We start from the raw sequence: 67,816 nt of genomic DNA, 5'->3' as shown, positions 1-67,816 counted from the left end.
CGGAACGTGGTGCATCTGGGCCCATGTCAGGTCTCTGTTTTCTAAGCAGAATAGGCTGAAAGTGAGCGGGAAGCTGAATGTAAACGTCTGCTATTCCATGGGTTGCAGCAATGAAGGAAATCACCTCTCCATTCTCCGTCATCCCCCCCCTCCCCCTACTCTGCAAAGATAGGGGAGCTCCATCCTGCCAGGTCCAGCGTTGTAAAGTTGTGCGTTTTGTGTATTAGTTGCAGTGCCCGTGGGACTCCAGTGGTGAGAAAACTCTGTGCATTTGACTCCTGGCGTCTAAGATGTTTGTATATTTTGGATGTGCTGAGTGCAGACATCTCTCCCACTCCCCAGGCACTGCTCTGACCCCAGTGAAAACAGAGCCCAGGACAAGAGTACGTCTGTTTTTCATTGTTAGGTTTTGTTACATGCTTGATGCTTTGCTGTTTACTGTGTGATCAGACGTGGCGTGGATGCTGTGTGCATGATGTTCAGTGAATGTGTGTGTTTTTTGTAGTTGTTGCCTAACCTCTTCACGTCCCAGAAGCACTTATGACTAAGTAGTAACAGAATAGAGAGTGTACACACATGTTTAAAGCAGCAATCCCACCTATTTTACATACTCGTTTCATTGTTGGTTTACTTCCTAGATTTTTTAAGGATGGTGTCTGCAGTCCTCCAATAGCAAACGTCCACCTCAATCCCGGCCCCCGATGACATGTCTTTTTATTGGCTCAAGAGACCCGCAGGAACTGGCAGCCATTTTTTTGATTTCCCTTATCGGAGCTGAAACGCAATTAAGTAAAACAGTAAGGGGGTTACGCACAAAGCAGTGATAAGTGTTTTTAAGTGAGATAAATGCCTTTATTTCTCAATATTGCGTGCAGCGCGATTCACAAAGCAGTGATAACACTGCAGTATCGCGCTTAAAAGGCTTTTCATCATCAAAACACAGTCACTGCTAAAAAAATTACGCCATAAAGCATTTATCTCACTTAAAAACACTTATCACTGCTTTGTGCATAACCCCCTAAGTATTTCGGGAACTGGGGTGTCTCCGGACATAAAAATAGTACGTTTCAGGTCCGGAGAACCTGATTAAAAAAAAAAAATGTGATTTGTACAAAAATAAAACAAGAGCAGCCTGGAATCAGGATTGCTGGTTTAACATTAAAATTCATAGGGGTATTCTTTGTGCTTTGGCGCCACCAAGTGGCTAAACTTCATAATGCTGCAAGCCAAATTGTACAGAGCTGAAATTAGATCTCTAGGGCCCATGTGCAAACTAAATATACTGAGGAATCCAAAAGAAAAATAGAAAAAACAGAGGGCACCTCCCCAAAATTTACAACAAATTAAATGGAATAAAATATAGTCATTTAATTTTATCGATACATATTTTTTTTTAAAACAAGATACAGCAAAAACTGGTACCAGTTCTAATTTTACCAATACTAAACCTAACCCCTAACTTTAACCGCTTAACCTAACCCCTAACCTTAACCGCTAAACCTAACCCCTAGCCTTAACTGCTAAACTAACTCCTAACCGCTAAACCTAACCCTTAGCCTTAACCGCTAAACCTAACCCCTAACCGCTAAACCTAACCCTTAACCTTAACCCCTAACCAATAAACCTAACCGCCAAACCCCTAAACCTAATCCCTAACCTAAACCCATAAACCTAACCTTAACCTCTAAACCTAATCACTAACCTAAACCCATAACCTTAACCGCCAACCTTAACCCCTAAACCTAACCTTAACCAATAAACCTAACCCCTAACCATAACCCTTAAGCCTAACCCTGACCTTAATTCCTAACCCCTATCCCTAAACACTAACCTTAACCCCTAACCTTAACCCGAACCCCTAAACCTAACCCCTTACCTACCTCCTAACCTCCGGTGACCAAATAGCGACGGCAAAAACAGCCACGGTCAACTGCTCCGGAACGGTTAAGCAGCCGTGAACGAGTCCCATTCCGACTTATAAAGTACGGCCCTAAGATCATTGCTTTCTAATAGTACATCCCAACGCTTGCCCAAAATCAGTTGTACTGTTTTCCTATGTAACCCATATTCCGTAATAAATAATATATAAGTTATTTTCTCAGACTCCTGTTTCCTTTTCAAAAACGAAACTTTAGTTCAACTTCAAAAGTTCAACTTTTTTGACCAGATGTTTAGTATAGCCTTCTTGCCTAATTCTGCAAGGCATTTATCTGTGTGCAACCACAAATGCCCAGTACTCCTCAAGATAAGCAGATGGTAGAATTACTGATTTCCACCAACCCAAGTATAGGTTGGCATAAGTAGGGGCACATTGTAGACACCCTCTACAATTCAATTTGTCGTTTTGTTCTCCAATGCAACTATAACACACATCACTGCGAAATGCTCAAAGAACTAGATTGGTCATCACTCGAGTCTAGGCGCAAAGTTCACCTTTCCTGTCTCACCTTCAAATACTTTCTGGGCAAGCTACCCAGCTATCTTTATTTATAAAATATTTTACCAGGAAGTAATACATTGAGAGTTACCTCTTGTTTTCAAGTATGTCCTGGGCATGCTGAACATGCTCCTCACCCCTACCACATGCAGCACCTATCATCTGAGATCAGACTCCAAAAGACTGTTCATGGTCCCAAGGCTCAACAAAGTATCCGGCCGCTCCTCCTTCTCTTACCGTGCACCCCAAAACTGGAACAACCTACCAGACTCTTACATCCACCACCAGTGTAAGTTCTATCAAATCTAAGGCTGTCACACATTTTAATCTGGTCTGTAACTGTTTCATACGCCCATAACATATATTTTCTTTAACTGTGCATGCAATGTCTTGTATATAATGTATACCCTGCTCATTTATGTAACGGTATTTGTAAACATGTATTATTTGTCTTACCTCTGTGCCCAGGACATACTTGAAAACGAGAGGTAACTCTCAATGTAATACTTCCTGGTAAAATATTTTATAAATAAATAACAACATGTGCTACCCATGACTGACCCTTGTAATTGCAAATAAATGTATAATTAAAAACAAACCAATTGTGTGTTAACACAAAGCTTAGGTACATCAAATTAACTAAAAATGTATCATGTCTCTGGTATCAGTGGTTCCTAGTGACCAAAAATTATTTCAATGCTTCAATACACTTTTCATGTGATATTCTGGTGTATAATGCTTCTACACTTAGTGCAAAAGTAAAGCTTCATTTTTTCCCCAGTAATCCTGTTGAATATTTTAAATTCATCTGCTGTGTCTTTAATAAAAGAAGGTAATAATGTATACAAAATGGTCTTATATATTTCAAGTATAATATCAAATGTTAGAACATTTGGATGTTTAACCTGTAAACAGACATATTCATATTTATTAATTCATGTTCTTTTGCCATGTTCAGCAATTCGTTTAATTCAATGATTCAAATCAACTATTTGTTGGCTCCCCATCTAATTTCTTGTAGCATATTTCGCAGTTTAATAATCCCATTACTTCCTTCTTGTATACTGCCTCTGTTATTAAGGAGATGTTTCCGCCCTTATCTGAGGGCTTGATTATGACATTTTCCCTGGTCATAAGACCAATTAATGTTGTTCCTTCTCCTTTAGTTAGACTGTAATTTCTAAAATGTGCATACTTAGCACTTTTGTCACAAGTGTAAAAGAAATATGCACAATTATACAGATTGACATAACTGGGAGTCGGATTAATGTGGACTTGATCTGTGAAGCCTAAACATGCCCCAGCACCACCTTACTCTGTATTCTCCATCAGAAGATCCTCCACAATGTTTAGATTTTGTATATCCATGAAGCATTGATCATTGGAAAGCACATCAGTTCTTCTAGGACGATGTGACCCTGAATTCTCAATTTAGCTGGACTCCATGAATGTTTATTATACATTGGATGGAGCATTAGTTTCCTTGCAACTAGATGTAAATTGTTAATAATAGAAAATGTACTTCCTCTACATGTTGATGTAAATGACTAACCTTTTTATAGGCAATGCTATATGAGCATCATTTAAATTGATTCCAGCCAGATTAACTACAGTCAACTTTTCCTTATCAGAAATTAAAACTCTCCCCCGTCCTCGTTCTCCTTTCACTGTTGTATGCAGGGCCGCTGACAGGGGGGAGAGCTGGGACTCCTCTCTCGGGACGGGCGAGTAGAAGGGCCCGGGCCCTCTGCCGGCAAACCCTGCAAAGGAGGGCTCCTGAAAGGTGTTGCAAGAGGGGGCTTGCTGAGAGCTGTCCATGGAGGTGCCTGTGAGGCAGCATGCTGTAATCCAGTGGAAGGTAGGCTCCCCTGACCGGCACCTCCAAGGGCACACTCCTACAGACAGCTCTGCAGGCCCCAACACAGGCCTCTAATAGGCCCCCTCAATCTTCTAGGGCAGCAGGTAGACAGTGGCTACACTCAGATCCTCTCTCTCTGTTTCCCCCTCCCCCTGACTCCACCCGCTCTCTCTCCTCCAAACCCATAACTACCCGCTCCCAGGCCCTTATCTTCTACCCTCCCAGTCCCATATCTCGCTCCCGCCGCCAGGGACCAACAGTACACAGTGTGGTGGGAGGAGATGGGGGGGGGGGGTTGGTTAACAAGGGGTGGCAGCTTGCACCTGGGCCCCAAGGTTTCTGTTGGTGAATGCATCTGATGTCAGACTTATAGAGAGGGTTGTGGTTCCTTACAATGCATCTGATGTCAGACTTATAGAGAGGGTTGGGGTTCCTTATGTAACACCCCTATTCTCCCCTCCCCCTCCCCCCCGGCAGCAGGAGATAGGGTGGACATGCAATTCAGTCTCTCCTTGCACTGCAGACAGGGTTTTTACCTGCTTCAGCGTAGTATAGTTGGCAGATTTACCTTTTGTCTCTGGCTTTCTCCAGTGGATTCAGGCCTAGGCTGTCGTGAGAAGTAGAATAAGTGGAAAAAGGACGCCAGGAACTTTTAACAGGCTGCTCGCTTTATTGTCAGCAAAAGATCAGCATACCACACAGCATAGACAGGACAGGCTTTCAGTGTTTCTCTCATTCAGCAGTGTTCCCTTTGCCTGCAGTTCCTCCCAGGACCCAATTTAATCCTGGAAAAGGAATGGAGTAGGCGCAGCCAAGGTCCCTACTTAAACCTGGCTATAGCCCTGCTCCCTGCAGTATGTAAACTTCTGTGACTGCACCAGGCACTGAGGACTCTCTCCCCCGACTAGGGTTGCCAGGTGGCTTGTCCAAAAATACTGGACCCCCACGCCCCCCGAACACATAAAAATACCCCCACGCCTCCCGAATACATATCAAAAATAACCCAACGCCCTCCAATAATACATATAAAAAATACCCCCACGCCACCCGAATACATATAAAAAATACCCCACGCCCCCGAATACATTTAAAAAATACCCCCCATTTCCCCAATACATTTAAAAAATACCCCTCACCTCCCCAATACATATACATTATACCACCACCTCCCCAATACATATAAAATATATACCAACCTTCCCAATACATTTAAAAAATACCCCCATCATCATCTCATCCTGGCCCCCCATCATCATCTCATCTGCCCAGGCTGGCCTCCATTCCCCCCCCCCCCCCCCCCATATCATTATAATCTTATTTCCCCCCCATCATCATCTTATCCCCCAACCCCCCATAATTATCATCTCCCCAGGCTTGCCCCCATGCTCCATCATCATCTTATCCCCTCCCCCCTCTCCCCAGGCTGGCCCACATGCTGCACCCCCCCCTCTCCCCAGGCTGGCCCCCATGCTGCACCCCCCCTTTCCCCAGGCTGGCCCCCATGCTGCATCACCTCCCTCTCCCCAGGCTAGCCCCCATGCTGCATCCATCCCCCCCCCCCCCCCCCCAAAAAGGTTCCCCTTACCTTATTTCCAGACAGGAAGCAGCAGACGTCTCTGAATCTGGCTCCGCCCCCGCTGTCCTCTCCTTCACTCGACACGCACGAGTGCAGGATGGCTGCGCCCGGCCACCGTCCAGCCTCACAGACCAGCTCTTCCAGCAGTGCCCGCGCTTGCCGCATCACCGCGCTCATCACCGCCCACGCACTCGCCAGTCGCTACCGCCGCCCACGCGCTTGCAGACGCTGCGCATCCGCCCGAAACATTGGTAATATCGGACACATGTGTGTCTGGTATTACCTCCGATTTTCTACCGGACAGGCATCAGAATTAGTAGCCCCAACACACTCTCTGAGCTGAACAGACCAGACCCCTCCCTTATCTACCCAGGGGGGTATCATCCTTTTTCCCTCCCAGTCTCTGGGCAAAACTGAATGTTGCCAAACAGTTACCCCACCGGTCATATGCCTTGCTAGACCTCTACAGGCCCTGCCAGAGAGGCATGTGCCTGAATACTGTAACAATATAACTTGCCTCTGGTATTACTCACATGTAGGGCTGTGTGCAAGGGTTTTAACCCTAACACTGCCAGCAGCTGCCATAGGCTACATGCTATAAGGGGACTGATTTTAGCAAAGGGCTACACTTACAATGCATCTGATCTCAGACGCACTATTAGAGAGGGTTGGGGTTCCTTACAATGCATCTGATCTCAGAATCGCTATTAGAGAGGGTTGGGGTTCCTTACAATGCATCTTATCTCAGAATCGCTATTAGAGAGGGTTGGAGTTCCTTACAATGCATCTGATCTCAAATGCGCTATTAGAGAGGGTTGGGGTTCCTTACAATGCATCTTATCTCAGGTGCGCTATTAGAGAGGGTTAGGGTTCCTTACAATGCATCTGATCTCAGGCACACTATCAGAAAGGGATGGGATTCCTCAGAATTTCACAATATAATTATATGGTTCCTTAATATAAAAAAAAGGTTGAAAACCACTGCAAATGACTAACCATTATGCACAAGCTTCCAATGGTATAATTGCATCCTCTTGCACACTCTTTACAGTGCATGCATACTTCTCATCCAGTGTCATTGTGCATATTAACTTCCCTGCACACACACATCCCTGTGACTTGTACGTTCTCACTCTGGCTGTGCATGTGTTCACAATTCCCTTTCGCACACAGAGAAATCTTCGAGGCAGGGATGATAAGAATAATTACATTTTATGTGCTTTATTGCTTCTCCCAGTAGTTAATTTTAGTTGTGACCCTATCACAAAAAATGTCGGGTTCCATCCCACCATAAGTGAGTTTCGGGACCCTGCTCCTCGCCATGGGGCTTTGGTCCCCTATTTAGTTGCCTTTAGACTTCAAGGTCTTGATTATGTCATGCACCCTCTTATTTAGAGCTCCTCCATGTACCCCTTTCTTTCCCATCATGAAGACAAGTGCTTTGGGAGTCATTCCGATGCAGATGGAACGGCTGTCTCCACCCTTGGTTCTAGTGTCCATCACAGCATCATTTGGGATTAACAGGTTGTCACGAATCACGCTGCACTTTTTTCCTGCCACATTGATGCCAGTCTGCAGAAATCCCTTCCGATCCTGTCCAATGATCACCCCTACCTCCTGGGGTGAGATAGCGGCCAGAAGTCCTCCCGGCTTGGAGGCCCAGACAGACTTGTTGTCTGAATGTCCCACAATAGCCACATCTTCCACGTTCTTCTCCTTCAGGAACGTATTAATGTATGTCTTCCAGTCCCCCATCTGGTTTTGTCAATCCAAATTCTAAGCAAAGAATTTTTGAACAACACCGGTTCTGTTTGAGGGAAATTAGGTCAGCACCTTTATACTGGTGGTTTTGGAGTTCTCTGCTCCGCCTGGTGTCCTGCTAGAGTTATCTCTTTCTGGCTCAGCCCAAATTGATCTGTGTCTCCAACCCTGTGTTCATTCAAATATTGCTATGCAGCTACATTGTGATGTCACAGAAAAGAATGTCTGCAGTTAGTGATGTCTCTCCTGATGATGCCATCCCTGGCTTATTATGCTGACTAAAAGAAAGGCTAGAAAGTACGTAAAAACTTCCACGTGAAGATGTTGGCCACACGGGTAATGTGAGAAAGTACTTGGTTGAAAAACTAGCAGATGCCTTCAGTAACCTCCCTGCAGAAGAAGTCCAGCCACATTCAACGTTCATGTAATAAAGATGAAAAAGGGACCCTGAGTCATTTGGAAGCAAGGATAAGGTTGAGAAATAAAGTAAGGTTTTAGTAATTACAGTCAGCTAGCACTGTAAATGGGTCATAATGGCTAATCATTTCTATGGCACTGTTAAATACAGTAAATTAGCCTGGATACTGTACATAAACTATCTTTAACAACTACAACTCTGGACAAATGCCTTTTGCTAGGATACTACTGTATGTGTCATTGTTCTGCAATTACTCCTTTGATATGAAGTCAATGGAGAGATGAAGTAGAGAAAATTGCAGTAAATCAGCCTTAAACGATCGCTTTCGATTAAACATTTCCAAAAACATACGTACTTGTCTAGTTTTGGTTCATTATTCGGGGTTCATTTAATTGCAATTAAAACACATTACAATTACAAATAGGTATGCGCTGCTTTGAGGTGGAAATTGCAAAGTCTGTGTCAAAGCTGCAGCACTGGTCCACAAATGAATGGAAACTAAACCCATAATTAGGTCAAAGAGTTCGGTAGAAAAAGACAATGGGACATGTTAACTAAACAGTGCTAAATCTTACGGACGCTTGCACCCCGTTGGTTTGATTAGGCTGCATGGTGCCTTAAGGCTGACACACTGTTGAGTTAATCTAGGTCCAAATATACGACAAATTTGCAGCACCGAGTCATGTAGGGTAAATATGTGCGGGTGGTTCACCAGCACGTCAGTATTTTCCCATATAGACATTTGTTGGGATGAGATGATACCTTATTGGTGGGGGGGGGGAGGGGTTCTTTTTAACCCGTTCACTACCAGGGGGGTCTGCAGCACACTGCTTTGCAGGCCCCTGGGGGGCAACAATGGGATTAAGCAGCAATATCCATCCAGATGCAACATTGCAAAAACCTCTACAATGAGGGTGTTAATAGGTTTTTTCTGGGTGTCTATATAAATCTCTGGCTTCCATTTGAAACCATCCCTGAGACCCATTTCTTCCTGGGTTTGCTTTCTCGGGGATATAATATGGCACAACAATACACAAATCGTGTTCCAAAAGAGTTGGATCAACAGTTTAAAAAGGCTCTCTGCAGAAAACAAAAAGCATTTCTGAGTCAGGCTGTGCCGCTGTAATATGGAAATGATGTGGATATCATGATGATGATGATGATGATGATATCTGTGTGTCTTTGCCACCACTGCATGGCTGCAGTAATACATTGCCTATGCAAACAGGACTCAATAATGTGGACCGTGTTACCAAAAAGTGGCACAGCGAGTGTATAATGTGGCTGCAGATCTGTGCGACCCAAGGTTGCTGTGCTCGTTTGTGCAAGTTAAATTAGAAGATATAGGGCCTCTTTCAGAGAAGGTTGATAAAAAGTATCGCCACGGCATTTAAAATGCCGTTTTTTGGGGGGATTGCTATCAGGGTAATCAGAAAGCCTCGATTACGTGTGATAGCAAAATTCCCAAAACGGGCGAGTATCTGCCAGCGAGAGCATCGAGCCTCTGAAAAGGCCTAAACCGGCGATTCATTTCTGCTGCAGAGAGAGCGGCTTTGAGAGAGACGCCACTCACAGCGGAAATGTCGGCCGAAAATTATTTATTTTTATATAAAGTTCTTTCATAGTGTAGATGTGCAGGGGGTCTCCGGAGCTGAACCGCGTTGGTTTCAGGTCCAGGGACCCCCTGCTTCCCAAGATACAGGCACCTTTATGGGGTGCCGGTATCTCCTATGCAAGGAAATGTCCCGGTCACGTGACGCGGGACATTTCAATGCAGAGGGATACCGGCACCCCATAAAGGGGCCTGTATCTTGGAAAGTAGGGGGTCCCTGGACCTGAAACCAACGCGGTTCAGCTCTGGAGACCCCCTGCACATCTACACTATGAAAGAAATTTATATTAAAAAACATTTTAATAAACATCAATACACGCCCCTTCCCCCCCACCTGCCAAACCCATACAGTACAGTAATGGGCAAAATAACTATTATCCAGATATGGATAATAGATTATTTGCCCATTATTAAACACTGCATTAGCATACATAAATAAAGTAAATAAATACAGTTATACTTACCACAACAGCAGGTCCCTCTGTCCTCCGTAGCAAGAAAGCATATATACATAATAAAGACATTCTAATGGCCCCTAACCCCTTAATCATCTTAGCGGTTACTAACCGCTATAGCCATTAAGGGGTTAACCCACCCTGACCCGATACAAACCCAGGAGGACTAAGCACCCACCCCTGACTGACTATACCCACACTGTACCCATTGAGTAGTATAGTGGTACATCATACCCATATAATAATAATATGGGCATGATAAGCCTCTATTGCACTCAATGGGCACCCTAATTACAATACATTAATACACAAGACACACAATAATAAAACATAACTCCAAAAAAACACTTCACTAAATAAAAACATACACCTATATATATTTATTGCTTTATTAGGAGAATGAATTAATCAGGTTTCAAGGTGAATTTTTGGACATATACTTACCTATCGATTTGGGACTGTTTCGCTACCCTCTCCCTTTGTTTGTTTGGCCACCACAGAGATATTATATTGTGCTGTAACCAGACATGTTAATATTACATTTATCATATTGTCAATACAGCTTTTTGTTTAAGACATATACAGTGATACACGATATCGGAGCTATCCAATGTTTACTATGACCCGATTGGATTACGGGCATAGACCACGTCTCCATGAGTCATAGGAGGCGGGACTTTGTTTTGTATAAATATCATCCGGTTAAGCCAGTGAGTAGACTCCTTCCCTTGAAGAAGCGTGTAGCCCATGCGAAACGATCGTCGGGACATGTGACGTCATTCGTGACATCATCAGAAGTGGCAGCGTCTTTCCACACAGGCAGTAGAGGGACATCCCTACAGTCAGGCTTGTATCAGCGACGGAGCCTTCTGTGTTACTCCTTACCCGCTGTGGTTCTCCTTACTATTGCTATGGCCATACTTGCTGTTTGTATATTACAACGACTATGACCTACAAGGAGAATACACCACATAATATTTATTTATATGCATTATAGCGGAGTTTGTCCTTTGTTCTCTATTTATGAGACATTAACATCAGAACCACTTTTACCAACTTGGATGATATTTTGGTGTACATCTATGATCATAACATAGGAGTACTCTAAGCTACTAGCATAGACTATCCATATTATTGGGTACCTTTTGGTGATAACATACCAATAGTTTTACTATCCATGCTGATACATATACTTGTTCAGAAATAGGACGGTATTTACATATTCTGACATTTAATTGTATTGACTGTTCCTATTAGAGATAATCTAAGCTATATATGGCTATACAGTGATACTATTATTCTGCTTACCTGTGAGATATTTGGATCAAAGTAAATAGACGCTCTCTTGGCAGCAATCTGGATTTATGATTGAAAAAGATACTTACCTTGATAGATTGCATGTCTAGCCACTTCATTATGGGGTTATTTTAATGTGTGAATGTTTTTAACCAAAATTATTGAATAAAACTTTTTAATTTTTCTCCCTGGTTTTCCCGGGCTTTATAGGCCAATTTGACCTATTTACAGTATTTACCTGTTGGACTATCAGTAGTCCGCCTACTATATTCCAACATTGAGTGCTAAGTATAGAGGGAATCCTTTCTGATCCTTTTGGGATCAAGTCTGTTATTATAATTGTACTATTCCCTCTGAGCACCTGTTTCATATTTTTCTGATTGTGTTTAGTATATATGGGATGAGCGGTCTTATCTCCTTTATATATCTAATAGTGCGGCAGGAATGCAAATGGGAGCAAAGCGTGGACTTATGATAGTTGTAAATAAGCTCAGTAACATGAACAGTGCTGCTGCACAATTCTTCCCATAGCATATGTAGGGATGTCTCAGGTTGCTTCTACCTTTGCTGCAGCGTGTATCTGGAGCAAGTGTTTGGAAGGTTCCGCAGCGGCCCGGTAGCACAGGGCGCTGCCATGTTGTTGCGCAATAGTCAGGAGTGACTGTCAGAGCGGAGAGAGTTCGCGCATGCGCAGTACAAAGCGCGCGAACAGGCGGCCAATGAGAAGAGGCTCAGCAAGTAAACTACAACCCCCAGGAGCTTCAGCAAAGTCACCTGATGCCAGGGAGCAAATAGGAGTGCAGGATTTGCGAGAGGCAGGAAAGGGAAGCGTGGGGGAGAGACCACGCTAGCCAGAGGGCACCGGAGGGGCAAGGGGAGAGGTAGTGTGCGTGCAGGGGGTCAGTGACCCACCTGCGTAGGCAGATTCCCCCTCAGGCCCCAGTATATTCCCTGAGTCACCATAGCTTGTGGTGCTGCAGGGACGTCCTATATTGGTAGCGACTCATACCCCTTACTGCATAGACAGATAGGGACACTGTGTCGCGGAGCTGCAGTTGGTGACAGTCGTTTGGGCCCAGGCTGCTGTGCATCATCCACTACTCGTGAGAGACTGCGCTGGATCAGCGGATCCTTTGTGAAGTTGTTGCCGGTCACCCCAGTGACCGGAAGGTATTTACTAATTGCACCAACACCGGTCAACAGGCGCTGATCCCGCCTTAGGGAACACTCTTTGGGGACACTAGGTGGAGTGACCAAAGGACTGAGCCTATATACATAATTACAATTACATGGACACGGAGTGGGGGCACGCGGTGACGGGACAGTGACATTTCTCCTTAGGAGAGTGGCCGAGCCACAGGGGTTATATTGCAAGTAGTGGTTAAGGATACATCGTGTGTTATACGTGTGTTATTGCTTTGCCTATAAGATAAGGTTCTATTAATACTTAGTAATAAACAGTTACAATCTGATGTGTGTTGCTATTGTTCTTGCCCAGGGGAATCTTACTCATTGGGGATCCTGGGTAAGTGGAGACGCTGCCAGTACTATAACTATTACCCCAGGCTCCCAGCTAGCGGAGGCCCAGATCTCCTTGAGCCAACAGGTGTGTACAGTACCATTAGTCACTCTAGAGCAGTGTTTCCCAAAGTGTGCGCCCCGGCGCCCTGGTGCGCCGCGGCTTGGCTAGAGGTGCGCCGCGATCAGGGCCGCCAGCATCGGGAAACAAGGGCTTCTAGTTCATTTAAAAAAAAAAAAAAAAACCTCTGAAGCCGGCGCCGGGTCACCCGGGCAGCGCCAGAAGTAAGAGAGAGGGAGGCCCGGCGCGCACTGGAGGAGCAGCACCGGGAGACAGATGTCTCCCAGCAGCACTGCAGCCTCACACCCCCCCCCCCCTCCCTCCCCCCGCAGCACACCGGCCCTCCCCCCGCAGCACACCGGCCCTCCCCCACGTGGCACAGGCCCCCGCAGCACTGACCTCCCCCGTGCAGGGACCGGGCCGTTCAGCCATACCCACCCAACCTCACCCACGCAGCGTCGGCCCCACGCATCACCGGCACATATATATCTGTGTGTGTGTGTGTATATATATATATATATCTGTGTGTGTGTGTGTGTGTGTGAGTGTGTGTGAGTGTGTGTGTCAACTGAAAATATTCCTGTATATTCATTTGCATGTCTTAGACAGGTCTGCAACCCTGTCGTTCACCATTATCACCCAGCAAACAGCACTTCTACTGCAGCAAGGGATTCTGGGAAATGACATGCAAATGAGCACACAGTGCCACTTTTTATCTCATGCTCACATTACATGACCAACCCTTAACCAATGCATGCTGTTTTAAACACAGCTTTTAAGCAAGGACTTGGGAGATGCAAAGTCAGTTAACCCACTCACATACATGTTTCAACCTTGATGGGTATCATCAGTGTGAGGTTGGTTTGCTGACATTTGCTCAAATGAGATAAGAGTAGGTAATCACCACCACTATTAAGGTTATGGTGGGTAAAAAAAGTGACTAAAACCCTCAGTAAAGCATAAAGCAACTGTGGAGGGTTTTAGTCACTTTTTTTACCCACCATAACCTTAATAGTGGTGGTATATATATATATATATACGCGTGCGTGCGTGCGTGCATATATATATATCTGTGTGTGTGTGTGTATATATCTGTGTGTGTGTATATATATCTGTGTATCTGTGTGTATATATATCTGTATGTGTGTGTATATATATCTGTATGTGTGTGTGTATATATATGTGTGTGTGTGTGTGTGTGTGTGTGTGTGTGTGTGTGTGTGTGTGTAGGGAGCCGCCTGCACGGATCTCCTGCCTTTCCTCCCTCCCCCCCCAGTCACTCACATCCGTCGCTGCCTCTGCTCTCCACTGTGTGTGTGTATCAGTGTGTGTCTGAGAGAGTGTGAGAGTGTGTGTCTGTGAGAGTGTGTCTGTGAGAGTGTATCTGCGAGTATGTGTGTCTGTGAGAATGTGTGTCTGTGAGAGTGTGTGTCTGTGAGAGTGTGTGTGTCCTGAGAGAGTGTGTGTCCTGAGAGAGAGTGTGTGTCCTGAGAGAGTGTGTGTGTCCTGAGAGAGTGTGTGTGAGGTCTGAGAGAGTGTGTGTGAGGTCTGAGAGTGTGTGTGAGGTCTGAGAATGTGTGTGAGGTCTGAGAATGTGTGTGAGGTCTGAGAGTGTGTGAGGTCTGAGAGAGAGAGTCTGAGTGAGAGTGAAAGTGTGTCTGAATGAGTGAAAGTGTGTCTGAATGAGTGAGAGAGAGAGACAGTGTGTGTGAGAGAGACACCAACTGTGCACTGCATCTGTTAGGTATGTATATACACCTTTGTTTTTACTTTGGGCACCGCGGAAAAATCCTGATCGCCTTGGGGAGCCTTGAAAAAATTCTGATCGCCTTGGGGAACATTCAATCGAAAAAGTTTGGGAACCACTGCTCTAGAGCGTAGGAAAGAGGGCTACACATATAAAAAGGTGCATGCAAAAGGTGGGGAACAAAGGGACATTTGTGACTGCTCTGCAGAAACGAGGAGTGACATTATCAATTCAACCGGACAGAGACATTGTTCTCAGCTCCCACCACCAAGCATAGCAAGAAGCACACTGGCTGAGAGGATGTCTCTTTATTTGCAATAAAGTATTGAATCAAAGTCCAGTGCTCTTTGTGAAAGGGATAATAATTAATCCACTATATTTCCGGAAGATCCTTAGATGGATGATGTATTCATGAAGGACAGGGAGGTGGTAGTTGAAAGCAAATGATAAGGACTTAGTGATTCACAGGGCAGTGTTTGTGGATATCTTCTCTATGGGCTCAGCTGATGTTGGCTTTGACCCAGTCAATGTAGCTGGAGACAGCGGTGTAAACTCCGGGCTTGTTCTCCTCACCACAGCCGGTGCCCCAGCTTACAATCCCATTCAACTCTATCCGACCGTCCACCTCGCACACAAGAGGTCCCCCAGAGTCTCCCTGCAGAGACATAGCAGTAGAGACAGTTCATTCACAGCAGAGAGACAAAGCACAGCATCCATAAGCAGTGTTATTTGATATTGAACTGTAGACAGTATACAGGGCACATGTGTAAGGCCTAAATCTTCACGTGCTTCTGTAAAGTGCCTTATTTCTCTCCAGAAACCCCTTTAAACTACTTTATACTATGTCCCGTCTCGTTTCTCTTGGTGTGCTTGGCTCCCTTTTGCAGATTGCTACTCCTTGACCAGGATTGCTTGCTTTTAGCACCCATTTTTTCACTCTCCTTTACCCTAGACCTCTATTTTAGGGGCATCCCAAGTTGCTTTATATAACTGTAACTATTTTACATATCATTGCATTTATCTAACTTGTTATACAGTATTGATATTTTTAAAATAACCAACTACCATATATCTCCAAACTGCTCTTGATATCTCGATCGTGTGTGTGTGTGTGTGTCAGTTTATGTCAGAAAAATAATATTATATAATATATATATAAATATCACGGATCACGCAAGCAACAGTCACCATGGATCACCCCCCCCCCCCTCCCGGAGCACACAAGGAGCAGCAGCAGCCACCACGAAAAGCCAAGATCTCCCTCTCCATCCCATATGCCTACCTCAGGCTGAAGCAGCGGGCAGAAGGCGGCAGCAGCGGGCAGGAGGCTTGAGGCGGCAAGAGCCAGGAAAGCCGTCGCGGGCCGCAGCGAGTGCAGGTGGCTCGGCGGTACCCCTGGGACTGCATCCACAGAACCCCAGGGTTCCGCGGAACCCTGGTTGAGAATCACTGGTCTAAGCGCTCTGTGTGCCCTGTCCATCTTCCAAGTCCGTTCCTGCAGCTCATCGGTCACATGAGAGAATAACTTTTGTAGGTATGGTACCAGCTCTGGGGGTTCTACTGTTTCGGGTATACCCCTGATTCTTATGTTAGAGCATCTCCCTCTGTTGTCCAGGTCCTCTATGTGCAGGAGCATATTTTGTACAATCTCTTCCTGTTCCTTCACTTTATAGGTTACATACTCCTGTGCTGTTGAGACCGTACCAGCTTCTTTCTCCATCTCATCTACCCTGTCTCCTAGAGTAGTGATATCTTTCTTAATCTCAGCCAGCTCAGTATTAAACATTAGCGTTAAGTCCGTTAACAGCTTTTGTATGCCTTCTTTAGTTGCTAGATTTTTCAGGTCAGCCTTTGTAGCATATTCTATCTGACCCTCTGCCATTTCAGTTTCTTTTTCTGCCCAGGTGAGCCTCACAGAGAGCAAGATGGCGCTCGCGAACCCGCTAAGCTCGGGTGCTTTGATCCCACGCCCACCGTCTGAAAATCTGGAGAGAGCTTTCGGCTGTTGCTGCCTTTTTTTTTGTATTCTGCATCTTATATGACTCCGCTGCCTTGTACTTCTATTTTATTTTATCTTAGTTTTGGGTGATTTTGATTATTATAACTGGTATATAGTTATATGGGTGTCTTATGTGGCTCATTTGGTGGTGCCCCTGTGGACACAGTACCTCATCTAGGCGGCTGTCATACCCATTGCCTGCCACATCTCCCCTGAGCTCCTTCACTCACTCATGAAGGCTGGCGGTGGCCATCTTGGATTCGCCTTTGGGGTTGCTGAGCACAGTCTGGCCGTCTGCCAAGCTTCACATCTACAATCAGCTGATCGCACCGCCGACTGGTGCAGCAAACGCACAGTCCCTACGATCAACGGATTATCTGCTCTGCCGAGGGGGGAAACCAACTCACCGGCAGCGCTGGAGATCTCCACCGCAAGATGGCCGCCGCTTGATCTCTCCGGCGGCACAGCCTCCGATTCCGTCACCGTCTACCCTTCTTTCCTCCTCCTTTCTCCCTCAGATGGAAGAGGGGGACACACTCTGACAGCTCTCTGGTGGCCCGTTTTTTGGGGGGTGCTTGGGGGTCAGATGGGTCCTTATTCTGCTTGCCTGGACGAAGCTCTCCTGACTCGCATCTGCTCAGCTCCACGTCCAAGGCACGCCCCCAGTTCTTCTATTTTTAACGCAGTTTTGGTTTTTGCCAAACATAGCGTTTCTCCATGAGGCCAAAAAGTTCTACCTTTGACTCGTCTGTCCAGAGAAAATTGTTCCAGAAGTCTTATGGACATCTACGTGCTCTTTGACGAACTTCAGATGTGAAGCAATGTTCTTTTTAGATAGCGATGGTTTCCTGGCTATCCTTCCATGAACAAGAATACTTAAGTCTTTTTCTGATAGTTAAGTCATGAACATCTCACATTAGCCAAGGCGAGAGTGGCCTGCAGATCCTTGGATGTTGCTCTGGGGTTCTTTGTGACTTCCTGGATGATTTGCCGGTTTGTTCTTTGAGAGATTTTGGTAGGACGACTGCTCCTGGGTAGAGTGACTGTGGTCTTGAACTTTCTCCATTTTTAGACTGTCTGACAGTGGATTGGTGGAGCCCCAAATCCTTAGAAATGGGTTTGTAACCCTTTGTAGACTGATAAACATTGATAACTGCTTTTCTGAGGTCCTCAGAAATTTCTTTTGATCGTGGCATGATGTCTTTCCACACACCTGTATGGTGAAGACCAAACTCACAAAGAGTGTGCTCTTTATATAGGGTGGAGCCTCCCAAACTCACACTTTAAGATCTACCTGAAGATCTATCTAATTATTTAAACACCTGATTATTTAGCTGATAAATCCAGGGTCTCGCTTACTTTTGCACAAACCCTGACTCTTAATTAGTCATTGTTTGTCAAATTCACACATCATTTTGTTTCAAAAGACATGGAATTGGTTAATATAAACCCTGCTGCATATTTAAGAAAAAACTGGTTGTGATTCAAGTAGGTTATCATGGAAAAACTATGGCATTTTCGTAATTATCAGGGTTTACAAATGGTTTCTCGCCACTGTGTGTGTATGTGTATGTGTATATGTATACACAGTGGTCGACAAATCACCAAAAAATCTACTCGCCACACAAAAAAAATCTACTCGCCACCTAGTACCAAACGTGTGCTGCTTGGGCCAATAGGAGCTCGCCACGATGTTAAATCCACTCGCCCCGGGCGAGCAAATGTATAGGTTTGTCGAACACTGTGTATACATATACATACACAGAAGGTCCAGCATGCTCGACTTAATGCAAAAGTAAAAAAAAATATTTTCTGTAGGTAAGATCCCCAACGGGGACCGGAACGTGGATCTCACCTACAATAAATAGTTTTTTTTAACTTTGCATTAAGTCGAGTGTGCTGGTCCTTCTGTTCCTATATTCATTAATCATCCACCGGGCACCTTGCTATATATTTTACGTTTTCTATATACAGTATATGTAATGTACAAGCACTTACAAGCATATATACACACTTGGAGAAAGTCTCATGACGCATAATCCCTACAGATGACAAACTCACCTGGCATGCATCAGCCCCTCCCTCCAGGAACCCAGCACACAGCATGCCAGGCAGGATTCTATTACCATGCACATTGGGAGAGCAGCACTGCGTGTGGGGGATGATGGGTATAAATGCTTCCTGCAGGTATAATGCATATTGCTCTGCTCCTGTGGATACAATGGCAACACTGGTGAAATAATCATTGTGTCGACTCCAACTGTGACTTTCAAATACTGTGTGTGTATATATACAGCCAGTATACCAACCCCACACTGAGGAGACCAATTAAGGTTGACAGTTACAGTGGTTACAGACCTGTCTAAGACATGCAAATGAGCATACAGTAATATTTCCATTTGCTAGCTATATATATATATATATATATATATATATATATATATATATATATATATATATATATATATATATATATATATATATATATATATATATGCAAATACAACTGTATGCTCATCTGCATGTCTTAGGCAGGTCTGCAACCCCACCTCCCACCATTATCACCCAGCATACAGCACTTCCACTGCAGCAAGGGATTCTGGGAAATGACATGCAAATGTATTGTATTGTATTGTATGTCTTTATTTATATAGCGCCATTAGTGTACATAGCGCTTCACAGTAGTAATACATGTGGTAATCAAATAAATAACAGATAATATAAATAACAGATCATGGGAATAAGTGCTTTAGACATAAAAGTAACATTTCGGAAGAGGAGTCCCTGCCCCGAGGAGCTTACAGTCTAATTGGTAGGTAGGGAGAACGTACAGAGACAGTAGGAGGGAGTTCTGGTAAGTGCGTCTGCAGGGGGCCAAGCTTTATGTATCGTGTTTAGAATATCCACAGTGCTATTCATATGCTTCTTTAAGCAAGTGTGTCTTAAGGTGTTTCTTAAAGGTGGATAGAGAGGGTGCTAGTCAGGTACTGAGGGGAAGGGCATTCCAGAGGTGTGGGGCAGTGCCACTTTTTGCTTCAAAAACCATTTTTAACATGGTTCCCTATAGGCTTAAGCTTGCTGCATGGTCACAGCTTTGAGCACAGCCAGGGTTAAGGTGCATATATATATATATATATATATATATATATATATATATATATATATATATATATATCCATAGTGATCACGTTATTACATTTCCCATCTTATTACATTGGTTTCTTTCTCGCCCCCTCTACTTTTTGTTGATCTCTTCCTCTATATTTTCTCCCTCGCTTGCTCTCTGCTTTCATCTCCTTACCGTGGTGCTGATGGCCCCATCCAGCCACCTCACACTGTGTTCCAGTTCCAGCCACCTTGAAGTTTTGAGAAAGACACACAGGCTGCACGAACTGTGAGAACTCAGCACAGGCTTCCCCTACAGCCTTCAGCTTCACAAGAGCTGGGAGAGGGAAACAATGCACAATTACATTGTAAGGCACGGACCACAACGCTCCTCTCCTCTCAGCAATGCCCTCTCAGTGGGGATGTGTCAAACATTCATTCACATTCATAAATTCAACCTTTGTCACTGCATTTGTTTTGAACATTGACTAGAACATTCATGAAACCAACTGGGATATCTTTGCATGTCTCTAGCTCTCAGTATAGTCAATTCCTCACTGCCACACATCTTACCAATATCGTGTTGAAAGGTAATCTCACTATACATCTCATGCAGGATGTATTTCTGCACCGGGAATGTGATTGTGTACATGTCCGTTGTGTTGAACAGTCTCTGCCCTAACACCACAGTGAGCTCAGTCACATCTGGTCTGCAAAGACAAAGTGGACATGCTAATAGATCAAGGCCTGCAGAACAGGCTTTCAACTGAGGGAAACCCCCGCTTCAGCTTAATAATGATACAGTGGAAGGATGATGGTGCAGATTGGGTAATGAATATAATAACAACTAGAGAGAAAGTAAACCAATTAGTAGCACTCTATCACCTGAGTGGGTGACTGATGTATTTAATTAAAAAATAGGTTTAATAGGAACAAACGATAAAATATATGGCTTTAAAATAACAATTAAATAATCTATATATATATATATATATATATATATATATATATATATATATATATATATATACACACCCAATTGCAAGGTTCAGAGACCGCGAGTGCCTACAAATATATCTTTCCCCCCTTAGAGGGGTGCTCCGTAGGTCCGTCGGATCGTATAAAGCAGGGTTTCCCAAACTTTTTTTTCCGTGACCCGGTTATTTTTGAACTTCTCCTTCGTGACCCACTAAAAATGTTATCGCCTATACTGGCCTATAGGGCCTGCACAGACACACACAGCCACTGATACACACACACACACACACACACACACACACAGCCACTGATACACACACACACACACAGCCACTGATACACACACAACACACACACACAGCCACTGATACACACACAGCCACTGATACACACACACACACACACACACACACACACACACAGCCACTGACACACACACTGATACACACACACAGCCACTGATACACATACGCAGCCACTGACACACACGCAGCCACAGACACACACGCAGCCACACAGAGACACTGCTACACACACTGATACACACACACTGATACACACACACACACACACACACACACACACACACACACACACACTGATACACACACACACTGATACACACTCACACTGATACACACACACACTGATACACACACACACACTTATACACACACTGATACTGATACACACACACACTGATATACACACACACACAGACACTGATATACACACACACACAGACACTGATATACACACACACACAGACACTGATACAGATACACACACACACACACAGCCACTGATACACACACACACACACACACACACACTCGCTCTCCCCTATACGCACACAGACACAAACAGTGAATTACAGACAACGACGGATGTGAGTGACGGGAGGGGGGGCCAGGGACTGGGTGGGTGGGAGAGGGGGGGCCAGGGACACTTGGGTGTGAGGCAGTGACTGGGTGGGTGTGTGGGAGACGGTGGGTGAGTGACTGGGTGGGTGGGTGACAGTGACTGTGTCGGGAGAGAGTCACTGGGTGACAGTGACTGGGTGGGTGACAGTGACTGGGTGGGTGACAGTGACTGGGTGGGGTGACTTACCTTGCCGCCGGACGCTTTCCCCTGCTGCCCCCGATATCCCCTGCTGCCCGGGACGGGAGGTGGGCTTGGGGGCACGGGAGGGGGTGCCATGGCAGGGGGTGCCACGGGAGGCGAGCTCGGGAAGCTGGCTGCGGGGGGAAGCGGGCCGCAGTAGGAGCTTGTACTTCCCCCTCTGTCCCACGTAACGTGCGGGCCGCAGAGGAGCTGGTACTTCCTCCTCCGTCCCACGTTGGGAGCGGGGAGGAGGAAGGGAGCGGGCCCTGCTTGCCCTGCGCAAGCGCGCGGGACCGCGGGGGGAATCGCCGCCATTTTTTTTTAAACTTGAGCGGTGGGGACAGGAGACACCGCGCGGCCAGCCTCGCTGCAACCCGGCAATTTTGGTGCCGTGGCCCGGTGCCGGGTCGCGACCCACCATTTGGGAAACGCTGGTATAAAGCATAAATAAGGAGCAGGGCAATGCGCGTGCACGTGATCAGCCCCGCGCTGCACGTGATCAGCCCCGCGCGTGCACGTGATCAGCCCCGCGCGTGCACGTGATCAGCCCCGCGCGTGCACGTGATCCGCTCCGCGCGTGCACGTGATCCGCCCCGCGCGTGCACGTGATCCGCCCCGCGCGTGCACGTGATCCGCCCCGCGCGTGCACGTGATCAGCCCTGCGCGTGCACGTGATCAGCCACGTGCACGTGATCAGCCCCGCGCGTGCACGTGATCAGCCCTGCGCGTGCACGTGATCAGCCCTGCGCGTGCACGTGATCAGCCCCGCGCGTGCACGTGATCAGCCCTGCGCGTGCACGTGATCAGCCACGTGCACGTGATCAGCCCCGCGCGTGCACGTGATCAGCCCTGCGCGTGCACGTGATCTGACACGTGCATCGCACATAGTAGAGTGCAACTAATTGGGTTTCTTTCCCTCTCTACCTGCAGAACAGACCTAATTTCAGTCGTCTTTTTCTGAATAAAACACCTGGCACCCAATGTAAAGAGAGAAGATGCATATCCCTGCGCAAAGCAAAGCAGCCACAGAACCTCAGAAGCATCAGCACTCTCCACCTTCTTCCTTACAGCCTGTTAACTCCTTTTTGTATCAGTATGAGCAAGCTTGGTAATATTTCATATTTTACCCTCACATTTATGATGCACCTTAAATGATAATAATACTAATAATAATAATAAAATGATCCAACTGTTTAGTGAACTTATATACTGAGCAACTCCAGCTTCAAGTACAATCTGTTGTATGTTGTGCCTAGATTAAAGTGAAACATGGCTTACACAAAAACACACATTTACCTGGGAATGGGAATATACCGTAGCAAGTATGTAAAATAATTGTTACCTGCTGTATAAAACAAACTTATATTCTGAGTATACAATCAGCATTATATCTGTATTTTGTCAGGGTTACTATCAAAGGTCATAAGTTGGTTTATGACTCAATCTTCCAGCTTTTCGGCGCCACGATGGACCATTGTCCAGGTTATGACCGTCCATCATGGGACCAAAACGTTGGAAGATTGAGTAATAAACCAACGTATGATCTGGTGTGCAACTCTGTTTCTTTTTGATGTCTTGCACATGTGCCGTTAGATTGGTGAGGGGTTTTTTGCACCCAACAAATATTTAGCATTTTTAGTTGGCTTTTCTTTTGAGTTTGCATATATCCTTTTCTTGGTATTCAGCTTGTTGTACATATTGTATCTAGAGTTCAGGTAGCCCAAAAATATATAAAACACATGCAACATGCAGCCCACACACACACATCATCTAACCTAGATAGAGATGTATCATACACACGCATAAAACCCAGGATACTTACCGGTGCTGTAAACAGTGAGCTGCAGTCAATACCCAGCAGGAGGAGATGAGGGCCCCACCACAGAACAGATTCCCAATATACAGTGCTGCTATATAAGGATGGGATGCAGGAAGCGCCACAAGCCCCCCTACAATGCGTGGGGTCAGAGAAGGGCTTTTCCTAAATCTCTCTCCACAGTTTACGGGTAGCCTTGTACTTCCATCTGAGGGACCTTCTGTGCTGGTTGTGGGGTCAGATTTGCTGGGTGAGGAGGTAGCTCCCCTTGTTGGGGGTTCAGTTTCACTGACTGGCGGGTCAGATGTGCTGGCTGCAAAGACATGATGAATTCTTACATCTCATGGAGAGATACAAAGGAAAACATGACACCCATGATGTCATTTTTACAGAAGACTTTTTGCATTGATAGTAATAATGTGACATTTTATACTCTCTGTCAATATAATGTAAGCTAACAGTGCTTACAAAATTGATGTCTCCTCGGCAGTGACAAGGCCTATGTTATAATTGCCTTAGGCCTCGGACATGGTCAGAAAGACCGTGCTGAGGCGCACTGAGGGGAAACATTATCCCTATCAGTGCGGCTTTAGACGGCGCTTCCGCACGCTTCCGCAGGCGTGCGGAGGCGTGTGGAAATGCAGGAGACAGGCAAGTTTAAATTTTGCCACTCATGCAAGCGCAGGGCCGGTCACATGACTGCCAGAAGCCAATGGCAGTCCGTGACGTCGGCGCCGTGACGTGGTGCGCTAGCCCCGCCTCCCGATCCGCCTCCAGGCCCTCCTCCCGAAAGCCTCCCACCCGGCACACAAGCGCGCTCGCTGATGCTCATACAGGGACAAGAAAAATCTCCGGCTTGAGCAGGAGAGCATGAGTGTCAGCGCTGCCCAGCGCCGCTCCCTGCACCATGTCCCAGGCCTTAGGCTAAGGCCCCGCTCCCTCAGTCAGCGCGCCCGCATTGCATGCAGCAGCGCGCTGAGAGGCAATTGACCTCTACCTGCGGTCTGTAGGGAGTGGGAGCCAGAGCGGGGGGCGTTTGAACGGAGGGCTCTTGTGCTGTCGTACCCCCCCCCCCCCCCCTCCGTCGGTCCCTCTCTCACTCCCGGAGCCCCTCGCACTCTGAAGCCACGCACAGAGGGAAGGCACACAGGCACTCACACACTCACATACAGGCACTCATACACACACAGGCACTCATACACACACAGGCAAATACACACGGGGGTAAATCGGAACGGGGGGGATCGAAGCAGAAGGGGGAAATCGGAACGGGAGGGGGATCGGAGCAGAGGAATCGGATTGGCTGCTGGGATCTAATCCGTGATTGGTTCCCTTGCGTGTCACGTGACGCAACACTCTCCGAAACCACAAGCTCCTTGTAGGTCCGGCTGGCTAACGCGTCACAGCACACAGTGAGCCACGCCGGAAGGAGCCAGCGGGGACATCCAGGTCTGAGGCTAGCTGCTGGTGGCCCGCGTCCGCGCGCACCGCCGGCCGCAGCGGGACCAAAGCCTTACCGCCAATCACTGAGCTCCAATAAGGGGTATTCAAGTCAATGGCAGTTAACATGAGATTGAGATCTAATACCACTTATAAGGGTTTAGGTAATCATACCCTGAAAGCTTGATACGTCATTAGTCTTTCACTACGTCTGTCTCTCCCTTTCTCAGAGGGTATCTTAGTCATCACAATAAATGTCTTTATCATGAGCATTTTACCCATGGCCACCAACACGGGGGGGGACAGCCATCTCCCCACCTCCCCCTTTTCTGCTGCCTGACACCCGCAGGACCCCTATTCCCTCTGCCCCCCTGGTGCAGCAACCCGTTCTCTGAAGCCAACCCTCACCCACATCAGTGGCCTAGAGCAACCCCTGAAGACTCCCTGTGGAAACTGGGTCCATGTTGGATCGTGGTATCCACAATTCCTCTTGGCAATTTATCGGTTAATGCTAAGGTTGTAATGGGTTAAGCCTTAACTTTGAGTCTTGTCTCACTGTGTAGCTAGCTTAGCTAAGAGGAGGAGTGGTTTGGGTCCCATAATATGAAAACTCAGTTCCCTGCACAGTAAGTCAGTTTGTTTGTGGTTTTTAGTTATTGGGTATGTTCCAACTTCTGCGTGTAGTTTTTTTTCTTAGCTAAGTAATGTAGCACTTCTACAGGAGCCTTAAATACTTAGCAGGTAAACCAGTAGACAGGAGCATCAAGAGATTTGCCCCTTCTGGATTCTACGGGAAGACTACCTAAGCTTTGGGAGGAATAGACTCACCGTGAACCTGTGAGAAATATGTGGGGCCTTTAGAAGGTTGCTATTGAGTCAACTGAAGAGACCAAGAGACCCTAGAGACCTAGCCCAGTAGTAGACTCCTCTTGGATAACCCTGAGCACCTTATTTTTCTAATTTTTTTAATTTGTTTTTTACAAAAGTCCTTGGCGCCATTTTTTTCTCCTCCCCCACATGCTGCCCTGCTCCAAGAGTCTGCAGCCAATTCATCCTCTCTCCTTAGACAATAGCTCATAATCAACCTTACCACTGCAAAGTGACCAGTGTCACTACACTTGCTGGCTGGAATGACTAAATATTTTCCCCCATATTGAACAGTTGCTTCTTTCAGGACTTTTAGGAGCTTTTAGTTTTTTTGTCCATCTTTGCACGCTTTCTGGAGATTTTAGAGACTGTTAGCAAACATTTCTGCATGGACTGCCCACAAGCACCAATGGCACAAAACTACAGTGCTGCCCCTAACAAAGTAACCAAGAAGAGGAGAGGGAGGCCAAGATTTGTCTCTGCTGCTTTAACAGAGGGAGGAGTCATTTCTATAATAAGCGCTCGTGTAGGACGGCACGTGGAAAGACTACACCTTTCCACGAAAAAGAGTTTATCATAACCAACTACCTTACTGCTGAACCACAGCTGTGCTTGGTTCCTGCAAAGGTTTGTCAGCTCTCCACTATGACCTAACCAGAGGACTAAGCATCATTGATATACATGGACGAGAATTTGTACAAGTTGTCTGTGTCACCTGCAAAAGACCTGGAGCTGTGCTGACCAGAGACGCCTGATGTCAAGAGTGTCGGGTGTTATTCCTGGTCAAGCAGGACCCAAGCGGAGTGAGATCTGCTGCTCCAGATCTAACGTCAACTGTTGTTACTAAACTGGAGTGTCATGGACCGTACTGGTTTGCTGTCAGAGAGTGACCATGGCCTCCTACTGATGAACAACCGTGACATGGTGCCTGCTGATGGCGAGACAGTGCCAGACACCAGCACTACCAGCAACCCTGACACTACTGCCAGCCTGGAGTTCGGGGGCAGAGTTTGTAAGGGCCATTGACCCAGAGGCACATAAGGCGGTAGAAGTGAAAAAACAATAGTGATGCGCTCAAGATTACAAAGTGGAGTGTAACAAAGTGATTAGAAGTGCATTTGGCACTAGATACAGTGAATGAAAAAGTGTCAAAAGCGCTGTATTCGTAAATGTGAAGATTCAAGGAACTTCCCTTGTAGATAGAGAGTTGCTACTTATAAAATAGATGTCTCAAAAATCAAATCTGAAATAATGATTCTTGATTTTTTTAAATATGTTTGTATTAAAACATTTCATTGTATATAATATAATTTCTATTGATTGCACCTGTATTTTCAACCAATCCCTGCTTGCAGAGGGGTTTAAAATAGTACACACCACTAGTACCAAACTATCCCTGATGAAGCAGTGTCTGCTACGAAACGCGTTGGATATAGTTATTGCGTGTTTGCCTTTACCTATACCCTAATACCTTTGGAGTTCTAAGGCTCAATATTGAACTTTTCAACATAACACTTGGCCAGATTAGCCAGTGTGTTCTGGCTGAACTTGTGTGGTGACGTCATTTGCCAGTGTTCTATTGTGGATCAGGCCACACCCTCTTCTCCCGGGTAACGTTTTGCCATATGTTATGTTCTACCCTAAGCAGAAGCACTAATCGCAATTTCATACCCTGTAGAAAAACGGTCTCACACCCTTATATTAGGGTATTGTAAGAATATTATAAAGATAGGTTACTCAGAGTTTGTATAGGATAAGACTCATGTTTATTAGATATAACATAAGGAAAAAATATGTGAGTTATAAGTGTAACGATCGTGCTTGCCACAAACTGGGAACGGACCGCGGGGCTGAGGTTGGGATGTATATGCACCGACCTTAGGCCACGGAGTCAGGTCCGGAGTGCGGATTCCGTGGTCAGACATAGCCAGATCAGGGTTGGAGAAAGCAGCGTTAACGTTATCCAGGCTGGGGTCAAGGCAGGCGGCACAGGAGCGGAGGTCGAAGATACAAGCGAGGGTCGGCAACGGGAAGGCAGATACGTGGTGGTTCAGCTTCAGCGTAGAAACCAGGAACTTGGAGCGGAGCCGCTTCAGCGAAGGAAAAGAGCCCCTGTAAGGTTGACAGGGGTAGGACAGCACGAAGGCCTCTGCAAGGGGAATATGCAGCAGGCCACAGAAACTAGAAGCTTAGCACTGGGGAACCAGTGCTTCAGCACAGGAACCGAATGGCCAGACAGGCGTGCTTGTAGCAAGCCCAGTTACATCCAAACAGACTTGGATTATGCTTAGCCACTTCCTGGGGGGAAGGGCTAACCCTAAATAGCATAGGCAGCCAATAGGGACAGAGCTGCATAGCAAGCAGCATGAAGGACACTGCAGAGTTAGTCCAGAACAGGTGATTCTTGATTGCAGCAGCGAGGAGGGGTTGTCTGGAAACTCCACAGCTATGCAAGGATTATTTCCAGCCAAAACCCAGGAGCGGATTCCTCACAATAAGAATCCAATATTTGTATACAGTATATCTATCTATGAAGAGATTAGTTACATTAGTATGCTGTCATACTCACGACCACTCATATAATTATTGCCAGGTCAGTCCCGAATAGCTCTCGTCTCTTGCGGGTCTCCCCTCGGCTCTCTCTAACCTGCCATATCACTAACCTTAATTTCCCTTGTCATACGTCGTTATGATTTGTAATGAAACAAAGGAATAACCCACTTGTCTTGAAAAAACAGACAGGGTCGCGTCCCACCAAGAGTGCGATTCCACCTGCATTCACCCGGTCGTGTGGGGTGAGACGATGCACGCTCCTGGAACTGGGATCGGAAGCTACCTTTACTGGGGTACACTGTTACCTGCTTTGTACCACCATCCAGCCTAACCAGGTGCCAGTGCGAGGGTCCGTCTGCATTGGAGACCACTTCCTAGCAGTTTTTAATACCAATATAAAAAATAAGCCGGTTGCTTGCTCTAGGAGCCGTGCTGTATAGATAGCAGTCAGCAAGAAATATATAAATCAGTTAGCTCCGATGACAGAAGTGGACACAATATAAGTTTTTAATACCACACTACATTAATTGAATGTTTACAGATGCAACTGCTGGTTGTGGCCCAATGTTTGAGGAAAATCCCTGAACATCTCGCAAACACTCCTCTAGATAGTCCACAGCAGGCTGTAAGGCTAAGGCCCCGCTCCCTCAGTCAGCGCGCCCGCACTGCAGACAGGCGGCGCGCTGACAGGCAATTGACCGCGATATGTGTTCTGAGGGAGCCGGGAGCCGGAGTGGCAGGGGGGCAGGAGTGGGAGGGGGGGGGGCGTGGTAAAACGTTAAATCTGATCGTGAGGTAAAACTCTGATCGTGGTGCCGTGGTGCCGTCCACCCCCCACACACAACACATACATACACACATATACACTCACACACTTTTCCCCCCGCAGCTTCTTCTCTGCTCCCCTCCCAAGCCGCCTCCCATCTAGCTCCTTCCCTCCCCTCCTTCCCTCATTGGCTGACTGCCGCACCACGTGATGCGTCAGAGCTGCAAATCACTAGGATCTTGCAGCATTGGCCGGCTGACGCGTCACAGCACGCAGTCAGCCAAGTAGTAAGGAGCCAGCGAGGAAAGGGGCTGGTGGTCCGCTGCTGCACGGCTGCGCAGGCCGTCGGAAGCAGCGGGACCCAGGCCTAATGGACCATTGGATTAACACAGCGGGGGTCACTGCGTTTTAATGGGACTTCTTCAATGCGAACCTTCCTGGCTTCACCTGTCTGTAAGAGACGCGCACTAAGAAATAGACTGAATCAGTCGCTCTACCTGTGCACCTCTAACAGGCGATCACGGGGCTTTCATTTTATTATGGGGTGCTGGTATCCTAGCGGCCATGTTGACATTCTCCCATGTCACGGCCCACGTGATCAGGAGATTTAAACAAAACAGAGGGATACCGGCATCCCATAACGGGGCCTTTAACTGAAATCAATGCGATTCAGCTCTGGAGACCCCCTGCTACAATACTGTTTATTATTAAAATAAAATAAAAGCAGCTTCATTACCTTAGCAGCTAACCACTACGGCAATAAAGGGGTTAAGGCAGACTACCTTGTTTATTGTGGGTACAGGGGGTGAGTGAAGGGGGTAGTTGCCCCAGGGTGGGTGGTTAGGCCTACCAGGAAGGTTGCGGGAGGGTTTAACCCCTTCAATATCTTAGCAGTAGTAACCGCTATGGTAATGAAAGGTTTTATCCCTGCCAGGATGAAGGCTGTCCTCATCCTCCTCGTCTTCTTCTTCTTCAGTGGGCACCAACAGTAAAATAAAAAAAACTAACTACTGGCCACTAACCCCTTAATCCCCTTAGCGGTTATTAACCACTATGGTAAATAAGGGGTTAACCCCCAAACCCACTACCCACCCAGGAGGCCTAACCACCCTCCCCAGGGCAACTACCCCCACTCCCAATAAACCAATTGATTGGCACAGTAGTACACCATATGACAAATGAATGCAAACACATACAGAAAGTAATGAGGACCCTGCTCCTGAGAGATTGCAATCTAGAGTCTACAATCTGTACTATATATATATACTGTACTATACTATATATATATATATATATATATATATATATATATATATATATATATATATATATATACACACCGCATGTTGTGGGTTCACAGCAACAGCTTCTAAATGCGAATGGCACACCTGGAATCAACTCTATATATATATATATATACACAGTTAGGTCCGGAAATAATTGGACACTGATATAAGTTTTGTTATTTCGGCTGTGTACCAAAATAAATTCAAGTTACAGTTAAATAATGAATATGGGCTTAAAGTCCAGTCTATCAGCTTTAATTTCATTAATTTTTCTAGGGACCAAAAGTAATTGGACAATTGACTCAAAAGCTGTTTCATGGACAGGTGTGGGCTATTGCTTCGTTATTTCATCATCAATTAAGCAGGTAAAAGGTCTGGAGTTGATTCCAGGTGGGGCATTCGCATTTAGAAGCTGTTGCTGTGAACCCACAACATGCGGTCAAAGGAGCTCTCAATGCAAGTGAAACAGGGCATCCTTAGGCTGCAAAAAAAAAAAAATCCATCAAAGAGATAGCAGGAACCTTAGGAGTGGCCAAATCAACCGTTTGGTACATTCTGAGAAAAAAAGAATGCACTGGTGAGCTCTGCAACACAAAAAGGCCTGGACGTCCACGGAAGACAACAGTGGTGGATGATCGTAGGATCCTTTCCATGGTAAAGAAAATCCCCTTCACAACATCCAGCCAAGTGAAAAACACTCTCCAGGAGATAGGCATATCATTATCCAAGTCTACCATAAAGAGAAGACTTCATGAGAGCAAATACAGAGGGTTCACCATAAGGTGCAAACCGTTCATAAGCCTCAAGAATAGAAAGGCCAGATTAGACTTTGCCAAACAATATCTAAAAAAGCCAGCCCAGTTCTGAAACAGCATTCTTTGGACAGATGAAACTAAGATCAACCTGTACCAGAATGATGGGAAGAAAAAAGTATGGAGAAGGCTTGGAACGGCTCATGATCCAAAGCATACCACATCATCTGTAAAACACGGTGGAGGCAGTGTGATGGCATGGGCATGCATGGCTTACAATGGCACTGGGTCACTTGTGTTTATTGGTGATGTGACAGAAGACAGAAGCAGCCGGATGAATTCTGAAGTGTATAGGGATATATTGTCTGCTCAGATTCTGCCAAATTCAGCGAAGTTGATTTTGACGGCGCTTCACTTTACAGATGGATAATGACCCAAAACATACTGCGATAGAAACCCAGGAGTTTTTTAAGGCAAAGAAGTGGAATATTCTGCAATGGCCGAGTCAATCACCTAATCTCAACACGATCGAGCATGCATTTCACTTGCTGAAGACAAAACTTAAGGCAGAAAGACCCACGAACAAACAACAACTGAAGACAGCTGCAGTAAAGGCCTGGCAAAGCATCACAAAGGATGAAACCCAGCGTTTGGTGATGTCCATGCGTTCCAGACTTCAAGCAGTCATTGCCTGCAAAGGAGTCTTGTCAAAGTATTAAAAATTAACATTTTATTTATGATTGTGTTCATTTGTCCAATTACATTTGAGCCCCTGAAATAAGGGGACTGTGTATGAAAATGGTTGCAATTCCTAAACGTTTCATACAATATTTTTGTTCCACCCCTTGAATTAAAGCTGAAAGTTTGCACTTCTATTGCATCTCGGTTGTTTCATTTCAAATCTATTGTGGTGGCGTACAGAGCCAAAATTATGAAAATTGTGTCAGTGTCCAATTATTTCTGGACCTAACTGTATATACACACATATACATATTGTGATACCATCACTGTCCTCTAGGTGCTGGAAGAGTGCAGTAAGTGTGATTTCCAGTCGACAGAGAGTTCATTTCTCAAAGAGAAACCAGCAGCAACTGCTAACTAATGGAGTTAATCAGACTCCTCAGTGAAACAAGGAAGTGGTGTAAAAGACAGACTGAAAGCTGCTATGCAGAGAGTCTGTTTTCCCCAGAGAAAGGGGGGAAGGTAGCACTGCTCCCCAGCTGCGGAAGCTGGATCAGAGGACCTACAGAGGAGTTTGTCTGGGCTCAAAGTGGGGCTGAGTTTCCCTAGAAAGGAAGGATGACAATGTTGTGCTGAAGCAGGGACGTCTGCTCCAAAGGACTTACAAACAGATAAGCAAAAATCCCTTTATTGCCGTATGCAAAGACTGTGTAGATTGTTGCGTATGTCAGGGCATGTTTTAGGGGTGGGAACCAACTTAGCTGGCCATCCAACTAGTGAGGGCGAAAGCTACGGTGTAGTTAGCTTTTCCTAAAGGGAATAGGTGTTTATTTTATTATTTGGTTTTCTTAAAGGGAGGGTGGGACTCTTGTATGATCTAATCCCTGTAAATAAAACCCCTACAGTTAAACTTTATACAGTGTTTCCGGCCTTAAATTGGGACAAAAGAGACTGCAACGTGGTGTGGGCATCACAATATACATATACACACACATATATATACACACTTCAATAAGGTAATACTGCATTAAGGTATTAGGCTATGAGGTACTCTGTTAAAATACTGCGGGGTAAAATGTTTGATGCATGTATGGCAGCAAGGCTGCAGTGTTTATAAGAATAGAGTAGAATATGTCAACAGTGTTAAAGTTCCAGATCTGGTGGGCTCGTTCAGATGATCTTCCAAAAAATCATAATTTTTTGACCTTTTTTTGCACCAAATCACTGATTTAAAACATTATTGCACTATGTAATGTTTTCTTTATTTTATGGCTACGAGACACGCTCCCCTGATTTTTTGGAAGATCATCTGATGCAAGACGAGTGGAACAGTCATTTTCAAGGGTTGTAGTCTGTTTCTAAGTCCTTTATTCACTTTATTGTTATTTAAGCACGAATATCACTATTATCATTGTTTTATTATTCACATATAAGTGGTTAATATTTGGGTGTGTTAGAGCGCTATTGTCACTTTTTTCTTGGGCTCGTTCAAATGCCAGATCCAGCGCATTACTATTAAATTGTCTATGAGCTTGGAGACCGATGTGTTACTGCCAGTTGGGAAGGCTGTAAAGAAAAATCAAATCTTGCCTTTGTTTTAAAGTTTCATTATGTGTGGGATTACCCAGATTATTCCCCTCCCCATTATGTGTTGGAGTTGACTATGCAGTAGGGAAGCCTAAGTTTGATTCTTCCGCACGACGGCCATGTCTCGTGAGCGGTTCGCCCAATTAGGGTGAACCAGCTCCATGACGTCATGGCCATGCCCCCAACACGCCACCCAACATGCCTGCCCATCGCGTCTACCCCGGCTACAAATCGTTGCAGCTAAAATGTGGGTGATGTCACGCGCACGGTCGCAAGCGCACCCTCACCATGGACCCAGCCTTTGGCTGTGGCCAGGCTGGGAGCGTGCGCGCTGGCGCTAGAGTGCCGTGACGTCATGCGCTCTGCTTAGCCTTGCGATTCCCGTCCAGCTAGGTGCGCGCGTGTGGGGGCGTGTCGAGGTGCGCGGCCATGATGTCACGGAGCTGGTTCAACCTCATTGGGCGAACCGCTCGCGTGGCGCGCCAGTGAATGGCCGAAACAAATTTACTTGTCTCTGCAAGCAGCTGAGCGCTGTGCACTCATGGGCATGCGCAGGCTGGCCACACACAATGTAATAATGTGTTTCATTGCGGCGAGCGCCCACTCAGCATCAGCATGAGAACTACAAAGTGGAGGAAGTCCTGCATATTATTATTTAGTGTCTGAGAAGCAGTATTGACGTATCTCCGATAAGGCACTATGGGGCCTATTGTATAAGCCTAGATAACCCACTTATCGAGGCCTTTTCGGCCAAAATGCCTACTGCTATTCAGTAAGCCTCGATAAGTGGGCAATAAAGGCATGAATCGCCAATTTTGGCTCTCATCCAAAACACATCGACGGGCGAGCAGCGATAAGCCACTAATCGGCAGGTTCTGAAACTCGTGCAATTCTAGTAGCCTCGATTTGTTTATCGAGGCAATCATAGCTCTAGAATGACGAGTTTCTCCCAAAATCCTCACAACAGGAAAATTTGGTGTGAGCCTGGGGAGAACCTGCTGAAAAGGTGGCGGGAGAGGACTTAGAAAAAAATGAATTTTTCCTGCATCGAATTGATGCCGGGAATCTCCCTAGCTGACACCCATTAATATCAGCACCGGAGACCCCCGGGCATGAATCCAATGCAAGAAAAATGCATTTACAGGCAACTTCATTACCTTAGCGGCTGACCGCTAAGGCAATGAAGGGGTTAACTACCAGTGCCATGTTTATTGGGGGTAGTGGGGGTGGGTGAAGGTGGTATTTGGCCCTTGGTGGGTGTTAAGGCCTTGCGTGGGGTTAGTGGGAGGAGTTAACCCCGTCATTGCCTTAGCGGTTAATACCGCTAAGGTAATGAAGGGGTTAACCCCTCCCGCTACCCACTCGGTAGGTATAAACACCCACCCGGTAAGTATAAACACCCACCAAGAGCCAAATGCCACCTTCATCCACCCCCGCTACCCACAATAAACATTCAAAAACACAACAACACTAATACCCACCTCCTCTACCCCCAACAACTCCCCCCCCCCCCCCACAGTACAGTAATGGGCAAAATTACTATTATCCAGATATGGATAATAGCTAATTTGCCCATTATAAAATCAAATATTAGCTAGCCAGCATAAATAAAGTAAATAAAACTTTCTACTTACCCCTGCCATCATGAAGTGCATCTTCATCAGCATACTCCAGGTCTATGTCCTCTGTTGCCAGCAAGAGTACATGAAAAAATACAATCTAATGGCCCCTAAACCCTTAATCACCGTAACGGTTAATAACCGCTACAGTAATTAAGGGGTTAACCCCCGTCGCCCGCTACTCACACGGGAGGCCTAAATACCAACCCCGGGCCCACTATACCCACCCTCTAACCATTGATTGGCATAGTGGTACATCATACCAATATAATATGGGCATGATAAGCCACTATAGCAGTCAATGGGCAACCTAATAAAAAAAAGCATGAAGGCCATAAATACACAATAATAAAAGATATACACAAGCACCTAAACACCCCAACAATAAAATAAATAAAAAGCCTAATAGTGCACATCAATAAAATTAATCTATCACTAAAACAGCAAAATAATTTAAATGGTGTTATTCCAAAACATAAGAATACAATTAAATAAACAGCTATCCAACCAATTCAAGAAATAAAAGCACTAGCCAACAAATCTATTAATTAATTTAAACCACTAGCCAACAAAACAATTAATTAATTTAAAATGCTAACCAACCCTAAAAAGTACTAAAAACAAGCCATACAAATTTCAAACAATTTAATCCAAACAATAAACAAAAATAGAAAAAATAACAATCAATTGAAAACAAGCATTTGCCAAAAATTGCATTGTCTGTCACTGTATTTATCTGAACCCTAAAGGGGCACAGATGAATACATTGGCAGTCAATGGGCAAGCAAAATCATAAAAAGAAATTAATACAATAAAAAAAACCTGAAAAAAAGACATTGACATACATTTAATATTTATCTTACCCTTAGAAGTCTTCACCCTCCAAATACCGGCGTATCTGCAAGCTCTCGACCCGCAACGTCATCACCCGCAATCAGACTCCATCCTCCTTGAAGATCAGGTACCAAAATCTTCTTTCTTTAATCTTCTTTCACATTCTTTTCTTCTTCTGTAATTCTTTTGTTCTTTTTTTCTATCTTCTTCTTTCAATCCAACCCCATGGTAAATCTTCATCCCTTTGGCAGCTCTCACTCATACATTAGGGAGGCACTGATGCATTTTACTGTTACTGTCACCTGAAGTGGCCAACTTCTGTGTAGCGTCCGCAACTCTCTGTATTCTTTGGGCCCCATATTAGGTTACCCTTACTATCCTGAACTGTGGGATCACTATCCAGGAGTAGTGCCCTGGATACCTCATCTGTAGCACTCTGATGCTGAGGTAGCACAGGATCTTTACTTAGTCATGACCTACACATCATTTCGTCGGAATCAATATCGAGGTATTATATAGTGAGCTTCTCGTAAAGGTACTCTATTTCAGAGACAACAGGGGGCCTCTCAGCAGTTCCGCTTCGATTAGGTCCCAGGGCTACTGCAGCCCCTGTAGGACATAAGGTTTCCTCTGTGGGAATCTGTAAACTTCTATGGTATCATGGCTACAGACGCTATATAGAGGGGACACTTTCCCTGACTACAAAACAAACAGGGACAGAACTCTATACATTATCTATATGTAGAAAAAACAGGATATTCAGCGCTCGTGCTGTATAAAGATGTGGATAGTCCCTTTGCAGCATGCACATACAGCGTCTCCCCAGAAGCTCTCAAATCAAGGTGAACCCCCCTGAAAAGGGGGGGAAGGCACCCTGAAAAACAAGATATAAAAAATGCACAATTGCGCACCAGGGATTAGTGGAAGGTAATTTATTAAAAAGTACACAATAACTGAGGGGATCCAACCCCACCTCAGAACAGCTGTGCAGCTGAACGGCTGAGTACCACCATGAAAAAATACTAGTAGTGACTATACCCTAAGCTGCACAGTATACAAATGACAATAAAATTCATATAAAATAAACCAAAAAAAAATAAACATGAAACAACCTATCAACCGATTTGTTATAAATCCGCCATAGGGTTAGACACTGGCAAGGGGAAATGGACACCTACACTGAGACAGACAGCAGACTCGTGGTGTCTGCAGAGGATCCGGATCTCGGCACCGCGGAGATGGAATACACCGCTGCAGGCTCCTGCAGGCTCCGTCACAGCTTGCCAGCAAACACGCGCAGGATGACCTGTCGTGACCTCTACGCGTTTCGCACCACGTGCTTTGTCAGGAGGTCACGCACAGCGTCATCCGCGCGTATTTATGGGCGGCAGCTAATTGATTAGGACAGCCCCCTCAGAGAAACACCCTTGCTTTGCCTAATTGCTGCAATCATTGTAACACCTTAAATTAAGGATACTAGGCAACAGGGTGTTTGGCAGCTCATGTGGGGGATGTGTGTATAGTATAAATTAATCATTACACACACCCCTATGAGAATATACAGGAGTATGACCTCTTACAACATGTATATATACACACTATGTAAACAGTGTTAACAAAACATGCTGAAACCTGTATATGGATGAAAGAAAAATAACAAATAACAAAATAAAAACAAATAAATATAAAAACATACATACAATGTTAATACAATGTTAATACAAATAGATGTTAATAAATTCATTATCTTAAAAAAGGAGTCCATTCAATTAATTAATTGAAACCATAGGGATGTCTGGTTTGCATTTCATAGATCCAAAATTGCTCACGTTTCAATAAATGATTCTCTCTATTTCCCTGTCTACTACCTAGTGATACACTTTCAAGTCCCTTAAATGTAATACAGCCTGGTTCATTGTTATGCACTTCTTTAAAGTGTTTTAAAAGCGGAGTTAGTGGCATACCTTTTGCAATTGTTTTTGGTATGTTTTTAACATTTCTCAAGTGTTCTAACATGCGCATTTTAAACGGTCTTTTAGTCTTACCAATGTACTGTAAATTACAGCTACACTGTAAGGCATAGACCACATGCGTCGTCTGACAATTAATAAAACTTGTAATATTGTAGACTTTGTTAGTAACTCCTGATGTAACTGTTTTCCCTTGACAGATATGGTTACACGCTTTACACTTTCCGCATTTATACGTGCCTTTAATTCCCAAGCGAGTTTTAATATCTCCAGATACGGTGGCTTCTCTGGAGACTTGACTCGGGGCCAAAATGTGTTTAAGGTTTGGTGCCCGTTTGAACACTATCCCAGGCTTGGACTTTAATTGGGGACCCAAAATGGGATCAGCTTTTAATATCCCCCAATGTTTTTGCAGGATTTTTCTAACATTGTAGTGTGTATCACTAAATTGAGTAATGAATGCTGGGATTTGATTTTGTCTCTTCTCACTCTTTTTATGATGATATTTCATCAAACATTTCCTAGGAATCTTTTCTAGTTTTTTGAGCGAAGAATTTATTAAATCGCTGTCATACTCTTTGTCTAGGAATCTTTTCGTTAAAAAGAAAGATTGTTCTTCATAATCCACAGCCTTAGAATCATTTCTCTTTAACCTGAGAAATTGATTAAAGGGAATATTTTGGACCCATCTCTTATCGTGACAACTAAATGGGTCTAAATATGAATTTACATTTGTAGCCTTGAAATGCGTTTTAGTATGTACAGTTTTGGCCTCAATGTAAATCTCTAAATTGAGATAATGGATGCTTGCTGAGCTATTTTCACCACTAAATTTTAAATTAAAATCATTATTGTTCAGAAGTGCTACAAACTCAAGGTAGGAATCCTCTGTCCCTTCCCACACAATAATAATATCATCGATGTATCTCCTCCACAGCTTAAGCTGTGGAGGAGTACATCTAAAGATCACCAAAGACTCCCACTGTCCCATATACAAATTGGCGAATGACGGGGCAAATGTTGTGCCCATCGCCGTCCCCAAGATTTGCAAAAAATAAAGGGAATCAAACAAAAAATAATTGTGACTAAGGATGAACTCAAAATAACCCAAAATATTCCCTTTAATCAATTTCTCAGGTTAAAGAGAAATGATTCAAAGGCTGTGGATTATGAAGAACAATCTTTCTTTTTAACGAAAAGATTCCTAGACAAAGAATATGACAGCGATTTAATAAATTCTTCGCTCAAAAAACTAGAAAAGATTCCTAGGAAATCTTTGATGAAATATCATCATAAAAAGAGTGACAAGAGACAAAATCAAATCCCAGCATTTATTACTCAATTTAGTGATACACACTACAATGTTAGAAAAATCCTGCAAAAACATTGGGGGATATTAAAAGCTGATCCCATTTTGGGTCCCCAATTAAAGTCCAAGCCTGGGATAGTGTTCAAACGGGCACCAAACCTTAAAAACATTTTGGCCCCGAGTCAAGTCTCCAGAGAAGCCACCGTATCTGGAGATATTAAAACTCGCTTGGGAATTAAAGGCACGTATAAATGCGGAAAGTGTAAAGCGTGTAACCATATCGGTCAAGGGAAAACAGTTACATCAGGAGTTACTAACAAAGTCTACAATATTACAAGTTTTATTAATTGTCAGACGACGCATGTGGTCTATGCCTTACAGTGTAGCTGTAATTTACAGTACATTGGTAAGACTAAAAGACCGTTTAAAATGCGCATGTTAGAACACCTGAGAAATGTTAAAAACATACCAAAAACAATTGCAAAAGGTATGCCACTAACTCCGCTTTTAAAACACTTTAAAGAAGTGCATAACAATGAACCAGGCTGTATTACATTTAAGGGACTTGAAAGTGTATCACTAGGTAGTAGACAGGGAAATAGAGAGAATCATTTATTGAAACGTGAGCAATTTTGGATCTATGAAATGCAAACCAGACATCCCTATGGTTTCAATGAATTAATTGAATTGACTCCTTTTTTAAGATAATGAATTTATTAACATCTATTTGTATTAACATTGTATTAACATTGTATGTATGTTTTTATATTTATTTGTTTTTATTTTGTTATTTGTTATTTTTCTTTCATCCATATACTGTACAGGTTTCAGCATGTTTTGTTAACACTGTTTACATAGTGTGTATATATACATGTTGTAAGAGGTCATACTCCTGTATATTCTCATAGGGGTGTGTGTAATGATTAATTTATACTATACACACATCCCCCACATGAGCTGCCAAACACCCTGTTGCCTAGTATCCTTAATTTAAGGTGTTACAATGATTGCAGCAATTAGGCAAAGCAAGGGTGTTTCTCTGAGGGGGCTGTCCTAATCAATTAGCTGCCGCCCATAAATACGCGCGGATGACGCTGTGCGTGACCTCCTGACGAAGCACGTGGTGCGAAACGCGTAGAGGTCACGACAGCTCATCCTGCGCGTGTTTGCTGGCAAGCTGTGACGGAGCCTGCAGGAGCCTGCAGCGGTTTATTCCATCTCCACGGTGCCGAGATCCGGATCCTCTGCAGACACCACGAGTCTGCTGTCTGTCTCAGTGTAGGTGTCCATTTCCCCTTGCCAGTGTCTAACCCTATGGCGGATTTATAACAAATCGGTTGATAGGTTGTTTCATGTTTATTTTTTTTGGTTTATTTTATATGAATTTTATTGTCATTTGTATACTGTGCAGCTTAGGGTATAGTCACTACTAGTATTTTTTCATGGTGGTACTCAGCCGTTCAGCTGCACAGCTGTTCTGAGGTGGGGTTGGATCCCCTCAGTTATTGTGTACTTTTTAATAAATTACCTTCCACTAATCCCTGGTGCGCAATTGTGCATTTTTTATATATTATCTATATGTAGCTCAGTTTCCCCCACCCTATGGGAGATGTGGCGGCTACCGCGTGTATGTGGTGCCTTTCCTGCGGCTCACTGGAGGCCTGAACCTCCGCTGCTGGAAGTCTGGGGTGTACCTGAATCGTCTGGTCACAGCGCCTCCACTCGTGAGGGATCCTATCAGTGTGGGATAACCCCGTCACAGGACACAATATATAGACACAGGACACAATATAAGAAATACACACTGGTAGGGTATAACAGGTTTACTGAACAGGTGCTAACAATAACATAACACAGGCATCACAGGGCCATACCCTCACACAGTGCCCCCAACCACCGTGTCCACACCCTGGCGGGTTTTACCCCAAAGTACTGAGGTGCTCTGGGCACTCAATATCTCAGTGTCCATAGAAGCCAACCCACCCAATATATGTGTGACAGCGCTGCACACAACCCGTGTTAAAGTTGTTGCACTTGTAGGTGTGATACCTGCCGAGTGCACCAACACCCAGTAGCACCAACTGAAGACAAAGGGACTGTCCGGTCCCACGCCGTCAGCAACGAGTCTGTCTGCACGTGAGGTGCTGTCCAGCTGGAGGGTCTCACCATGAAGAGAGTCTCTTATCTGTGGGGTGATCTGGTCCCAGACCATCGTATTGCCAGTTTGCCGCCGTGTTCCGGCTGTGCCCCTCACACTTGGCACTACAGGGGCAGTGTCCCTATCTAATGGGCCTGTCCCTGCAGCAACCACAAGCTTAGGGGAGTCGGGGTCTAGCTGGGGCCTAACAGGGGGTCTCTGGCCTAGTGCAGGAGCCTACAGACACTGCACACACCCTTACCCTCTGATGTCCCAGCTCCAACTGCCAGCGCGCGGGCTAAGCGCGCCAAATGTATCTATCCTAACTGCCGTGCCTCTCTCAGCCCCATTGGCTGTGCTGCGTCTCGTGTGTCTGTACCCTCTAGCATGTTGGGACTTGTAGTTCTTCTCCGTCCTCTGCTGAGCCCTGTGTAATGGCCGCCGCAACTTGCAACCCACCGCGCATGTGCCGAGCGCTCTAAGATGGCCGCCGTGATCGGGTAGACACTGCGCATACGCTAACAGCACTTCGCTTGCGCACACATACAACCATGGCGGCGCCCTGCAAAGAGAGCCGCCGCAGATCTCCGGGACCCGGTCGCCCCTGCACAACCTCCCTACCTAGAGCGGTCTGACCGCAACCTACGGCGGCACCCGCACCACCCGTGGAAGTAACGGGGGCAAAGGGGGAGCCCAGCAGGAGACCTGGCCACATATACATTGAACATATATAAATTACTTAACTGTGAGGCTCCTCCACCTGTAACTCCCGGGAACCTGAGTTCTAGAATCTTCTGTACCACAATATATACCTTGGTGGTGATGTCATGTCACTGGTCACTATGCATACTGTGGGAGTGGCTACTGCTCTGCTAAGTCATCCTGAATCAAGGGGGGGGGGGAGTTACCCTGCACGAGCCCACACAGTTAACCCTTTAATGTCGTTAACCCCTTAATCGCACTAGTAGCTCCCAGAGGGGGCTACATGTATAAATGCCTTTGTCTGTGTATCCGTGTCTAGTGTTTTATTGTTTGCCTACTCTATATGCAACAGTGTGTATGTAAGTATATCAGTGTGTGCTAGTGAATTTGTGCATTGTAGTTAAAGCATCAGGGGTTGACATTGGGACTCAGCAGCTATATATGGCAGACGGCCTCATTAAAACGTGTTCTTACAAAATACTTGCCCTGTCTGAATCCCTTGTCTGCTTTAATAGATTTATAGACCCTGCAGTCATTTATTGACCCTGCTGATCCCCACCTGGGAAGCTCGGATGAAACCACGACTCCACGTGTTCCTTCCATCTCATGTCAGGCGCTCTCTTTTTGCCTCTTCTCTGATCTGCCTCAGTGCATACTCATTTATCTCATGTCTGACATATAACCTTGACCCCTGCTGTACCTGCAGATTGGTTGCAACGTGGGATGTGGCAATGCTCCCAGCTCAGTCTTTGCTCCTGCAGCACAAAGCACCACGGCTGCGTGTCCCCACCAGGATTCCTGTGATAAGCAAAATATACCTATGAGGAATGCAAGCATCTGAAGGGTAACCATTACCCTCATGCAAAATACTGCAGCCACACCCCCAAAGTCAAGGGTCAGAGCTCTTATAACTTTTAATCCAATTTAAACATTGCAACGGTGGTTCCCCTGGTGCAAGTCTAAGGGACTTATTCTGTATCCACCAAAGCAGCCAATTGGACCATAATCAGACAAAATTCCTCATTGAAATGAATGGGAAATTTCGTCAGAAAGCGTCCGGATCGGCTGCTTCGGAGGATATATAATCAGACCCTAAGGCTTTTTATAAACTTTACCCACTTATGTACAGTATGGCAGTCATGCCCCCACCGACAGCTACTAAATAAGCACAGTAAAAAAAGAGAAGGAAATGACTATTGCGCAGGATTTAGAAGTTTGTTCTGTTTGTGTCCCTGTATTATACGTACAGTATAGTGTGTCTGCTCTGTGTAGTACTGGTATATTCAGCTTTCTATATGTGTCGTTTTGCCAGTAGTACATGTCTATTGTGCCTGTAGTATGAATAGTGCAATATTGTTCTGCCGTTTATTTCTGCAGTGCACATATATTCTACCTGTTGTCTGTAGTAAAGGTCGCTTTATATTGTGCTTGCTGAGTCTGTATTGCAACACTATCCCACTGGCTGTACTTGCAATGTAGGTTGTTTTGTGCTGGTTGTATCTTAAGTATTGTTGTATGACGCCTGCGGTACCTGCAGTATGGGTGAGACCCTATAGCATAGTCCTTTGTTTGTTGGTGACTGAACATGGTGACCTCATGCTGAATGATGTCAGAGTCCCAGGGCAAACATGGTGTCCCCATCATGGTGACATGTGCAGTACCCCTGTAGCTGGTGCCATTTCCAGTGTAACAAGCCTCACTCGGGCCTGCAAAACAAAAAATATTTAGTTTGTTACTTTCACCAGATATATAGCTATACTTTGCATGACTGGGTAACTATACATGTGACAGTATGTGTATCTATTATATGTGTACTGAATATGTGCCTGTGTTGTGATATGTAAGTTTCATGGTGTGTGCAGGTGATTGAGGTACCTACGTATTTCGCAGTGTGGTCCTTTATGTCCCTGAGTGCAGCCGCACACTGTGGTTGTCTTGGCTTTCATACAACGCCCTCCATTCAGACAAGGATTGTCAGAGCACTCTGCGACAACACAGGACCAAAAATAACACAGCCTGAGATCACCCAAGACAGAACTATCTACAAGAAAATGTCACACTCTGTAAGAGGCCTCTCTCTATGTTTGTGGCACTCACCTCTCCCTGATATGGCTTTGCAGATGCTCCCCTTCTCACTGCACATGCATTCTTCTAAGTTGGGAGGTGAGTAATGCAGCCATTTCTCTCTGGGCTCAAAGTAACGTAGCAGCTGGTCATCAAAGCACTTGTCTAGAAGGATGAAAAACTTGTCTTTTCAATACCTATATCTTATATAATGCTTTGTGGCTTATTACATTGACTCCCATTGGCTGTGTCTTAGCAGCTTGGTTCAATTTGGCTACCATGCTTCTCCTTTGAGATCTATCCAAATTTCTCAATCTAGTTACCTATCTCGTTGTCTCACTGTGCCCCCTATTCAATATGTTGTGAATTTGTTTTCCACCATGATGGAAAACAGTCCCATTCATTTTAATAGAGCTGATCCCTTCTTCAGCACGGTATAGATGTCTTCGTTGCATAATAAATAGTGGATTATTTCTACCTGTATATCCCTTATGTGTTTTCCTATTATCTTTCTGTCTGTGTGTTTTGTGTAGTCTCTCCCCTGTGCTTGTCAATCTCTCCCAAGTCTGATTCTCTGTCTTGTTGCCAGCACAGTTCCAAAGTGCGGGGAAACAGTTTCAGGCGAGGAGAGTCCTGCTTGTGCAGCCAACACAACGTAGACAAACAATTTCTTCAAAGTACAGGTCTCCTGTAGGACAGAGGTACAAAGTATATCTCTACTGACAGGTTCATAATGCAATTCTCCATTTATTGTGACAGCCAAGAACAGAGGAGGAACAACTTTCAGGTCCATATGGGACCTGAAACGTTCCTTCTCCTCTGTTCTTGGCTGTCACTAGTAAGGTAGAATTCCATTATGACCTTGTGAGTAGAGATGTACTTTGTACCTCTGTCCTACAGGGGACCTGCATTGTGAAGAATGTCTGTCTTGTTGTCAGCCTCGGCCATTTGTTTTACTCCCTGTCTTCAGGTCGCACGTTATTTGTCTGTCCTACTGTTCCAATATGTTTTTGGTAGTACCTCACCCATGTGACTGCCTTTTACCTGTTTGGCTGTCTCATTATAGACACTAATCAATATAGAGACAAGTGTGGTAAAGCACAGTTAATGATGCATTAACTTCCATTCGAGTTATTGGATGTTACTGTATCAATAACTGTTCTTTATATTATTGAATAGGGGACTCTGTTCCTAGCAATCATTTAGCTGAGTGGCTGCCTGTTGTTCTCCTGGTAGTTTCTCTCTCCTCTCACCTGTTTGGCAGTACCGGCCTGTGAAGGGCTCTCTGCATACGCAGTTATAGCTTTTTAAGGTGCTCTCACAGACGCCTCCGGATTCACATAGATTCTGCTCACAATGGTCTGAGAACATAGAATTGAAAGTATGCGGGTAGGCGTCGGAAACAGAAAAGTGGTTTGTAAGGGTCTGCAAAGTGGAACAAGTAAACGAGAAAGGACTTGGGACAGAAACGTGTTACCTCATAGAGACTAGAGAGTAAACCGGGAAGGACTAGGAAGTGAAACAGATCAACTGGAAGAGAATGCGATTTATAAAGCGGGACATGTGCGTGCGGGTACCTTTTACATTACGTCCCTCCATACAATAGGACCAGCGTTGGTCTCGGTCATAGTTTTTCGTGAGAGAGCACCTAAAACAAAAAAGTGTCAATACCTAAATATGTGATATCTAGAAGTAAGACACAGAAGCACACACTAATATTGGTCAAAGTGCTGTTGAAAAGAAGTAGCATTGCTGTTTCTGAATTGAGCACAGACTAATTCTATTACATGTACACGTGAAAGCTCTCTGTACGCCACTTTGAAAAGATTAATGTTACACTTACGCTGTTAGAATAAAAAGAAAGAGGCCCTTTCTAATATAAATCCTATTTTCTTTCAAACTAAAATGAATGGTACTCCACACGGCCCGTACCAACACCCTGATTACTGGGTCACAGGGTTTGTTCTCGACAATAACAGACTGTGCTACGTAAGGACACACAGCCTTACCATGCCTTGGGTCCCTGCTTCCCTCTTCTGATACAGGAGTGGTGCATGATCCTCGCATAATGAAATGGAAAGTGGCACAGCTCGCCGCTCTCTGTAAGAACTGGAAGGCAGACAGACTGACTATACAGCAAGCAGTCCTTAAGAATGACAGAAAGACTGAGAAAGAGAGACAGACAGAACCTGACACAAGGAGATACAGAGAAACAAAAGGAAAGCAAACAGTCAGTGGTATAAACAGACTACACAATTTGAGCCTCACCAAGTCCAGATTGGTCTTTCTTCTTTTCTTTTTGCTTCTGTCCTTGCAATACAGATGACATATTTAGAATAACTTAAAGACAGTCAACTACTTATAAAGGTTATAAGGGGCCACCTAGGCCCCTTATGACCAAATGGCCACAAATAGCTGTAACTGTTACGTTTATGCCACTGGCGTCAATGAACAATTGGAACAGTTAGGCTATATCCAATGGCAAATACTGTATGTGCAGCATGAAATATATATCCCAAAGAACCATGGTGTAGGTACATTTACATAGGGGTTCATTTATCCACGCATGGAGGCAGCATTCTTTGCTGACAGTTGAACCAAACAATAAACTTGATAAAATTGTTTTGTTTTTTTACGTTTGAGACATATATAGTTAGGCAGAAAAGTGTACACCACATCTAACCTGGGAGCGTTTTTTTGCAGAAAAAAAATGATGCACAGACTTTTTTAAACATCACATTATAATATGTACATAGCGTAAGTCCAACCTATCCCCTTTTATTGGATCTCCCCAAATGAAAGTATAGTGTACACGCAGTTTCACTTCCAAATACCCTTAAACATGATCCCTTCACCTGTATCATATACCAACGCCCTACCTTGTAGTCGAAGTATAATACAAAGGGCCATATTTAGTAAGCAGCCTGCTGCCATAAGGCATATTTTGGTGCTGGGAGACATTTATTTTTATGGGCTGTAAGGTGCCTTCCAACATACAGATAGAACATACTTATAGCACAATATACAGCCCCACTGTGTATAGCATGTATTACAGACCCCTTGTGTGTAACGCAGAACATACAGTATACACACAACACCTGTAATATACAATAACTTCCAGTAACTTGCATACACATAAAATATACAGATTCTCTAGCATGAAATAAATCCATATAATACACCCCACACTGTCAGTACTCACATGTTTGGCCTGTACAGCGAGGAGCAGAGCAAGTAGGGAGAGCAGAGATAGCAGCCTCATGGTAACACAAATTGTTCTGTCCACAAAAAGCAAATAAGCTCAACTTTACAAGACAAAGGTCATGCGTTTGAAGGGAGGCTGATCTGCACATGGGCAAAAAGGGCATTACCCCTTCCCTCTGGTTTGCACTGGCAGTGAAAGGCGCCCCTGCTCGTCACCTTTGTGATAATGATTCAGCCCTGGTTTTGTATTGCAATTTGTTGTGGGCAATGTTGGTTGAAGATAGTCTGACCTGCATCATGAATGCACTGTTGAGCTGAAGCTAGTTGGTAGGGTTTTAGATAGTGTTATGTGAGGTACTGTGCAGTAAGTGCAGGCCTGTTCATGTCCAAGCTCTCCCCACCGTGAGATCAGCCCTCTGGGATACATGAGGTCAGGGCGAGGTTGTCAGTGGAGGTTGCTGCATTTGCCTGGGAGCCTCTGTAATGCTGATCTAGTGTTCAGTAAGCCACAGAATGTGTAGAAGTAATTATGGGCCCGTTCCCTCCCTGAGGGGATGCCTCCTATGGTCTCTTTCCAATGTGAAAAACTTCTCTTTGTATTAGGCTATGTTTGTACTGCAAAGTTTGTAAAATATACTAATGCCTAATAAAATGTTTGGAAAAAAAAAAAAGAAGTAATTATGGGCCATGTTTATTGAACAGTGCTACTCCATTAGACACTTGCCAGCACATTCACTGAAGTGCGCTGGAAAATGTTTTAAAAATAGCACTGCTTAGTAAACATCGACGTGTGTTTCAAAATGGTGATAGTTTTTTCCTTAGGTTCGCAAATACTTTTAGCACCAGCCCTGTGATCACGTTATCTCTAGAGATGGTCGAACCAGTCCAAATTAGTTTACCGGAATTCGAGAGAGAATTCCAATTTAGTAGTGTCTCCAGTTGTGTGTGTGTGTGTGTGTGTGTGTGTGTGTGTGTGTGTGTGTGTGTGTGTGTGTGTGTGTGTGTGTATGTATATATATATATATATATATATACAAATACAACTGTATGCTCATCTGCATGTCTTAGCCAGTTAATTACAAGCTTGTCACGGTAGCTTGTGACAGGCTGTAATTTACACCAAAAATATATATAAATATATATATACCTGGGTTTGAACTGGGACGAGACTTAGATATAACAAATTGTATTTATTCCTTAGGATAGGTGAACACACAAAAAATGTACAAATAACAGCAAAATATAGACACTTACTTAAAGATTAGGACAGAAGGCCATCAGGATACAGACTGGGCCACTTCTCCCATATTTCAGTTGACATCACAGCAATACATGCAGGACACATGCATGAAGAACATTTGCATGAAGAACATTTGCATGAAGAACATTTGCATGAAGAACATGTATGCAGATGAGCATACAGTTGTATTTGCATATTTGCTTTCCTGTGGAGGGTTTTTGTCACTTTTTTTACTCACCATAACTTAACTCAGTATTATGGTATATAGATATATATATACAGTGGTTGACAAATCACCAAAAAATCTACTCGCCACACAAAAAAATCTACTCGCCACCTAGTACCAAACGTGTGCTTCCTGGGCCAATATTTACTCGCCCGGGGGTTAAATCCACTCGCCCGGGGCGAGCAAATGTATAGGTTTGTCGAACACTGTATATATATATATATATATATATTGTGACAGAGTCACTGACTCAGTAGGCTGGAATAGTGAATGGAGAGACGCTGCAGCCAGTTCACAGAGTGTTAATCTCCTCAGACAGAAAGAAGCACACCTGCAGCCTAATTAAGCAGGAGGCCTGGGAGACTGCAGGTTTAAAAGCAGGAAGTGACACACACACAGGGAGCTTGTTTTTCCACAGGAAGGTGGAGAGAACTCTCCCGGCTGGGAAGCCGTTGCTGTTGTTCTGGTCCCCAGTCCTGCGAGGAGCTAGGCTGCTGGGACCAGCTGGGACCCCAACCCAGGATAAAGATCAAGATCGCTGCGAGGCTGGACACAGCCTGCTCCCTGGAACCGTGTTCCTGTTTGCTGTTGGAGCTGCAAAACAGATAAGACTTTATTCTTATTATGCTTATTGCTTATCGTTTGTGTAGCATGTTTTGGGCATGACCAGATTAGCTGGCTGTCCTGTTAGTAAGGGCTCAAGAAGTGAGTTAGTGTCCCTAACGGGACTAGGCTTTAATTTGCAAGAAAGTAGTTTCTTAAAGGGACAGTGCACCCGTACTTATTTTGGTTGTGGCTAATAGACCACTAGTGTTTAAAGTTTCCCATCGTGTCAAGCGTCTTACTGACCCCGCTGCGAGGCCGTCCTGTCACAGGTGGTGTCAGAAGTGGGATGTTACGCCTCTGGGGGTCAGTAGATGAAGATGTGTTGAGACACTGAACTCAAGCGGAAAAAAAAATGATTTTTGCTGAAGCATGGAAGTTACAGCTAGCAAGCGCTGAGTGTAAATTTTGCCCCGTCGGGTATGAAAGGATTGCTGTGTAAAGCTAATGCCTTTTGCTGAAGCGAGTGAATTTGCAGCTAGCAAGTGCTGTGAGCAAAGTTTGCCCTGTCTGGTAAAAAAGAAAGTGAAAATGAATTTTGGCAAAGATGTTGCCCTAAGAAGAACCCAGAAGGTTCAAAGATTGTAAAGCCCATACAAGTTACGTGTGTTGTGCAAAGTCTGCCTCGTCGGGTGTGAAAAAAACAAACAAAAAAAACGGGGTTTTAAAATGGCCGCCGTCATGTGTCAGTTTTGCAATGTACATAACCATACAAAACAGTGCCCCAAAATTTTCAAAGACAAACAGCTGCAAAAGCAAGCAACGCCCTATGAGTGCAAGCAAGATGTGGAAGCTGATACCAGTGAGCGTGTGCCCAGTACCACTGATATCTCTGGAGCTAAAGCAAAAAGAAAGAAGAAAAAGAAAACTGTTCCTCAAATCACAGGGGAAGTGACCAAGCCACTTGAACCTGCGCTGTCAGGACATGCGTCAGAAAGGCGCCGAGATGTGCTGCAGACCGGAGTGACCGGCAGAATTGTCACAGGAACGGTGGCAAAGGAAAAGGAGGAGCAAAGGGAAGCTGAATCCTTGATCCAGGGGAAAGAGGCCTTAATTTCTGCACTCCAAACTGCCCACCGTGATTATGATGCCTTGCAGGAACAATTGAATAGGGAGCGAGAAGCGAACGCCGAGGTACAGAGGTGTCTACTCCCAGCTATACAAGAGTATGCGGCTTTAAAGAAAACAGAGCAACTCTTGCGGAGTGAGTTGGAGGAGCTGACGACAAGCTTGAATAAAGCCAACACCGCAATTGCTAACATGGAATCAGAGAGAACAAGTCCTGACTGGAGACTGTGCTATCAGATGTCCCAGAGAGATGTGCAAAACTTCATCAAAGACTTAGAAGTTTCTCGCCAAGAAGCTAGCGCGCTCAAAACAGAGCTGGGTACTTTGAAGAAAGCCAATGAGACGGTCCTAAGGGATATAGAGACTGTGAAAATGGAGAATATAAACCTGAAAGAAGAGGTTTTAAACCTGACCGGTCAGGTCAGTGATGGGACTGAGAAGCTTCACCAAGCGCAGAAAGTGAAGGCGCAATTGGCGCAAGAAAAATTAGAGGTGCAGGAAGCACTGCAGAATGCAGAGAGGTTGCAACGTGTTTCCCTGCAGCAGCACACACAGGCAACGCACTTATGGCAGAGCCAGCTGCAAGAGCTACATGCAAGTCTGCAAGCAGCCAAGGAGAAGCAGCGAGTGCTACAGGAACGGCTGAGTACCCAGTATGTCCCCACAGAACAGCATGAGGAGCTGAGGGCCACGCTGTACGCCACAAGAGCATCGCTGGGGGCGGAGCTTGAAAGCCAGGTGATTCTGTGTGAGAGGGAGCGTGAAAAGGTTCAGAGACTGGAGCAAGAGCTGGAGAAGCAGAGAGGCAACTCCATCTCCATGAGTCAGTATGCCAAGGAGAAAGAAGCCTGGAAAACAGAAGCAGCGGCGATACTGGCGACAAAAACTTCAGAGCTCCAAAAGATGAAGGCGGCGCTGACGCAAGCCCAGAGCAAGCACCGGGAAGAGGTGAAGGCCCTGAGAGGGGATTTGCAGGATCAAATTGAAGAGCTGCAGACGCAGATTGCTGAGCGCAAAATACAACTCGCCGAGAGGGAGGAGGTGACCGTCCGTCAGGTGGCTTGCCTGACATTGCGCTATGAAATCGAGATGGCTGATACCCACAGGCTGCTGGATGACACAGCTAATGAGAGGGACCGACTGCAGCTGGAGCTGGACAAGGTCTCGGAGGAGCACAGGCAATTGCAGGTCAGAAATAGAGGAAAAGAAACAGATTTAAGCCTTGCGCTGAACCTGCTAAGAGATGTGGAGTCGCGACTCAACGCCAAAGAGGATGAACTGGCAGCGGCACTGAGTGAAAAAAGATATGCAGAAGGACAGCTTCATGACCTGAGGAAGGACCTAGAGTCTGAGCGTGCTGGCCGCAAGTTGGCGGAGAAACAAAAGCGTGACCTGGACGAGATACTCGAGGCCCTAAAGACTGAGCATGTGGCTATGTTGGACACCGCTCAGTTGGAAAATAAGATGAGAAAGACATCACAGGTTATCCAGCAACACTCCCAACGGAGTAAATTAAAGGGACAAGAAAGAAAGGCCCAAGCCTACGAGTCTGCCGACGGTAATAGAGCGGCATCATGGGGTTCACTTAGGGTTGATAAGACCCACACCCAAATTGAAGTTATAAAGATAAATGAGGTGAAAACCAACACTAAAAATACGCTGATGGAGAAAGGTCCAGAAGCCATCACCACTGAAGCGGAGTTACTGTCTTCACAAGAGAAGGCTAAGCTTCAAGGTAGCCCTCTAAGGAAGCTTTTCACTGGATCTGGTTTAAAGAAGCTTTCAGGCAAGAAGCATAAAGGAAAGAAGGAAGAAGAGACAAAGGCAGAGTATGTGACAGAACAAGTACCTGTCTCATTGGAGTCTCGTGATCCTGCAGAGGTAGATGGAGGAGACAGTTCGCCCTCTTCTCCTGATGAGTCTATAGAGACCTCTCCTACAGAAAATGTAATGGGAGACACAGCACAGACTGTTGAAACAGAAGGTGAAGGGGACACTTCTGATGGAGAAAGAAAGAAGGAAGGCATTACACCATGGGCCTCTTTTAAAAAAATGGTCACCCCTAAAAAGCGTGCAAAGCTGCCTTCTGAAAGTGACAAAGAAGATGAGGTTGAAAAAGCAAAGAGTGCTACCATGTCCTCTACTGGTAGTGCTGGTTCTGTTGAAAATCAAGAGGAAGCTAAAGAAAATGGTGAGGAACAAAAGCTGGAAAAGAGCCTGGAAGATAAGAAAAAGGTTGACAGCTCTGTATTATGGGAAGCTTTAATCTGTGTGGGTTCTTCTAAGAAAAGGGCCAGGAAGACTTCTGATTCAGACGAAGAAGTACAAAAAACCTTTGCGGAAGGTCAAAAAACAGAGGGAGAAGCAGGACAAGCACTGGTGAGTGAATACTATGAGCTAACTGAGGTCTTGGCTCTTCTACAGGGTAAGGGAGACTCTGAGCCCAAGAGGAAGAAGGCAGAGATAGCTGATAGACAGCAGGAGGCTTGGGGACATTTGCAAAAGGGGACACAACAAAGGCGGAGCTTCAACCCTAGACTCAGGACGGCACAAGAGAAAGAGGTAGAGAAGGATGAGTGTTCAGGCCCAGATGGCCTGGTAATTACCCAAAAAAGAAAATGCCTAAATTGGAAGGCAAGAAAAAAAAAAGGGGGGAGGGAAGGGCCGACGTCAGACATTTTCGCCAAAAATGCTGGTGCACGGGAATGGTGCACGGGCCGCTCCACAGGACAATGTTTCGCTGGGGAGAGGGATATGTGACAGAGTCACTGACTCAGTAGGCTGGAATAGTGAATGGAGAGACGCTGCAGCCAGTTCACAGAGTGTTAATCTCCTCAGACAGAAAGAAGCACACCTGCAGCCTAATTAAGCAGGAGGCCTGAGAGACTGCAGGTTTAAAAGCAGGAAGTGACACACACACAGGGAGCTTGTTTTTCCACAGGAAGGTGGAGAGAACTCTCCCGGCTGGGAAGCCGTTGCTGTTGCTCTGGTCCCCAGTCCTGCGAGGAGCTAGGCTGCTGGGACCAGCTGGGACCCCAACCCAGGATAAAGATCAAGATCGCTGCGAGGCTGGACACAGCCTGCTCCCTGGAACCGTGTTCCTGTTTGCTGTTGGAGCTGCAAAACAGATAAGACTTTATTCTTATTATGCTTATTGCTTATCGTTTGTGTAGCATGTTTTGGGCATGACCAGATTAGCTGGCTGTCCTGTTAGTAAGGGCTCAAGAAGTGAGTTAGTGTCCCTAACGGGACTAGGCTTTAATTTGCAAGAAAGTAGTTTCTTAAAGGGACAGTGCACCCGTACTTATTTTGGTTGTGGCTAATAGACCACTAGTGTTTAAAGTTTCCCATCGTGTCAAGCGTCTTACTGACCCCGCTGCGAGGCCGTCCTGTCACAGGTGGTGTCAGAAGTGGGATGTTACGCCTCTGGGGGTCAGTAGATGAAGATGTGTTGAGACACTGAACTCAAGCGGAAAAAAAAATGATTTTTGCTGAAGCATGGAAGTTACAGCTAGCAAGCGCTGAGTGTAAATTTTGCCCCGTCGGGTATGAAAGGATTGCTGTGTAAAGCTAATGCCTTTTGCTGAAGCGAGTGAATTTGCAGCTAGCAAGTGCTGTGAGCAAAGTTTGCCCTGTCTGGTAAAAAAGAAAGTGAAAATGAATTTTGGCAAAGATGTTGCCCTAAGAAGAACCCAGAAGGTTCAAAGATTGTAAAGCCCATACAAGTTACGTGTGTTGTGCAAAGTCTGCCTCGTCGGGTGTGAAAAAAACAAACAAAAAAAACGGGGTTTTAAAATGGCCGCCGTCATGTGTCAGTTTTGCAATGTACATAACCATACAAAACAGTGCCCCAAAATTTTCAAAGACAAACAGCTGCAAAAGCAAGCAACGCCCTATGAGTGCAAGCAAGATGTGGAAGCTGATACCAGTGAGCGTGTGCCCAGTACCACTGATATCTCTGGAGCTAAAGCAAAAAGAAAGAAGAAAAAGAAAACTGTTCCTCAAATCACAGGGGAAGTGACCAAGCCACTTGAACCTGCGCTGTCAGGACATGCGTCAGAAAGGCGCCGAGATGTGCTGCAGACCGGAGTGACCGGCAGAATTGTCACAGGAACGGTGGCAAAGGAAAAGGAGGGGCAAAGGAAAAGGAGGAGCAAAGGGAAGCTGAATCCTTGATCCAGGGGAAAGAGGCCTTAATTTCTGCACTCCAAACTGCCCACCGTGATTATGATGCCTTGCAGGAACAATTGAATAGGGAGCGAGAAGCGAACGCCAAGGTACAGAGGTGTCTACTCCCAGCTATACAAGAGTATGCGGCTTTAAAGAAAACAGAGCAACTCTTGCGGAGTGAGTTGGAGGAGCTGACGACAAGCTTGAATAAAGCCAACACCGCAATTGCTAACATGGAATCAGAGAGAACAAGTCCTGACTGGAGACTGTGCTATCAGATGTCCCAGAGAGATGTGCAAAACTTCATCAAAGACTTAGAAGTTTCTCGCCAAGAAGCTAGCGCGCTCAAAACAGAGCTGGGTACTTTGAAGAAAGCCAATGAGACGGTCCTAAGGGATATAGAGACTGTGAAAATGGAGAATATAAACCTGAAAGAAGAGGTTTTAAACCTGACCGGTCAGGTCAGTGATGGGACTGAGAAGCTTCACCAAGCGCAGAAAGTGAAGGCGCAATTGGCGCAAGAAAAATTAGAGGTGCAGGAAGCACTGCAGAATGCAGAGAGGTTGCAACGTGTTTCCCTGCAGCAGCACACACAGGCAACGCACTTATGGCAGAGCCAGCTGCAAGAGCTACATGCAAGTCTGCAAGCAGCCAAGGAGAAGCAGCGAGTGCTACAGGAACGGCTGAGTACCCAGTATGTCCCCACAGAACAGCATGAGGAGCTGAGGGCCACGCTGTACGCCACAAGAGCATCGCTGGGGGCGGAGCTTGAAAGCCAGGTGATTCTGTGTGAGAGGGAGCGTGAAAAGGTTCAGAGACTGGAGCAAGAGCTGGAGAAGCAGAGAGGCAACTCCATCTCCATGAGTCAGTATGCCAAGGAGAAAGAAGCCTGGAAAACAGAAGCAGCGGCGATACTGGCGACAAAAACTTCAGAGCTCCAAAAGATGAAGGCGGCGCTGACGCAAGCCCAGAGCAAGCACCGGGAAGAGGTGAAGGCCCTGAGAGGGGATTTGCAGGATCAAATTGAAGAGCTGCAGACGCAGATTGCTGAGCGCAAAATACAACTCGCCGAGAGGGAGGAGGTGACCGTCCGTCAGGTGGCTTGCCTGACATTGCGCTATGAAATCGAGATGGCTGATACCCACAGGCTGCTGGATGACACAGCTAATGAGAGGGACCGACTGCAGCTGGAGCTGGACAAGGTCTCGGAGGAGCACAGGCAATTGCAGGTCAGAAATAGAGGAAAAGAAACAGATTTAAGCCTTGCGCTGAACCTGCTAAGAGATGTGGAGTCGCGACTCAACGCCAAAGAGGATGAACTGGCAGCGGCACTGAGTGAAAAAAGATATGCAGAAGGACAGCTTCATGACCTGAGGAAGGACCTAGAGTCTGAGCGTGCTGGCCGCAAGTTGGCGGAGAAACAAAAGCGTGACCTGGACGAGATACTCGAGGCCCTAAAGACTGAGCATGTGGCTATGTTGGACACCGCTCAGTTGGAAAATAAGATGAGAAAGACATCACAGGTTATCCAGCAACACTCCCAACGGAGTAAATTAAAGGGACAAGAAAGAAAGGCCCAAGCCTACGAGTCTGCCGACGGTAATAGAGCGGCATCATGGGGTTCACTTAGGGTTGATAAGACCCACACCCAAATTGAAGTTATAAAGATAAATGAGGTGAAAACCAACACTAAAAATACGCTGATGGAGAAAGGTCCAGAAGCCATCACCACTGAAGCGGAGTTACTGTCTTCACAAGAGAAGGCTAAGCTTCAAGGTAGCCCTCTAAGGAAGCTTTTCACTGGATCTGGTTTAAAGAAGCTTTCAGGCAAGAAGCATAAAGGAAAGAAGGAAGAAGAGACAAAGGCAGAGTATGTGACAGAACAAGTACCTGTCTCATTGGAGTCTCGTGATCCTGCAGAGGTAGATGGAGGAGACAGTTCGCCCTCTTCTCCTGATGAGTCTATAGAGACCTCTCCTACAGAAAATGTAATGGGAGACACAGCACAGACTGTTGAAACAGAAGGTGAAGGGGACACTTCTGATGGAGAAAGAAAGAAGGAAGGCATTACACCATGGGCCTCTTTTAAAAAAATGGTCACCCCTAAAAAGCGTGCAAAGCTGCCTTCTGAAAGTGACAAAGAAGATGAGGTTGAAAAAGCAAAGAGTGCTACCATGTCCTCTACTGGTAGTGCTGGTTCTGTTGAAAATCAAGAGGAAGCTAAAGAAAATGGTGAGGAACAAAAGCTGGAAAAGAGCCTGGAAGATAAGAAAAAGGTTGACAGCTCTGTATTATGGGAAGCTTTAATCTGTGTGGGTTCTTCTAAGAAAAGGGCCAGGAAGACTTCTGATTCAGACGAAAAAGTACAAAAAACCTTTGCGGAAGGTCAAAAAACAGAGGGAGAAGCAGGACAAGCACTGGTGAGTGAATACTATGAGCTAACTGAGGTCTTGGCTCTTCTACAGGGTAAGGGAGACTCTGAGCCCAAGAGGAAGAAGGCAGAGATAGCTGATAGACAGCAGGAGGCTTGGGGACATTTGCAAAAGGGGACACAACAAAGGCGGAGCTTCAACCCTAGACTCAGGACGGCACAAGAGAAAGAGGTAGAGAAGGATGAGTGTTCAGGCCCAGATGGCCTGGTAATTACCCAAAAAAGAAAATGCCTAAATTGGAAGGCAAGAAAAAAAAAAGGGGGGAGGGAAGGGCCGACGTCAGACATTTTCGCCAAAAATGCTGGTGCACGGGAATGGTGCACGGGCCGCTCCACAGGACAATGTTTCGCTGGGGAGAGGGATATGTGACAGAGTCACTGACTCAGTAGGCTGGAATAGTGAATGGAGAGACGCTGCAGCCAGTTCACAGAGTGTTAATCTCCTCAGACAGAAAGAAGCACACCTGCAGCCTAATTAAGCAGGAGGCCTGAGAGACTGCAGGTTTAAAAGCAGGAAGTGACACACACACAGGGAGCTTGTTTTTCCACAGGAAGGTGGAGAGAACTCTCCCGGCTGGGAAGCCGTTGCTGTTGCTCTGGTCCCCAGTCCTGCGAGGAGCTAGGCTGCTGGGACCAGCTGGGACCCCAACCCAGGATAAAGATCAAGATCGCTGCGAGGCTGGACACAGCCTGCTCCCTGGAACCGTGTTCCTGTTTGCTGTTGGAGCTGCAAAACAGATAAGACTTTATTCTTATTATGCTTATTGCTTATCGTTTGTGTAGCATGTTTTGGGCATGACCAGATTAGCTGGCTGTCCTGTTAGTAAGGGCTCAAGAAGTGAGTTAGTGTCCCTAACGGGACTAGGCTTTAATTTGCAAGAAAGTAGTTTCTTAAAGGGACAGTGCACCCGTACTTATTTTGGTTGTGGCTAATAAACCACTAGTGTTTAAAGTGTCAAGCGTCTTACTGACCCCGCCGCGAGGCCGTCCTGCCACAATATATATATATATATCCCCTCAAACTTCCCTCCAAATAAATTAGGGTGACATGCCTGTGCTGAAAGTGGAGCACACCTAAGGTACCCGCCTGGGAGATATGCTAAATAAACTATGCAAAGTATATTTAAATTAGTTCCGTCCCACACTTCCTAAAATAATTTCCATACCAACTATATAGAGTTCATAATCCTAAGGCACCAACCTAAAAACAATAAAAATACCATCTATAACATGAGAAACACACTGAATCTGTTATGGCTATTAGTTATAGTCCTTTGTATACTGTAATGAGGGATTCTGGTTGTTGGTGGGGTTTTTTCCCATTAAAACTGTGTTTTGTTTTCCTATGTTTTCATTTGATTAAAATCTGTGTATATCAGTGTTAATTCTGAAAAAACATTGACGCATTTGAATTTGGTGTTTATCGGTGCACTTTTTTTTTCCGTTTCCACATCCCCGTACCTGTGCCCACAAGAGGCGGTATTTAATAGGAAGAATGCTTCATTTCCAGCATTTATCAGTTTTAACCGTGTAAGAAAAGCTCTGCTCCCCTCCTAAGAAGTATATGCTTGATTGATTATAGACAGCTGCTGAGAAGGTCCTGTGACAGTTTAAGAGTGTGACGTTAACTTGAAGTTAGAACGAGGTTGACTTGTTTATATGAAAAACGCTATTAATACAATATGTGACATAGACAAAAACATGTTACGGCCTTGTAGAGATAACACTAAATGCCTACTTAGGTAGTATTCTCTGTATAAGAACAAACAGAGAACATGTGGGTTAGCTAAGAGAGGAGAACACCAGAGCCAAGAAGGAATTCTTCAGAGAAGGAAGGGGTCACGAGTTACCATCTTGGAGAGCACATGTAAAAAGTTAAATATTGAAACCATATGTCTGGAAGTACTCAAAGAAGTTTTTTTTGTTTTTGTTTTTTATCTGCCAACTTGAATGCTGAAGTTTATGAATCTCAGAAGAAGATATAATGACAATTGACAAATTCACAAACCGAAAGTGCAAAACGTGTGTTTTTTTAGTTAAAACCTAAAATTGGAAATCTTATGTACTTTATAATGTACAAAAACAGAGTGACTAGTCGCTCACCTAGTAGTATCAGGAGATAAAAACCTAGGTGCTTAGGGGATAGTCAATACAGATAAACACTTGGACAAGTGACTAGAAGTGGTCACTAAAAAGCCCTAATAACAGCACTCAAAGTCACCATATACAGGTAAGTACATGGTTGGAATAGGATATAAGTGTATTCACTAGGACCAAAAAATGGAGGTATATAAACCTCCAGCCACAAGACTACGAACAGCAATTAAAACCAAAAAATAATAAAGTTTTATTAATATAACGACCGACGCAACTTAACAACTAAGGGAAACATATATATACACACACTGGATATTAAAATCCTCACGGAACGAACGGTGGTGGGGTAATTTGTGAGACAGGCTCATGTGTGAATACACATATCTGGAGGAGATACACTATGGTGTAGAACGTAGATAGACAACACAGTAAGGGTCTGTTCATACGGTGCACTAGATATACAGGTGACTTGCTAGATCAATGATAGCGGTCATACTGCGCAACATAAAGCGCTGCTAAAGATGTTCATACCGCCACCCCGCATCAAAGATGAAAACGGCGTATAGCGCGATCAGCGGGGGTGCAGCGAGAATGCATATATTCATATAAAGGAACACCCGATATGAAGTGCTGTCGTCGCTGGACAACTTTATTATTTTTTGGTTTTAATTGCTGTTCGTAGTCTTGTGGCTGGAGGTTTATATACCTCCATTTTTTGGTCCTAGTGAATACACTTATATCCTATTCCAACCATGTACTTACCTGTATATGGTGACTTTGAGTGCTGTTATTAGGGCTTTTTAGTGACCTCTTCTAGTCACTTGTCCAAACCCATTTATTGAGTAGCCTCTCTGGGGCAGAAAGCAGCGGTACTGCTAGTCTTGATACGCAGAAAGCAGCGTAAGACGAGTCAGGCACAGATACAATCCTCTTGTCGAGGTCCAGTTAGACATAGCAACAGTTGACAGTTGACGTGATGAAGTAGCTTTCTGTCGTGGGACTGGTCATCAGCAGGAGGCCAGCACCCCCGGGCAGGTGGGCTTGGGAATGCATCAATACAGAGACCAGGGAATCCGTGGGCAGTAAACTTGACTTTGATGTGGGAGCCTTGGAATCTGCCGTAGATATAACAGGCTCTGGAAGAGAATCAAAGTGCAGGAAACTTGTCTCGGCCGTGAGGCCCCTAGAATCCAGAGAGGAAGCACCAGTCACTGAAGGGCAATCAGAAAGAAGTACACCCGTCCCCACAGCAAGAGCACAGGAAATAGGAAAAGGTACATCAAGCTCTGCAGGGGAGTCCAAGAGGGGTGCATTTGTCTTTGAAGGGGACGCCATGAAATCAGGAAAGGACATGTCAGGCGCTGCACAGGGATCAGTAAGCAGTAAATCTGTCTTAAAAACGGGAGCCCTCGAATCAGTAAGGACATCAGGTACTGCAGGAAAATCACTGAGTGGTAAACCTGACCTTGAAGCAGAAGTCTTTGAGTCAGTAAGGGGTACCTCAAACACTGCGGAAGAATCAGCGAGACATAAACTTGCCTTTGGAGTCGGAGTCCCAGACTCATGAAGGGTTAAATAAGGTACTCTAGAGAAACCAGTGAGGGGAAAGCTAGCCTTTGATGTAGGAATCTTAGAGTTAGTAATAAGTACGTCAGACGCTGCCGAAAACTCAGTGATACTTAAACGTGTCCTTGGAATGGGAGTCCCAGAGTCCTCAATGGTTATAACAGGCACTGCAGGGCAGTCAGTGAAAGATACGCTTGTCTCCGAAATGATTGTCTGAGAATCAGCAGTGGTTACACTAGGTACTGCAAATGGATCAGAAAAAGGTACGCTTGTCTCTGAAGTGGGAGTCTGGGAAACAACAATAGGTATACCAGATAGTGTGGGGAATTTTATGGTAAGAACCTTAGAAATAAAGATGGGGGTATCCAACATTGCATGGAACCCAGCAGTAGGGGTACTTGTCTTGAAAGAATCAGATCTAGGTATATTTGACCATGTGGGGACATCAGTGAAAGATATGCTTTATGGCAAGAGCCTTACAAACAGTCAAAGGGACCTCAGATATTGCAGGCGAATCAAAGAAAGGGAAACTTGACTTTAAAGCAGGAGTTTTAACATTAATAACAGGTATATCTAAGGCCGCGCTTATAGTGAAGGCGACGCGACATCGCCCGAAAACAAACGAATTGCCGCTGCTTGCGTTTATAGTATGTGTGACGGCGACAATGCAACGGAGCAACGTCGCCGTCGCGAAAACTGGTAGCCGGCAAAATTTGATTTTTCAAGGGCTGTCGTCTCATGTGACAGCCCTTGAACCAAATGCCCGGAAACCCGCGACTCCACCGCCCAGCGAAATATAACACCCGTGTCGCCATCGACGGAACTATAAGCGCGGCCTAATACTACAGGAGAGTCAGAGAAAGGGGAACCTGCATTTAAATCTAAGGCCTTATAACTAGCAAGGGTTACATCAGGTACTGCAGGTGAGTCAGAGAAAGGGGAACTTGACTTTGAAATAGGATCCTTAGATTCAGGAATAGGGAAATCAGACATTAAATCAGGAGTCTTAGAACCATCAAGGGTTACAGCACTTTACTGCAGAGGAAACAGTGAGAAGTGTACTTGCATTCCAGGAGCAAAAAGATGAATTCTCCACCCCTCCTGTTTCAAAGTCAAGGTTAGCTTGCTGAAGTGGAGGGGTAGGTGCCGACGAAGAATCAGCCGGGGGTACAAGAAGAGGATGGTTGGCAAGGATTTTCAGACTGGAGGTTATGGAAGCGATTACAGTATCCCACTTAGTCAGGTCGTCGGAGTGTATATCCTGGAGTTGGCCATGGAGGGACAGCACCCTCCCTACCTCAGCGGGGTCCGTGTGTGGCCTGAGCATTATGTGACGGTGCTCGTCTCCGATCAGGAAGCGGACCCGCAGGGCTGAGGTAGGGATGCAGAATAACTGACCAGAGCCCAGGGACAAAGTCCTGTTAGAGTATCCATAGTCGGTATGCAGACAGGAGGTCAGGGCTGGCGGCAGTGGTACAAAGTCCAGGCAACAGGCAAAAAGGTCAGGGCAGGCAGAAAGCAAGCAGCGAGGTCAGGAACACGGTCCAGGGTCAGCAACAGAGGAATCCAAACAGGTAACAGGGAAATCACAGTAACAGGGAAGGCTCAGAAACTAGAACCCAAGGTGGCCAGGAACACGAGGAAAAGCATACAATGCTCAGGCAGGGACTGGAAGTCACTGGTTGCTATTTAAGCCCTGGAACAGGTGCAGCCAATAACAAAGTTCAGGAGGAGGCTTGCCAGCAAGCAATAGGTCCACAGCAGCCAGGTAAGGGCAGGTTCCAGCCAAAGCCTGAACTGCAGCCCTTACAGATTCATCTTGACTCACAATAAATGTTATCAGTTACTGGGCTCATTGATGGGCCCATGTGCACCAGAACCTATGTGAACATATATTTAGGTTGGTGGGAGGAGGCAAAAGTTTCAATGTCGAATGAGTAAATATATGCAATGTATAGATTTATGGATTAGATACATAGATGTTCATTCTACATAGCCTCTTTTTCCAAATGTAAAATGTTCTTTTACTTTTCATCGAACTGGCTGGCTCTTGGACATCTTGGCCTGTAAAGAAAGAGACAATATTCAATATTAATAATCGCACCTTACATTATGAAATCCTGAGGTATTTTGGGTTTGGGGAGAAAAAGCATGGCATGGAGTACAGTACTTTACATTATGACTTTACATTGAATATGTCACGTGAGAAGCACGCGAAATGGCCGCACTTTTGTCCCGTGATGCGATCGACAACCAGCAGTTGCACCTGTAGGTTTTGTGGTTACATGTCGTCGCATCTGAAAATATTGATAAAATTGAGCCCTTATTTCCAGAGATTCTCTCATTTGTTGCATAGATAGGAATGTTTCGTTAACAAATACATGCTTAAAGTAAAGGATTTGTACTGATTTCATCACAGATAATATATGACTGACCTCTGGATTTGAATATGGTTTCACATCCTCTCTTCTCTGATCTCTACCCATTTTAGTTTTTCAAAGCATATGCCAATACTTAATAGCAGGATTAGTCAGGCAATGTCTTTGTCATGGGTAAGTATCATTTGATCCTTCAATAAATATTAACTCTGATATTGGGTTACACCTCACAAGCAGCTCCTTCAATTCCACCCAATGAGAGCTTATTGGTTTATGATAATAGTAAATTATACATTTCAGTATTGTTGCAAAATAATAATGTTTAAAATTAGAGAGTGCCATTCAACGTAAAGATCTTGGTGAACAGAGAATATCATTAATTTTATTTATAAATTGTTTTACCAGGAAGTAATACATTGAGAGTTACATCTCGTTTTCAAGTATGTCCTGGGCACAGAGTTATGATGACAACTACATAGTTACAAATACATAGTTACATTAAGTGAGCAGGGTTATACGTGGTGAGGTCATCACGCAGCGACGTGAGATCGTGAGGGCGATACCCAGAATCTGCCGTCACCACCACCACGAGGACGCTATCCCAAAAGATAAGCTGTGCATTAATAACTATCACGGACTCAGTCCCTCTTTCTCTTTTCCATCTGGGATTGTGAACTTGTGGGTTTCTCTCCTCGTGGAAATGTGTGTATTTGATGAGTGGATTTTTAGATCTATGTGATCTCCCCTCTTCATTTATATTGTAAAGTGTTATTGTGATTTTTATAAACTTATTTTGTACTGCAATTGATTTTGCTTTTTGCTTTTTCTCTTTTGCGCCTGTAACAGGGGACTTATCCCTGTTCACAAATGTGCCTCTAATCCAGCAGTGTGGTGGTTAACTGCTGGTAGGCAATTAACTAACACCACCTGCCTGATTGCTTAGAAAAGACTGTCTTTTGAGGCAGGAAGTGACTCCTTAGCTGACACCTGAGCTGAACTTTGGAGACAGAGCAGAGACTCCTTAGCTGAACTTGGAGACACTTGTTTTGAGCCCTGCCAGAAGAAGCAGCAGAGCTGCTTTCAAGACACAGGGGAAACTTCTAAACCTGAATGCTGACACACCCTGAGGAAAAGGGAGCTGAACCAGGGACAGAGAAGATTTTCCCTCCAAACCACAAGGAACAGATAAGACTTTCATTTATGAGACTTTCTATATCTGCTTATTTTCATGCTATATATTTGGGGCTGGTAAAGAGCCTAGCTAACCAACCCAGTCAGAGAGGGCTGAGCTATATCTGTAGATAGTCTCCAAAGCAGAGATAGGTTTTCTTTGTTTGGCTCACTATTTCGCTTATGTTGTTTTTTTGCTGTGTTTTAAGCGACAGGCACAATAAAGCCTTGTTATGATTTCACCTTACAACAGCCTCCATTGTGTACCTCTGTACATGTCCTCCTACATATGGTGTCAGAAATTTGGGATGAGAGGAGCCCTTTGAAGTTTAAAGGGCTGGAGATTGCCTGTGGAATTTTTTTTGTGTGTGCTTTTGCCTGCATACAGTCTTGCAAACAAACCTGAGCAACAAAAACAAAGATTCACCTGCAGCAGAGATCAGAATTAAAGGTATACACACCCAGGCAGGAAACTTACACTGCACTGAAACCTACAAAACCACAGATGGACTCTTTTCCCCAATCCCAAGAGGAGAGAGACTGCTGAAGCAGCTAAACCTTATTTGCCTATCACAACGTGTAATATGGTCATTGAAATAGGGGTTTTGCCTTCCAGCCATAGTCAGGGTTCAAGAAGTGAGTCAGCCCTTAAAAAGGGATAGGTGTTTGTTGTTTTCAAAAGTTTCGCTGAAGCAGTGAATACAGATGGTGACCCACGAGCGGTACTGATCTTGCAAATAAAGGTTGCCACACCGCATAGGGCTACCAGCTGTGAATGGAGTATATGCAGAAAAGTGTGAAAATTGATACAAGACTGTGCTGAAGCAGGGGAATTTTTAGCAAACAAATGCTGAGTGTAAAATTGCCCTACAGGGGAAAAAGGGATTGCTGAACTGTGTAAAAGGTATTCCAAAGCCAATTGCTGAGTGTTGAGTCACCCTGCCGGGAATTAAAGAAATAGTTCACTGCAAAGAATGGTTTTTTTTCTGCAAGTAAAAAAAGTCTACCTAGGTATCTTGGGAGCAAAACAGACACCCAAAGTGTGAAGTGTGAATGCCATAATACCCAAAGATGAGACTGAAAATTACTGAACTCAGGCAGAAAACCAAATTCTGTTGCTGAAGCGGAGGGATTGAACCTAGCAAGTAAATGGTGTAAAGCAAACAGAAGTTTTTTCCTAGCAACTACACATTCAGCATACCTAATGAGAGATTATACCTAGCAAGTAAATGGTGTAAAGCAAATAGACGTTTTTACCTAGCAACTGCACATCTTGTATACCTGATAAGAGAAAATGCATGCACAGTACTGCTGACATTGTAAAACTTACCCAAGATAGAAAAAGTCTACAGAGATGCCTGTGAGAGCTACGACCTCTACAAGCAAAATATGCCCACCTGTAGGACTACCACAATTGGGGGTTCTAGAAAATACAGTGGCAACAACTGCAATAGCGCCTCCTGAGGTCAGGAAGAAAATTACACCTGATAGCCTAAAAATGGAGGACAAGATGCAGCGTTCCTGTAATGAACCCTACCCCACTGAAGAGTGGCCCTTCCAGTCCAATAAAGAGGAAGACATCTCTTACGGGGAACCCAAGCCGAGTCACACCCACAAAACACCCCAAGAATGGTGGGGGTGCCTGAACTCGGCACGAATCGAAAAGACCGCCCTCTATGATGACGAATATGGTCGACAAGAGAAAGAGCGGGAGCAGCAGATCACCCAATATTTCTGTCAGCTAAAGCAACTGCAAGAAAAGCCTGGCGTATATAACGAAGCTGCTAAAGTATCAAATAAAGAAGGAGACCCCAGTATTCCGGATGGGACGGAGTCATCCAAAACAAAAAAGCGGAAAAAGAAAAAGAAAAGCGGTTCTTCACTTACCGTGGAAGGAACAGACACGTCCGCAGATCCTGTGGAGGAAAAGGGGGACCGAGTTGCCCTGCAGCCTAGAGAAAATGGAGAATTCGTCCCGCGGTTAACCGAATATCCAGAGGGCCCAAGGCAGAAGTCGTGTACCCCAAAGAAGTGTCTGTCCGGTGCCAACAGTGAGGAACCCTCAACCAACCATCCCAGGGAAGTGGAGCCGGAACCAGTGAGTGACGATCCCTTGACCAGCCCTGAAGATGCCCTGAAAAATGCCAGGCATGACTGTGATATGCTCCGTGAACAATTGAAACAAAAGGAAGATGGTTACACAGAGCAACAGAAAAATAATGTGAGGCTACAAAAAGATGTGCTCACAATTAACTATTTAGCCAGGACAGAATTGGACGATCTCAAGACTGAGCTAGATACTGCAAATGCTACTATTTCCGCCATGGATGAAAAGCAGAGCCAATCTGATAAAATGGTGGCTACGCTAAAGCGGAAGTATGAGGAGGCACTGAAGCAGATGACAGTCTTCCAGCAAGAGGTTCACACTCTTCGCATAGAGCTGAATGCCTCACAACAGGAGGTCAACAGTGTCCGGATAGAGGTGGACGTATCTCAGAAAGAGGTTCAGACACTCCGCAGAGCACTGGATGCCTCACATCATGACACCAACAGCTGCCGCACAGACCTGGAAGTTTCCAGAAAGGAACTACACAGTCTCACTGAGGAGCTGGACATTGCTAAAGAAACTATTGTCAATCTTGATACAGATCTCAAAGTCTCTCAGAAGGAGCTTCAGACCCTCAACCTAGAGAAGGAAGTCTCACGCCAGGAGATTGTCATTCTAAAAGCAGATGTGCGTAAATGGAAGGACTGCAAAGAGGCCCTGAATAATACAGAGACTGAAAAAGGAAAAAATTCAAGATTAAAAAGAGAAAACTTAAAACTGATAGAAGAAAATTTTCAGTTGACAGACGAAGTCAAGGAAAAGTTTGAAGCAGAGCACCGACTGCAGAACCAACTGCAAGGTCTGCGTACACACCTCCAGTATGCTGAGGAGAAGCAGCAAACGCTGCAGGAAGAAAAGTTGCAGGCTGTTAAAGAAATTAAAGTGCTGCAGGAACGTCTGATTACCCAGTATGTCCCCGCAAAGCAGCATGAGAAACTGAAGGCTACCCTGAGCGTCACCAAAGCATCGCTAGAGGCCAAGCTTAGAACCCAGGTGACCCGGCACAAAAGGGAGCATAAGAAGGTCCAGAAACTAAAACAAGTAACTGTGGCCCAAGCAAAGAAGTTCATAGTGCTTCACAATGCAATAAAAATGTGGAAGCAAGCTCAGAGAAAGCAAAGTACCCAGATAAATTCCCTGAGAAGAGACTTGCAAGACGCACTCAAACAGGTTGAGACTCTGCAGACCAGTAACTTACAGATTCCTCCAATACGAAAAAAGGTATTGGCTCTGCCCAAGCACCAGTAT

General features: G+C 45.1%; 2 protein-coding genes across 3 annotated transcripts; both read right to left on the bottom strand.

The window, feature by feature from the left end:
* Positions 1-7,093: 7,093 nt before the first annotated feature.
* Positions 7,094-9,428, bottom strand: PFN3 (profilin 3). Its single transcript, XM_075598965.1, has one exon. It carries the CDS (start codon positions 7,624-7,626, stop codon positions 7,213-7,215), a length of 414 nt encoding a protein of 137 aa, XP_075455080.1. The 5' UTR covers positions 7,627-9,428; the 3' UTR covers positions 7,094-7,212.
* A 5,604-nt stretch (positions 9,429-15,032) lies between these two features.
* Positions 15,033-47,642, bottom strand: F12 (coagulation factor XII). Of its 2 annotated transcripts, XM_075600855.1 has the most exons (14): positions 47,511-47,641; positions 46,577-46,613; positions 46,318-46,417; positions 45,886-45,956; positions 45,562-45,669; positions 44,342-44,473; positions 44,124-44,228; positions 43,776-43,950; positions 42,945-43,042; positions 23,748-24,054; positions 20,417-20,553; positions 20,040-20,180; positions 18,800-18,948; positions 15,033-15,394 (listed from the first exon to the last, which is right to left on the bottom strand). In XM_075600855.1, the coding sequence occupies exons 1-14, from the start codon at positions 47,568-47,570 to the stop codon at positions 15,239-15,241; spliced, it is 1,776 nt and encodes a 591-aa protein (XP_075456970.1). In that variant the 5' UTR covers positions 47,571-47,641; the 3' UTR covers positions 15,033-15,238. The 2 variants fall into 2 exon arrangements, with proteins under 2 accessions (XP_075456970.1, XP_075456971.1); XM_075600856.1 differs by lacking the exon at positions 18,800-18,948 and having other exon boundaries at positions 47,511-47,642.
* Between the last annotated feature and the right edge of the window lie 20,174 nt (positions 47,643-67,816).

The sequence above is a fragment of the Ascaphus truei genome, chromosome 5 (genome assembly GCF_040206685.1).
Source record: "Ascaphus truei isolate aAscTru1 chromosome 5, aAscTru1.hap1, whole genome shotgun sequence".
Lineage (NCBI taxonomy): Eukaryota > Metazoa > Chordata > Amphibia > Anura > Ascaphidae > Ascaphus > Ascaphus truei.
The sequence above is the reverse complement of the archived record's forward strand: the minus strand, read 5'-3'. Positions and strand labels throughout refer to the sequence as shown.

Coding starts and splice junctions, on each gene's coding strand:
- F12 (XM_075600855.1), bottom strand. CDS start 47,570: ATGAGGCTGCTATCTCTGCTCTCCCTACTTGCTCTGCTCCTCGCTGTA. Junction 44,229..44,341: donor CAAAGCCATATCAGGGAGAG/GTGAGTGCCACA, acceptor GTGTTGTCGCAG/AGTGCTCTGACAATCCTTGT. Junction 24,055..42,944: donor ACGTTGCAACCAATCTGCAG/GTACAGCAGGGG, acceptor ATGTCTTTGCAG/CCAGCACATCTGACCCGCCA.
- PFN3 (XM_075598965.1), bottom strand. CDS start 7,626: ATGGGGGACTGGAAGACATACATTAATACGTTCCTGAAGGAGAAGAAC.